Source organism: Amborella trichopoda, chromosome 12 (assembly GCF_054954075.1).
Source record: "Amborella trichopoda isolate Santa Cruz 75 chromosome 12, AtrichopodaSantaCruz75HAP2 v2.0, whole genome shotgun sequence".
NCBI classification, from domain to species: domain Eukaryota; kingdom Viridiplantae; phylum Streptophyta; class Magnoliopsida; order Amborellales; family Amborellaceae; genus Amborella; species Amborella trichopoda.
In genome coordinates this window covers 34,853,719-34,914,666 of record NC_142347.1, presented here as the reverse complement: position 1 = coordinate 34,914,666, position 60,948 = coordinate 34,853,719, and the positions used below count along the sequence as shown (strand labels likewise).

Here is a 60,948-nt window from a genome sequence, read left to right as displayed (position 1 = left end):
TCTAGAGATTCCTAGATGAATACCAAGATTTCATATCAGTAAAATATTAAGACTAGGTCTTTTTCTTTTTTTGAGAATGGCGATATTTATTAAGATAATGAAGATTACAAGGGAAAGAAAAGCAAGAAACAAAAACAAAGAAACGAAGGATGAAAGTCATGAACTTGACAGGCCACAAGCAGCCACTCACAGTAGAATCAAGTGGTAGTAGCATGTTTTGCTAAAAGGTTGGTGTCTAAGTTGGCACTTCGAAAGATATGGACAAAGTGTCGTTCCTGATTACCTAGTGCCAATAGGATTTCATCCATGATCGTGCTCAATCTCCAAGGAGTTCAATAACAATCTTCCTGTGGGATTGGGCAACCCCCATTTTAACTGCACAGAGTTTTGTTTAATTAATCTCACATGAATGGAGACTATCCAAGAAAAACCAGATTAAGGAGCACCATTATAACACGGAGAAGGCCATTGTAGTCAAACCCAATACCTGTAACACTCCCATCAAAGTTCAATTTAAACCAACCTTCCGGAGACTTAGTCCAAACAAGTCAGAGATACAACCAATGACATTTAAAAAAGAGTAGATCTTTGAAGCAAGAGAAGAGAAGGAGATTGAAGAGTGTCGTGAGAGGGAGAGAGGCATAGACCCACATGATAGCAATGCACTCTATCTCAAAGAGTAAAATGATAATATCTCTTGTTCGACCCTCGAAGGTTCTAATGGTTCTTAAAACTAGGACATTTGTGTGGGTAAATATATAGTATACTCTCAAGGGAGCATAATGTACGTAACAATTATCTCATTCCGTTAAAGGGTCACGGCTTAAACAAATTCACGTGAAGCTCGTGTCTTTTATTTAATACAAATCATGAATTAAACTAAAAAATATAAAAAAGAAGAAGTTTCTATAAGACTTATGTTTTATGAAAAACAAAATAAAGCTTCACATCAAAACCTTGTTCCAGAGCACTTATGGTAATAAAAATCTCTATGATGGCTTTAAAACCAATTTCCAATACTGACAATAAAATTTGAAACTTTAAAATGTACGGATCTTGTAGATGGGTGAATATTTACTTTTTAGGATGAAATGGACAGTCTAGATAATTTGTTATGATATGCACTATATTTATGGCTTGAAATGTTAATTTCTTTTTGACAAACATAATGTTCAAGCTGAGATAATCGATTTAAAGGTTTCCAAATGCTTGAATTGCAATTTTGATGAATTATGAAGTGAGGTTTTTACTTATTTTGATAGAGTTGCAACCCTATCAAACATTTTCCATAGAAAAATAATATCATTTAATGGTATGTATTTTGCAATTAAAGAGCAACCACAATTTCCAAGGCTCCTACCACTTTGAGCCTTTCCCAAGATAGTGATTTGGATATTTGTAGTTTTGTGAATAATAAAAGGAAAGAAAAAATGTTTACAATTTCTATGAAAGTAACATTTTTACCATAGGTAGTTTGTCTTTATTGAGCAAATAGTTTGTTCATGCAACCCAACAAAAAAAGAATCATATAAAAGGTTGATACTAGGGCCTTTGTTGATCAAGGTGATAAGAAACATTTTTGAGACGAAACAATAAGGGAGAAACTAAGATTTTCATTTTCGGGTCCTAAAAAACAAGAAATTTGATATTTTATTCTATTATGCTTTTCAATCAAATATTTTATTATGAGGATACTTTTTTTTGACAATTGAGAGAAAATACAAGAAAGGCGAATTAAAGTTTTAGGCTTGGAAATTAAAGAGATTTTGTTCAAGAAATGTTGCCCAAAGTAAAAATAGATTAAAAAACTATATTTGGATATTAAGAGGAGCCAAAAGAGATCAAAATAGATCTGAATTGGATTAAAATAGCTGGCGATTGTTTATTCATATAAAAAGGAAAATTACAAAAAAGAAAAAAAAAAGTTTTAGATTATTAGAAATAAGCCCCAAAATTTTCATAACCGCATCTATACCTCTTTTCTCTATTGTTTGCATCTTTTTGATGAAAATACCTTCACGGTGGTCACAACGAGTTCTAAGCCAATGCATCACAACACTCAAAAGATCATGATGGTCACCTGAAGCATCATAACACTTAACGAACCATGATGCGTTTTTGGACTATGGCATGGTCACTTGAAGCATCAATGTACTTAGAGAACTCTGGTGGTCACTTGAAGCATCACTTCACTTAAAAAACCGTGATGCGAACCTAATAATTTTGTGAAAGGTATTTTAGTTACAAAAATGTGAAAATACTGAAAAGGGGTATGGATGAGGTTTTGAAAAAGTAAATTTTTTTTCAAATAATCTAAATATATATATATATTTGATAATTTCTCAAAAAAATGAATTATTCATTCCTCGTTTCCCACATAAAAATGGAAGTTCCAGGCCAACTCGCAAGAGTCAAAGGAAGAATCCTGTAGATTCATGATACGGAGCATACTCGGACGATTGTGATCTGCCTAAACGATTTTTCAAATATTAGATGATTGTAAGCCACTTGTAATGTAAATAGTCCTATATACAATCCAAAAAGAAAAAATCCGCTTGCTCTCTTGGCAAAAGACACCTACAATCAACTTGTCCACTCTCAAATCATGTTATTTCTAGAAAGGGTGAAGTTTGTATAAGGTGCCAACTTTATACTATTGAAGTAAGGTGTATTTCAAAAGTATGTCGAAAACATAGTTTGGGTGCCGCAAAGCCTTGTAATGACATGAATATCCGTTGTTGCTCCTAATCATGAAATTTGAAGTTCCAAAAATAGTGACAATCAAAGAGATCTATAAACACTACAAAATATTGAAAATGGTTGGTCTAATACTCTATACAATGTGCAAGAAAAACAATTTTTTGGACTATAAATCCATTATTTTTCATGTTTATGAATCTCGTGGTCGAGAAGATGGATTTGAGAGATTTTCAGCTTTGAAAACCACCTTCTCGGGTTTTTTAGGTGCACCTGACTCGTACAATATAAGCATGACACCTTATATCTAGAAAACAACCACTCCTCTCCCCCTTTTTATAAAACAAGGACACTTCCTTCAAATTATAAAAAAACAACCACTCCTCTCTCCCTTTCTATAAAACAAGGACACTTCCTTCAAATTATAAAAAAACATTTTGTTTCATGCTTCTCCATCTCTCCCCACCAAATCTATGCTATTTCCGTTTTGTAGATAACATATGATATCATCACTATCTCCCCAATTCAGGAAAATTAACACTTTCCTCTCTCTCTCTCTCTCTCTCAAAATCTCTCTCTCTCTATAAAAATATGCCCTAGTCCTATGCTATTACACTCGCTATGAGAGAAAAAAACACTAAATAAATAGAAGGAAAAGGATCTGCCCCTCTTCTATTTTTCATAACTCCCAACCAGTTACAAGCTATTTCTCTCTCTATTGTTTAAAAAATGGAGTCCCCCCTCTCTCTCTCTCTCTCTCTCTCTCTCTGAGATTCAGAGCCCTTAATTTAAAAACGTATTAGGAGTTAACCCGAGTATTTATTCATTAAAAACCAAAGCAAGGAAAGAAGGAAAGTAGATTTCAGTTTTGCCATCACCATCCACTTGTGAGATCCTGATCCACTTCTTGCATGCTCGTGCTTCTTTGCAGGCAACAATCCAAAGCAAAAGCCATAAAAATTCCGAAAACCCAGGTGTAAATGCAAGCGACAAGCTTCAAATTACAGGTAAAAATCGCCCACTAAGCTCTGTATTTTATGCCGTTATTGCTCTTTCCTATTTAAAGCAGACATGGGTTTCTATTTTTGAGACTTTCATACCAATCTCCTCACCCCCCATTCTTTTGAAAACCCGGGTTTCTCTCTCTCGTCAATTTGACAAAACCCCGTGTTTCTCTCTGTTGGGAAAACTCTTGTGGGTTTCTCTCTATCTTCTTTTTTTAAGGAAGCCATTGCCCCTTTTTTGGGGTTGGATCACAAGAGATGATAGCACTTGGTGCAGGGTCATTGGGGGGCTCTTGTTGTGAATGTACAATACCCAAGAATTGTTCTGTAAACACTGAAGCTTTTTGGGGTTTTAATGGTGGTGGGCTTCAGAGAGAGAGAAAGGATTTTGGGGTTCCTCCCAATTTGTGTTACAAGAATTCTACTAATTTGAACGGACTGAGAATCAGTACTTATTGTGGGGGAGGAAATCGTAATCCTTTATCGAGTTTGTCAAGAATGACTTATTTGAATGGAGAAGGTCAGAATCCAACTCCTCATGGAACAGAGGATTCGAGCAATTTGAAGGGTAAGGAGTGCAGTTGTTTTCTTTGTCTCTTTTTCTTTTTTCTTTTTGTTAAAAATTTTAAATTTTAATGATTATATGATCACTGGCTTGAATTAGCTTTGCGTTATGGAATCATCGTTATGATGCTGGTTTCACGCATTGAACCGACCATGAGCCAAATCGCTCTTATTTGATAGAATGCATGGAGAATCTTTTAGATGGGGTTTATTGATTCAGCGCATTATCTTCTATTGGAATGTGAAAATGTTGGAAAAGTTATGGTTCCGTCGTTGAATTGAGCCAATCTATTTTAGAATTGCTTTCAGTGATTAACCATGGTTTTCTCTTATAAAAGAGAAGAAAAGATGAGAATATTTGATATTGAATTCTGGTTAAATTTCTCATGTTGTTCTGGTTGAAATTTGAATTGCTGTGACTCCTGTCTGGTCATTAAAGGTTAAAGATGTTGTATCAAAATTTTGCATGTAAAGATAGAAGTTAAAGGAAGTTCTTTTCAATCTTGTTCATTGTGCGGATGGAATCTCCCCCATGCAACTAACCTGTGACTTTTTTATTTTTTGTTTTTTATAACTTGCATTAGGCATGCATCTTTAATCTTAAATCTTAGGCGCCTGACTACCCGACAAAGTAGTTATATATGCATATTGTGACATGCACACATGACTTCTGTATTCTTACATGAAGGGAATATCACATGTACCTTTTATCCCATAAACTATAGGACCCAAAAAGACATGAAGAACCTCAACAAGACACAAAAGAACTCTTATACAAATTGGATTCAATCAGTTTGATTGGCTCATTACGATATGAATTGATCTATTTTATCAATTATCTATGACTTCTACTATTATATATGGACCAGTTTAGGTTGTCCAAATTTGGCCTCAACATTTGATTAATTAGTTTACGCTTTGATGGGCTAGCCCAGTTCTTTTGGAAACTTACTATGGTCCTTTAAAACTGTCTCTCTAAATAGATTTGGAAAGAAACTTCACAGGAAAACCTTCCTTTGAATAGTTCAGTTTCCGATTAACTTAACAATTGGAATAATAGAAAAGGGAGGTCTTTGTCATGTACACAATACCAGATTTAGAAAATGAGAATATATTTATGTTTGATGGAAGATCGGTTCCTATGTTCGTCATGACGTGTTAAAGGACATCACATAATCTTTCATTTGTGAAGTCAATGTCAACTCTGGCATGGTACTAACACCTTTCGCCCATTTTTAACCTGGCATGACGCATCATGCAGTACTAGTGCCAGTCCTTGGTTAATTCAAGCTTTTGTGTGTCCGTATGAACATGATACTTTGAACAAGTTGATGCATTAAATTTGAGAGCAGCTTAATCCATTTGAAAAGAGATCAAAAGAGGAAGATGGAAAGTTTTATGGTAATGAGGACATTTAATACCCCTGTTCTGAAATTAACATAACACATTCTATGTGAATGATTTCTTTATTTGATACAATATTCAAGTTTATATAATTGCATTCTTGATTGGCTTTGATTGAATCATGGTACCAGACTATATGATTCCCATATTGTTCTCATAATGTGTTACACCTGAAGTTCAAACCCTTGCCATAGCCCAATGAACATCTATGCAATGCATGTTAATATGACGAACAAGTCATATTCTCCATTAAAATAATCTCTTCTAGAAATTTAGGTTCTGCAGTTGTGTTCATTATGATTACCCTATCAATGGTGATTGTCCTAATTTTGTGGGTATCAATTTTTTTGTTTTACTTGATTGAGATGGATATTTCTTTCTTTATGCAATTTATTTTAGTATATGTATATGATTTGAGATGGCATAGGTCAGTAGCCAATGACATTTTTTTTTTTTTCATATCTAAAATCATTCGTGATCTCATAATATTATTCCTTTAAGTACTGTTTGGTTATTTCTTAAGTATCTCTCTTTGAACCCTTGACCCATCTATGGATTCTGACTGAAGATTTTGGCATACAAATTTCTGTTATCTTCCAACTTTTGCTGGGGCATTAGTGAAAAATAGATTTTACTTTAAGGGGCCACTTCATAGAAACAAAAAAATTGATGCATTCAAATTTTGTTATAAAAAATATTTCTTGAGCAGAAACTAATGATGATGGATGATTGTTTATAGTTCAATTTAGCGATATCACCCCTTATATTTGCCATATTTGATCAGTGTGGAGGGGTATGATTGTTTGCTCCAGGTTCTTGGACTTCTTAACCACGCAGGAATGCTTTATTTGTTGTGTTCGGTTTACTTTATTTTCTCATATTGTTTCACAGTACCTGAATTTTGAGCCTTCTTTTTTTCAAGAAATGGATGTGAACCACCATTCAATGCGCACTGTGGGGAACTCTACAAACATTGTCTGGCAAGAATGTTCAGTTGGCAAAGCTGAACGGCAAAAGTTGCTTCAACAGAAAGGATGTGTTATTTGGATTACAGGTCTCAGTGGTTCAGGTTTGTTCACTTGGAACTCTCTTGATTCATTATCACTTGTAACTTGGTTTATTGGGTATGTTTCTATAGTACACTTTCTTGTATACTTTTTATTCAATGTGCTATATGTAATTCAGTAATTTTTTTACTTTTTATGTGTGTGCATAGAAACAGACACGCACATACTTAATACATTAACAATAAAGGGCAGAACGAACAACATTTTATTTTAAATGTCCCTCCTTATGATGAATCTGGGCTTTTCGTAGAATTCCCCCTTCAATTTTTTAGGAAAACCTAAAATTTTGAGTAGGATTTCTGTGAAACCTTTCTCTCTCTCACAATATATATATATATATATATATATCTATATATATATATATATATATATATATATATATATATATATATATATATATATATATCCATTGGGGGTATGACGGGTAGAAAGCAGGGAGTGGGCAATAAAGGTAATTTAAACATCTATGTCTGTTATGTTACATATTTGCATTATGATCATGATAGGCTATCATGAATACTGTCTGGATAAAGGTGGTAAAGGTAGCAATGATTATTTATGTAGTTTGGCCTCTCGTCTTTCCTATATTTCTTGCTTAGTCAAATTTGTTATATGTCCCTCTTACAATAGAACAATGTGGATAGCTTCAAGTTTATTTCTAGGGCATGCCACATTCATGAAGACTTGAACCAGATCAATTGCAAATTCAACTTTCACCAATCAAGGAGAGAGTACTTGCATGATGCATTTGTTCATCTCCAATCTCATTTTTTTGTTGCTCTTGATCATCAGCAAAAACGATCTATAATGTTTTTCTGTCTCATTCAGCAATGCTCGTGGATTCTCTAAGTCTAGTGTTGTAATGGCTCTAATTTTTCACCCATAACTGATGCTCATAAGTAGTTGTTGAATGTCTTTAGCAGGAAACATATGATAAATTAGCATTTGCAATCATCTGACTCTTTTAGGAGAATGTCTTTTATTATAAAAAGTTAAAAATGCAATTTAGAGCGTAATTATACTTAAGAGACATATGGTAAATTTTAATCATAATGTATGTCCTCCTATGAAATACACTGGGATGTTTAGTGCTCTAGAACTTCTTCATCTAAACGATCAGTATAATAAAGTTAAAAATGCAATTTAGAGCATAATTATACTTAAGAGACATATGGTAAATTTCAATCATAATGCATGTCTTCCTATGAAATACACTGGGATGTTTAGTGCTCTAGAACTTCTTCATCTAAACGATCAGCTTCCCCATTCATACTATTTCTTAGTTTTTTATATCTAATGAGTAATGACTTGTTCTTGCCATGATTGCAATTATCTATGTTTGCGTCTCTCACACTTGGAATCTTTGTTTTCAAATTGTCCACTTCTTTTCACATGTTATTGTGCTCCCTTGCCTCTTAGGACTCTGTAACATATTAAGGTGAAAAATCTTTGAAAGTACACATTTTCTGAGATGTTTTAGAATGTGCAACCATATGATTTTTAAAGAAGACAAAAGAAATATTTTATTGACTTGCTATGGTCAAAGAATTAGCTTGAGATAAATTCCTCGTTGCCTGACATAAAGAGCAACAATCCCCCAATTTTTGCTTGATATGCGAGTGGGTTATCTCCTTTTCCACTACTATTTTGTAAAAGATTTGGGTTTGGCACTAGAGTCTTTTGACATATCACTTGCTGCTCTTTTTCTTCCATGCCTTTATGTTCTTCCAAGAACGTTGCATACTGTGTTTCCTTCAGATATTGTCTATTGGCAATCTTTTAGGGGATATAGGGGGGAGCGTAACAATCATATTTATAGGAATATGGCAGGGGAGAAGATTCGTAGGGAATTTTGATGAATCTTATCCTATGAGTGCTGATTACAGAGGACTTCAGAGGAGTGACCGTACATGATTTATTGAGGGAGTGGAAACTATTTTGGGTATTGAAGTTGTCAAGTTTTTGGAAATATGGATGTTTTTCCAAAGAATATCTCAAGCATAACTGGACAAAGTTTTTGTTGTTAATCAGCATCTTACCACCACGGGGGAATTAGTAGGGAATCAACTTGGATTTATGCAAAAAATGTTCTTGGTTGAATTGGTGTTATGCAAAGGACTTTCATGGATTCCATGGAGGTGAGAGGTTACAGCCCTCCTCAGTGGCATTAAGTTGTTCAGTGTTTCTTTATTCAACCATTCCTTAGTGGCATTAAGGTCTTCATTGTTTCTTTCTTCAACCATCTAATTGTGGAAGGAGAATGTGAACATGATGGATGTATTTAAGGAGACTATTGAGGTCTCTAATTTGCTGTTGATCTTGTATTCACCATGTTCACTGAGAAGGTGATTCTTTTTCAGATACCATAGCCTGTTTTGGGTCTATAGAGTGGATCTATATCTGAGGGTTCTCTTCCATTTTGTTAACTCTATTCTTATATTATGCTTATGATTTCCTGAGTGAGTAACAAAATTATGAAAATACTTAGAACACAAATTTAGAAATGGGTAATGGAAACAACTTATCAGGGTAAAAAAGCGAAAATAGATACCATAAGGCAATAATTTCCTGATTACGATATATCCTTAATAAACATCTTGCAAGTTGGTTGAAACAAACTATTACAGGGTGATGCTGGAAAAGAAATGCATGCAAGAATGATAAATGTTTCTAATTTTATTAAGAAAAGAGGATTTATGCAGGAATTAAAGAAATCCCAATAACACAGGAATTAAATTTTTCTTCTCCACACACAAAAGAGGGTTGAACTTAAGAGATCAAATATAATTTCTTGAACCATCAGTGTTATATTGTAAATAGATTTAAATATATCTATTCTTGAGTATAAAGCTATAAGCTTAATTGAGACCATTATGTTCTCCAGCTAAGTTTGCCTGAGTTACCAAAATATTTGAAATTGGACGGCTGCAATTTTGTACTAAACCTGACAGAAGTAGAAATTTGTGTAGCCTAATTGCAGCATGATTAGTTTACAAAGAGATTTAAGTTACAGATTATGAGTGTTTCCCAATTTGACGTACCATGACTCTTCTGGGTTGCTGATAGATCTTCTCTCTATTCAAACTTTCTTGCCCTACAAATTTCAAGACTTTGAAGTTGCAAATTATGCAAAAACTGAGCTTTGACAGTGAACAAGAATCATATTATTGCTTGGGTTCCCTAGAAATCTATCTGCAAAAGCTATGTAAGTCTCAATTGATGTTAAATTGTGCAGTCCTTCCAAGTTCCAACTCTTCAATTGATATGCATCTTTATGTAAAGAATGGCTACTGAGCAAAATACTCCTTATGGACTGGTAAATATGACTTCTGACATTTAGACATTACTATTACATAGATGTTGCTAGACTGTTCATGTGGAAGTGATGTTGATCGTTCTCTTATTTTGTTGCGAGGATAACTGCCAATGCACTGTGATCTATGTGAAGGGTTTTGGTTATAGTTAATTATATTTTAGTTTCAGAATTGAATTATATTCTTGTTCTCTGAAATCATATTTTTGTGATTTTGTCTGTTATATAGTTTTGGGACATTGATATGTCACCAGTTCCTAGTATCCACGCATTGTAATTTGGTTTTATTAGTGCAAGGAGCCTAAAATGAAACATGGTAAATTCAGTGGTTTATTTGCTAGAGATTCCACCATCCATTATATCCTGTGTTTTCTTTTGCTATTTACATGACTATTCTGTATCTAATGTATTGATGGACAGTGATGGAGGGTGAGTAGTCTCACCATCACAATCCATGACCAATGGATTACACATTTCGACTAGGGAATACTTTCCCTGATGTTTCTCACTTTTTATTTTCAATTGGTTCCAATAGAACTTTCTTTCTAATTTCAGGTAAGAGCACATTGGCGTGCTCATTAAGTAGACAGCTTCACTGCAGAGGGAAGCTTACTTATATACTTGATGGTGACAATGTTAGACATGGGCTGAACAAAGATCTTAGCTTTAAAGCAGAAGATCGAGCAGAAAATATACGCCGGATTGGTAAGTAATCTTGCCTGAATCTTATGTATGCCTAATTTAAATTTATATGCTCATTTATTGGAAACCCAATTACCAAATAAAGAGAAAAAAGAAATGTAAGTTACAAGCTTCCAATATTGGAAAAAAAAATTAAATTTTAGTACCGATTATCCGGTTTCAGGAGAAGTGGCGAAGCTCTTTGCAGATGCTGGTGTCATATGCATTGCTAGTCTTATCTCTCCTTATAGAAGAGATAGGGATGCATGTCGAGCCATGTTACCTGAAGGAACTTTTATTGAAGTTTGTTCTCTTCCTTTGACAACTGCTATGTTAGTTATTTTCTTCTTTTAACTTTTGAGTTCGTGAGATGGGTGAATGTGGATCTCTCTGTGTTCAGGTTTTCATGAATATGCCCCTGGAAGTATGTGAGGCAAGGGACTCAAAAGGCCTCTACAAGCTTGCACGTGCCGGAAAGATTAAAGGTGTTTCCTCTCTCTTGAGTTTGAATAAGATCACTTACAAAAAGGAAAAAGAGAGTTTGAAGAAATTTGAATAAGCTTTTTTTTCTTATTGGATATACTGAATAAGCTCAGAGTACACATCAAATAGATATTATCTCCTTGATGAATATAATGTCAGACATTGTCAATGGATCAAGTTTATCACCAGAGCTTGTTTGGATATGTTCAAGCTGACACTATGAAATGTAATGCACGATCTTTTTTTTTTCGATTACTTTGGTTCAACTGTTTAAGTGGTGTCTTACCATCCATTAGCAATTTCTACATGAGTATGCATCTTCTAATTTCCACATTCTTCTACAGGTTTTACAGGGATTGATGATCCATATGAACCACCGGTAAATTGTGAGGTAAGCCTTGCATAATTTTTTAAAATTTATGCATGTTCCGGTAAGCCTTGCATAATTTTGTAATTATTTTGCATGTTCCTCAAAGCTTGTGAAATTTCAAACTTGCAAGTAATTTAATAAAATTTTTAGCAAAAAGATTGGTTTTGGCATTTTCGCAGATTGTAGTGGAGCAAAAAGATGGAGTTTGCTCATCTCCAACTGCCATGGCAGAACAAGTCGTAGCGTATTTGGAAGACAATGGCTTTTTGCAAGCATAACTTCACTTAGTCCTGTCCACCAGCCAAATGACTGTCCACCAGCCAAAGGAGTTCTTTCTCCTTTACCAATTGATTTTTATTCCGTCTGTCAACTGCCAAGTCAAAGGAGTTCCATCTCCTTCACCAATTGATTTTTATTCCATCTGTCCACCGCCAAGCCAAAGGAGTTCTTTCTCCTTCACCAATTGATTTTTAGTTTGTCTGTCCACCGCCAAGCAAAAGGAGTTCAGCCAGTGAGTTCTTTCTCCTTACTGTAAATCACAAAATAAGCATGTGAATTCTTCTATATTCTAGTGGTCATGTTAGGCATTTGAATTTGTCTAGATTCTAGTGGCCATGTTGGGTTTATGTCATGAAAACTGCCGTATAATAATTGATGTTTGGGCCTCATTAGCAATAAATTGGGTCTCTATGAAGATTAAGGGAGATAACCTGTGAGTTTGGCTTCGTGTTTTCACATTTTGATTTTTGATTTTGATTTGATATTAATGGGTAAAAAAGAGAGGTTGGCCAGATTTGAAATGTAGGTGCTGAGATTTATGTATGTAGATGCTGAGGCTTATGTTTGGCAAGTGGTCATTTGTTATTGATGGTTGGATGGTGAAGGGATTCTAAGAGGAGTCACTATCCTGGTATCATTATTCCCTTTGTTTAAAATTCATTTGCTTGGAATCACTCATGGTGCTCATGGTGGTAGTTCTGTTATTGATGGTTGAAGTGGGTTTAAATCTTAATCCAAATTAGGGAAGTTTCTGAAATAAATATTTTTATTGATGGTTGGGTGGTTTTTGCTGGGTAAGGAAAGTGGGTTTAAATTTTAATCCAAATTAGGGAAGCTTCTGAAACATTTTTATAAATTTTAACTATGTCTTTCTTAGAAACCAGTAGAGAGCACGTTGTTTGCACCTGTGATCAAAACTATTGAACCTATGAAAATATGATTTAGATACAAAAATATAAAAAAGCTTATGGATAGGACAGCATGATTATCTTAAATAATCATTTTTTTTATAGTATCTCAAATCAATTAATAGTCGTAAATAATTTAAAAGCATAAAATATTGTAATTAAAAATATGAGTTTTTAAAGTTCAAAAAAGATTTATAAATTTTTATGCCACTTGGGTATTACACAATCTTTGACAAACTCATCTAATATGGTAACATATTAAAATAAAGTTGCATAAATAATTGTATTTAATAAATTTTGAACATTTATATACTTTTATTTTGTAAAGATATTTTTTATAATTAGGAGGGGTATTACATCATCTACATTGGGTATTACATCACCCACATAAAGCATATTAGTGGCATTTAATATTTTATGTAGGTAATGTTTTACCCCATATGAATGACATCATACCCTTCTTAATGATAAAAAATATGCATATTACAAAACAAAGTATATAAGTGTCCAAATTTGATGGAGTACAATTATAAAGAAAAGCTTTCTATGTTATCCCTACAACATAGAAGTTCTATTCTCTCCTAACTATCCAACTGTCCATTTTTTATCAAGAGAGTCATTCACGGTTTGATCTTAGATCCGATGTCTCAAAGTATTTTTTTTTTTTAGTTTTTTAATACAATTTTTATGAATACAAAATTTGGTACGTGCCATCTTCTTATTGAGACGTAACTACAAAAAATATTAACAATAATTTTTGATAAAAATAATAACCAAAATACCCCTTAAAACTTTTAGGGGTATTTTGATCATTTTATTTTATCGAAAATATTTTTTTTTTTTATGTTTTTTGTTAGTGCGAGTTTAATAGAGGAATGGACGTACAAAATTTGGTATCAAAATAGTTTATAGAAAAAAATTAAAAATAAAATAATGCTGATCAATTTGAAGATATTTGGGCATCAAAACAACTTTTTCTAGTGAACTTTTTAATGTAGGGTCCAATTTGATTGTTTAAGCCTCAGCTGTATATAAACTTTTTCCTATTCGAATATCAGTTTATTTTCTGCTTATCAGTCTTTCAGCGTGTCAATTGCCAGCAGCTTTTACAGCCATGCATCCTTTCCTAGCGATTGTTACACTGCCCAATTCCAAGTGGCTTCTCCGATTTTTTACGGCAATCATTTTTTCCTAGAGAGAATAAATAAAACGCTGAGGTTGGTATCTCCCAATGAAGTGAGAGGCCAGAGGCAACGATCTCCCAGTGACAGTGAGTGGCCGAAGAAGTTACGCCGCCAGGATCACCAGTTGCAGTCTGACACATCACTGTTGAATTACAAGGAGGGCTCATAAAACTTTTCCTTTGAAATAATCATCGAAGTAAAGGAAAAGATTGCCTATAAGTTGGAGACAGACAGATAGGCCACTAAACCGGGCAAGCAATCCAACTAATAAGAAATTAGTGGGGTTGAATAGTAATAAATTGCTATAACATGGTCATCTTTCTAAATAATTTATTTACACAATAAGCCCTGTGTGGTTACGTGCATCAATATAAGTGTTCGTAAAATCGAATCGGAACGGTTAACCGAATATAAACTTGAAAACGGTTTAATCAGCCTAACCTGTAAACCAACCGATTCAACCATTATAACCAAACAAGTCCCGAGCGATCAAAAAAGTGTTGAAAAAAAAAAAAAAAAAAAAAAAACAAAAAAATCTAATAAAATATAAAAAACATATAAAAAATAATTAAAACAAAACACATTCAAATGAAGTTGAAAATTAATAAAAAAAAAAAAAAATAGATTTTAACTCATTTTATATTTTCCGTTTTAAATTTTCTAAAAAAGATGGGAAAATATAAAAATATTAATGACCAAAACAATTTTTAATCTTTAACATACACATTACAAGTCAAATTCTTTATTTTTGAGAATTTATATACATTTTTTTTTAAAAAAAAAAAAATACCGGTTGATCACCCTTACCGCCCAAAACCGGCCGGTTCCGATCTAACCGGGCGGTTAGCGGTTAGATCGGGCGATTTTACAAACAATGATCAATATGCAATTATTTGAATTAATCAGAAACTATTTAAATTAAACAGAATTTTGGCAAATTCGTGAGAACCCTGTAGGTTTTCTCGATCAAATCAAAAAACCCGTAGATACATAAATTGAAATTGATATACAATGTCCCATACAAAGTTTTTAAGGTTTTGCTTAGAGAGTTAATAATCTAACAACGTATGTTCTAATAAGATAGATTATTTCATATATTTTTGCAGGAACTTGCGGTGGAAATCATTCCTGATGGTGTCATTAATAAAGCGCTTGGGAGTCTTGGTTTCCCCACGGGTCTGATTTTTGAAGACAACATCATCATCCCACCTGAAATATCCATGCACCAATCATGGTTGTCATCAAATTGCAATTTCCTTTTCATCGAAGAAATTAAAGTCGATTATTCAGAATGTGAATGTGTGAATTAATGAATGCGTACCTCCTTTTGACATTGAAGGAAGTCGAATTGAGTAGTGGGTTGCCCCTAATAAGTTCTGCCTCTTTGGCTTTTAGCTCCTCTTCTTGCTTTTGCCGCTCCTGCAACACCAAAAAATCATGCAACTCATTCTCAATTGCAATCCAATGTCACGGCAAAATTTTTATAAGCAGACACCAATTTCAGAATGAAGGAACATTAGTACCAATAAATCTAAATTAACTCAGGAAGGACCAATTACAATTACACGCAGTGAAACAGTAACCGGTCTATCAGGCGGGAAAAAAAAAAAAAAGGCCGCAAAGTAGTTCTATTTACCGTACTCAACATGAACACAATTTATGCAGTAGTTAAACTTAATACACCTCAGTATGAATTCAATTTATATAGCTGCGTCCATTTTAAACTTAATACACCCCGTATGAACTCAATTTATATAGCTGTGTCCATTTACATTTTGATAGTAATGGTTTTCCAATTTTATTCAATTAATACTTCGCTGTTTTATTAAAGATATTATCATGGACCATCGATATTCTTTCAAATGTTCGTTTAAAAAATCAAAGGTACAAGGATGGTTGACAGATTGAGATATTATTGAGAATTGTCTGATGGAAGACTATCCAAGATCAAGCACATTGTGAACAAAAGAATTTAAGTGCTGTAATTGGCAATTTTAGAATAAATTTCAACAAAATTCTACAATTGAATAAGCACCCTTAGAAGCCACAACCCACCATGCTCCTGCTCTAAACCCTTGGTTCCCCAGTTCAAACAAGGGATGTGTTAATTGACCTGTGCATGTTGGTCATTCATGCACACAAACACGTGCAAGCATGCACGTGCACACGCATGCATGCGCATGCACATGCACACGCACACATACATGCACGCTCACATACACAGTTCAGTGATTCTTATTCAGAATATGCACACAAACAAAGCTTGTTTATTCTTATGCAGCGCATGTATACTATTCCCAATAAACAAAAAAGATGAACTGTACACAAATTGACATACAACAAGAGTATACATAAACAATACAAATAAAAGAGAAAACTAAACAAATAAAAGAGAAGGATGCAGTATAGTAAGGTACTAATATATCACATTACATGATAATCCAGAGTATTTCACATTATATCAGTATACCAGGTGGCCAAAAAAATATCAAAAAATAGACGCAGATAATGTTGAAAGCACTAAGATATGACATTCCATGTGCAACGTGCCAACAGGGTCATACACCTAAAGTGAACAACATAGTTCCTAGTATAAGAGCCATAGATACCATTCATACCATTTTGACTGTTTGAAAAGTCGCCGAGTCGAACCGGACTCGCTCGATTTGACACGGGAATCGGCACCTCCATGCCGATTCCATCACAATATGCAAAATCACCCGTGTCTAGAGAGAACCGGGCGGTTCGTAGCGATAACTCGGCGAGTCGCTATAATGACACGGGGGATTTCAATGGTTAGGGGTAAAGTTTGAAATTTTTTTTAAAATTCAAGAGCATATTTGTCACCACACATCAGACGTGCATGGGTCTCAATCTTGCTAAGCAGCCTGCTAAGCACCCAACGTGATTATAAATGGCCCACTAAAAGGATTTATACAATGCAGACTTAGATTAAATCTTCGATGTGGGATAATTCCCACATGCACGCAAAATGATTATAATGTTTATACGGCAATTAAAAGCACACTATTATTAAGTGGTGTAGTTGGTTATGATTCTGAAAATCTTCTTGGACATCTCATCTTCGAGCCCCTTGGGCACCATCCAACTCCTGTTTTGTCCTCTACAAGGAAGAAAATATCTACAAGGAAGAAAATAAAGTAAAAGGAAAAAAATAAAAAATAAAAAGTTTTTCAAAAAAAAAAAAACTCCTTTTTGTCCTCTACAAGGAAGAAAATAAAATAAAAGGAAAAAAACAAAAAATAAAAGGTTTTTCAAAAAAAAAAAAAAGTGTAAAAGGAAGAAAATAAATTAAAAGGTAAAAATAAATAAATAAAAGGTTTTTCAAAAACAAAAAGTAATGCAATATTTTTTTATTTTCTTGTCAAAAAAACAAAAGGTACTACAACAAGTACTAAAAGGTAATATAACAAGTATTTCTTATCAAAAAATAAAATAAAAAGTATAAAAAAATAAAAGGTACCTTGGTAGATCATTTTCTTATTTTTGTTATCAAAAAAAATGGAAAGGTAATACAACAAGAAAAAAAAATGTAGCACATCTTATGTTTTTGGATTTGTTATTATTTGTATAATAAAATAATTATAAAATATAAACCAACAATTTCAATTTCAATATATAATATTATAGTTAATTAGGTTGTAATAATTTCGGATTTTTTTAGCTTATTAGAGTTTTCCACCAATTCGATATTTTAGTAGCCATTTTTTCATCGATTTAATTCACTCTTTATTATAGTCTATGTATGATTATATACTTTATCCATGATAATTCTATGATTTTTCTTTTGTATGATGCAAATTTAATGGTTAACATAAGTTCATATAGGAAAATAACATCTCAATATTCGCAAATTGATGAAAAAAATGAAAGTTAATAATGCAGTACCCCCATTTTTTACTGGATTCCTAAAAAACAACATTTATAATGAAATTTAATAATTTTTTTGGATTTTTTTTAAAGCTTAATCCGACCGATTTGGCCTATTCCCGATCCGGATCGCCGATTCACCGGTCCGGATGGGTTTTTGGAGTGCCCGATCAGGAGCACCGATCCGTTTTTTATACCACTGATTTTGACACAATATGAGTGACACTGAAATCTATGATAATGCACATACTCATGAATATGTACCTAGAAAGCGAGGGGAAGCCATAGGTGTGGTACCACATGCCAGGATTGTATATGTACCACAACACTCCCTGTGTTGCATTGTTAACTATAAACACCGCAGAACTTGCAAATGCGTGCACATCCAGTGTACAGGGAGTGATGTATATGTCTTATCTCTTATGTACGTATAATAAATGTAAATAATGGAATTATGCAAGCTCCATATCAGTAGAAGAAAGCATGCCCAAGGAAGACTTGAACATGGAAACAAGTCAAATGAAGGTAGCCCAACGGCAATCACATATATGACACAATCACACAATGACAAAGGTAGGCAATAGAATCAAGGTTTCAAAAAACGTTAGGCGGCCTGCCTGGCGCCCAGCGCCTAGGCGGGCGCCCTGCGGTGCAAATTCTTAGTTTTTATTTTTTTATATATTTGCTATCCAAATGCACATATATGCATATATTTGTGTCAAAATTTGTAATTTATTCCAAATTTTGAACCATACAAAACATTTAAAAGTCTAAAAGTCTAATAGGCTACTGTAAGGTCTCCAACTCTCGTATTCTTTATATTCCATATCCATAAAGTAAACCATAACAACATCCAAGTCTCTAACTCTCTAAGTCATCAACAAACTGACTTCCAAAACTATAAAAAACCAGTAAACCAAACAATGAAAATAATTTCAATCAGAAATACAATTTTTTCAATCCACAATAAGTACTTTCGATTCTCAGCAGTTGCCTTAGATTCTCATAAATAAGTTTAGGATTGAGGGTTTCTTGTTTTTTCTAAGTTTGGGGTTGAAAAATAAACCCCTAAACTTCTTTTATACAAACTTGCGGGTCAAAATGACCCCCTTTGCCCTTTTGGACGAAGTTAAAAAAAAAAACAAATTCGTAAACTGTGCTGGGCGCCCACTCAGGTACAGCCGCCCGTGTTGGGGCGCCCAGGTCAAGGCATGCAAAAAATGTTTTTTGGGTGCCTAGGCATTGTTGGGTGGTCCGTTTTTTTAAACATTGAATAGAATATGCATAACCTAGAGAGCTAAGAACTTGAATTGTGAATTAAATAATGCAGACTACCTCAATCATCATGATCAAACATCATCAGCAACTGGGTGCAACCAAAAGAATTTAAAAAAGGGGAAATTTTGTAGAATTACCATCACACAGAGAAAATATAAATCTAATTGATCAAAAGATTAGCAAAATATACCTTCCGTAATTTCTCTTCAGCTCTTTCTTTCTTTATTCGTTCAAGTTCTGCCAACAAAGCCTCAGTATCATCCTCATCATCATCCTCATCATCACTAATAGATGTCATAAAATTGAGTAGTTCAGCAAAACAATAAAAACTTGCAAGATAAAATACTAAGTGTGCACACATGCAGGCATATGGCACTAGTGCAAAGTAATGAAAACATGACAAATATTGGAACCTCAAAATAAATAAAGATTTAAATGTTTTCTGCTTTCCCTAATTAAACAGAGTGTTATCTAAAGTAAGACAATAATCCATAAATGTCCCTAGACCAAAAATGTAACAAGAGTTAAATTAGTCCCTAACCCAATCATATTATTCTACAAGACATGCAATGTATATATTATCATCATCATCATCATAGCCTTTTCCCAATTATTTGGGGTCGGCCACATTAATCCGGGTCCGTCAGTCACCTCTATTAAATGTCATGCCCTCAATGAGCCCACAAGTCCACATATCTTTACGGACTACTTCCAACCACGTCCTTTTGGACCTGCCCCTTGCACTTTTCAATCATTCCACTTGAACTAACTTGCACCTCCTAATAGGTGTTATACTAGGTCGGCGCCACACATGGCCAACTCACTGAAGTCTACTCTCTCTCATCTTATCGCCGCTTGGTGCCACACGTAAATTTTTCCAAATGAATTCATTTCGACTTTTATCCCTTCTTGTCTTGCCATTCATTCATCTCAACATCCTCATCCCCACCACACTCACTCTATGGGTATATTGTTTGGTCTGCACAACATTCTGCCCCATAGAACAAAGCTGGTCTCACAACTTTCCTATAGAACTTGCCCGGCGATCACATAAAATTCCAGCTGCACATCTCTAATTTTGTTTGCAACATCTTCCTCAATCTCTCCATTTTCCTACATTATCAACGCAAGATATCGAAAGTGCGGTCTTTTTGGTACCTCTTGACCGTCAATGTGTATATATATAGGGATTGTATAACAACACCATTGATCTCTATTACAAGTTAGGTCACAATTACTCGTAGCCATTAGATGTCAAATTGGCTGGCTTGGGTGTGTCACGAAGTTTGAAAAAATATTTTTGAATTTTAAATGTAGTCAATGACACTCTTACAACCACCAAATTTAAAATCTGACGGACAAGAGTGATTGTGACTTGTACCAGATTGTAAATGGTCTCTTCGTATTTTTCTTTTACATATATATATATATATATATATATATATAAGATTCATAATAGTATCACTTACAACAATGGCTTGTACTTTCAATGCATTATTATCATTATAATTTTCCTAAATATATTATCACATTCAGGAGACAGTAAGAACAACTATGAATATTAATGAAGTGAAACATCAATACTCTTTTGATAGACTAGCAGGTGTTTGTATGGGAACCCCGCCCGCTTATCAATCTCAAAGAGTGTACATTAAGCACTAGACTCCGGTTTATAGTCCAGATGTGAGTGTGAGCACAACAGTCTCGACATGATGGGTTCTCTCTTCTCTTTTTCGACCAGTGTTTCAAAAAGTGCTAGGCAGCACCTAGGCGGTCGGGGGGGTTTATGCCGCCCAGTGCCTAGGCCGCCCAAAACCTGAGCGGTCTAGTAGAAATTTTGTTTTTGGGTTTTCTCTCTCTAAAATAGCCTTGAATGGGTTTTAGATTTCAAGTGAACCTAAAACCCACAATTTTTTCCCTTTAGTATTAAAAAAATGACCCAAAAATACCCTCAAGGACCCGCATTTCCGCCCCTAGGCGGGTTCAAGCAGGCGCCTAGGTGGGTTCCCGGGCGCCCAGGGATATCTGCCTAGTTTGGCCGGCCTGGGCGCCTAGGCGTTGGGCGGTCCGCTTTTTAAAACTATGTTTTCTACATCTCTTTATACTTGTATACTTTGCATTGAGTCCCAAAAAGGCCGGCTGCCTCCTCGATGGTGACCTCAACAGCTATTTCTTCTTCTTTCCCGCCCTCTTAATCTCTCCTCCCTCTTTTTATTTCCTACCTTAAAACCCTCCAAGCTATTATTTTCTCCTCCTCTATTCCCATCTTTCTTACCCTCTTGCCCCCTCCCCCCCTAACCCCCCTCTACTTTTTCTCTCCCCCTCTTTCTTTTCTCTTCTCCTTTTGAGCTTTCTTACTCATACGAAATATAAACTCCATGGTTTATAGTCCAAATGCGAGTGTGAGCACAAGAGCTCCCGACATGATGCCTTCTCTCTTCACTTTGTCAACATCTCTGTCTACATGTATATTTTGTAGAGAGTAACCAAAAAGGGCGGCTGCCTCCTCGATGGTGACCGCAGCCACTCTTTCTTCTTCTTTCCTGCCCTCTTAATCTCTCCTCCCTCGTTTTTTTCCTACCTTAAAACCTTCCGGTCTATTACTTATCTTCTCCTCTTCTATTCCCATCTTTCTTACCCTCTTCCCCCCATCCCCCCTTCTTTTTCTCTTTCCCTCTTTCTTTCCTCCTGTCCTCCTTTTGATCCTTCTTACTCATACAAAATATTATTTGTACAAGAGCACCTGGTTTTGTGGGCTGCCTTTGTGATGCTGGGAGAAAATTAACAAACCAGGAAATAACAATAAAAATAAATAGATGAGAAATTATACCCTCTCAAGGTCTGCAAGGGAGTCCACCCCAAAGATCTCTTCACAAGATCAAAGAGAACTCTTTCTTTACTCAATTCACATCTCTTTTTTTTACAAAGAAGGGACCCCTTCCCTTTAATAATAATAAAAAATCAAATAAAATAGAAAACTAATTCTATCTCTCCTCTACCTTTTTTCCCTCTCCTTCTCTCTCTTTGTTTCAAATCCCATACATATCTTCTTAAGAAAATCTCCAACTAAATACCTTAAAACTAGGATTCCCTTAATCTACAATCTTTAACAAAATATATCCTAACTATAACTCCCATAAAAGAACTTGCTATTTTGCCCCTTAAATCTCTTTAAGGAAACACAAAAGTAACTCTACACATAAAATCTAAAAGTAGCAAAAAAAAAAAAAAAAACATTGCATGCAATGAGACAATTTATCTTTGGTATAAGGTCACAATTACTTATAACCACCTGATGTAAAATCTGATAGCTTGGGTGTATCACAAAGTTTGAGAAAGTTTCTTTTGAAGTTTGAGCTTGGTTAATGGAATAAATGCAGCCACCCAATTTCACATCAAATAGTCAAGATTAATTGTGATCACCTTGTATCAAAGACAAATGGTCTCATAGTTGGTACAAGGTAAATGGTCTCATTGTATCCCTTTCCATAATAATAAAAAAAAAAAACACCACATCACTTTGTCTCACTTCTCATGAGAAACCTTTTTGTACTCCATCCAATTTAGAAATATATTGTCACCATCTTCCAAAAAAGTTCATGATTAAAAATAAAAAGTATATAATTTGAGAACTTAGTTTTTACTTATACATGCAAAGAAAACTTATTTATTTAGAGACCAGGATATGAAAGTAAAATTATTCCACGTCCCTAAAATTAAATTGTTAATTAATTAAATAGTAAAATTCATAAGTCATAAAAATTTAAAAACTATGACATCATATTTCTTTTACTTTTATTTGAAAATCAAAAATAAAAAGTTAAAACATAGATTTTTTTTTTTGTTTTTAATTGTTAACTGAATTAAACATAGAGTTTTTGACTTAATCTAATTCATCAGAATACCATAGATTCCTACTTTGAGGGCTACAGTATATATCTGAAATCTCCATTCCACTCTTGACTAGGATTCTCAAATAACAACTAGTATTTATATCAAGTCTCTCTCTCCTTACTGCATGATTATGAAATTGACACATACATCCTAAGAAATTTAGTATTTGTAGAATTGATCGAGCAAGCCCAAGCTGAGTCCAAGCTGCAGTTGGGTTGTGTAATGACTGAGCTAGTGGGCTCACTTGGCTTGCCTCAGCGAGCAAGACATTTGTTCAAGCGTGATCAGAGCCAAGCCAGCTTGTGAACTAGCTTGCTTGGCTTGTGGAAAGCCCTACTACATAAAAAGGCATCTAAGCATGCTCACCAAATGTGTACATAATCAATATGATGGATATTTCCTTTCTGGCAAATAATTCTACACTAGAATCATTGTAGATCCACATCAAATTAACAGTACTGTAACACAAATATATGCATATAATATTAAGTGGCAAGAAGCGTACTCTTCATCTTCACTTTTAGCATCTACATCAGAATCGTCAGCATCTACATTACGTGGAACAAGCCTATCCTCAGTATCTCTTCTCCCTGTATTTGAAATGGTGATAAACAAATGGTGTAAGATAGCAGTTATCTTGACAATGAACCACCAATAAGTAATTGAGAGTGAGCTCTTAGATATTTATTTAGATTCGATTTGTAGATTGGGTCAGGTTGGAGTTTTTAGGCCAGACTCGTGCATGATATATATCTGGTTTAGAGCAGTGAATTAGGAATGTAGTGTCAGGAGTTCCAATTCCACTGCAAACTACTCGGGTGAAAAAAAAGAACCTCACCTTCCAATAGTAGGTGGCCTCCACTTCCTCCTTTTCTGCGATCTCTATCTTCTGCAATTAAGCCCATATATTTTTAAGCTAAGCTCCAAACAGAACAAAAAAGCACAAAATGGCATAGAAATTTCATATATGAGATCGAGATGCCATAGCTGAATAGGATTTATTTTACACAATAGGATTTTTTAGCAAACAAGACAGAACTACCAAAGCCACTATATATTTCAAACTCAAAAAGAAGAAATGATTAGGCAAAACATTGTGAGGATGCTTAAAAAGTGTCATTACCAGCATAAGCCTTATCTTTAGAAGTAAAATGCCTCCTCTCGCGGTCGTCCAACTCCTCCCTAAGGTTCCTCTTTTGCAGTTCCTCTTGCGTATCCTGTCCATCTTTTCTGTAATCAAAGACCGATTATTAAAAATGACAGAGAATACATCTGAATTTTTAATACATATAAATATAACCTTGTAAATATCCAGAGAAGACACCATTAAGCACAGCAGATAATTCAAATGATAGCTTCAACCTTTTAGGAACTATACAGTAGTCATAATCCTGAACCAAAAGAGTAATCATATAATCTAGTTATCAATATGGTAGTTTTCCATATAATACTTCAGAATATGACACCCCCATTCCACATTTTGTTTAAATGAAGTCTGTATCCTACTCCCCAAAGGCAGGGCAGAAAAAGAGTAGCACTCCCAGCGGGGGTAGCACAGCAGCAAACCACTCATGAGTCAGCCAGTAAATTATTTTGCCATCACAAAGATAGCCTTGGGAAATACTCAGAAACAGAAAGAATGAATGTCTGAGCAGAAAGAATGTCTGAGCTAACGAGCCAAGGAGGTCAAAATTATTACATTTGTCAACAGGAGGTTCTTTTTTTGGTTTTTTTTTCTTTTGTTTTTTTTTTCTCTTTTAGGGCCTGTTTGGGTACCTGGAAATCTATTACGTGACAATAGATTAGAAGGAAATATGGGTACAAAGAAATGGAAATAGATTACGCCAGATTTCTCCAAAATCAGGAAATCCATTATGCGCGGTAATTTTAGGAAATCTTTCACGTTCGTTACCCTATCCCTATCCCTAATTAAAAATTTTCGAAAAACTTTCACGTTCATTTTTGTCTACCCTATCCTTGATTAAAAATTTTCGAAAATCTTTCACGTTCGTTTTTGTCTACCCTATCCTGATTAAAAAAATCATCTCTGGTAAGCCCTCTCTTCATAGTCTACCCTATCCCTGATTAAAAAATCATCTCTTGTAAGCTCTCTCTTGTAATAACTAGCATACGTGATCCCTCCCTTTTTAAGCTCCTCCCCTTATTATCTGAAGGCATTAATTATCATATAAAAACAAAAATAATAAAAATAAAAATCAGTAATCACTAATAAATTACACAACACAATCATAATAAAAAATTTCACACAACATAATTCTCATAAGAGATTACTAAAATCTCAATTGAAATGACATACCTCTTTAGTCTCCTCCAATACCTCAAAATTTTATACTGCAATTACCAAACCTTCTAGTTTACTTATCAAACTTCTTCCCATTTTTTAATACCATAGAGATTTTGATTTTAGTATCATAAATTTATTATTTCTTTGAAATTATATAGAGAAATATTTGAAAGACTTCTATAAATAAATAAATAAAAATAAGGCTCATCATAATAAAATCATGTTATTCCAATCATATTGTTCCAATGACTTATCATGTTGAAACCAATGTCATATTAGAAGACATGTGATTCCATGTGACAAAAAAGAAAGAAATGATAGTTTATAGGCGTAAAATGTTGGTAATGCATTTCCTATATTTCTTCCAAACATACCCAAACAATAACAATGTATTTCCCAAGTTGCATCTAAATACTACCCAAACAGCAACAATCCATTTACAGGTAATGTATTACGCAATAATGTATTACGAGCAATGTATTTCACAAACAATATACTTCCGGGTATCCAAACGGCCTCTTAGAGAACATTTGACTAGATTAAGTAATGTATAAGTAATACATACTATTTGGAACAGCCACCCATAGGTCGGAAGATCCATACAAAAGGAACAAAATGGGCACTAACAGGCCACTATATCTCACATCCAAAAAATTGCGGCCAGAAAATAGGCTTCTGTACAAAAATGAGACATTAGAGCAAGATGGAGGTATGGAGGTGTTGGCAGAGATGGAGGAAAGAAGATGCCAGAAGATGGGAAGATGAACAATGTTTGTCAACTAAGAGTCTGATCTCCATGATTGATACATCGATTCAAAACCACAAGCCCTCACTACTTAGTTGACTTGGGGTCTCATTTCCAGAAAACAAAATAAAATCCATGTTTGTTTCCTCATCTATACCCTTTGAAAACAATTAACTTGTGTGACCATATGCTGAAATAGTTCCCAAGGACCAAATTTGTGGAATTGGTATTTTTGTTTTTTTTTAAAAAAGATTGGTTTGCACATTTATTAGATTATATAGAACATCTTCTCCACATTCAGGTAAATGGCATTCTAGCATTGAAGTCTTGAATACAGACCAATGAAAAATGGCATATGAATAAAAACATAGCCAAAATAAATGCCAAAAGGCAAATAGACAAGCAAAGAAAAAGAACAAGCTACCTACCAATGCAAAACGGCATATGAACAAAATCTAAGTCATATACTGCAAAAGCACAAAAAGGAGAGATGAAAAGCAGAGAAACAAGAAAAGAGGATGCGATCTAGAACCATCATGGTACAACTGATCTATGAAGGGGATGAAAAGAAGGCATAAGGAACATAGGTGGAAAGGACAAAAAGAAATATTATGAGGGATGTAGAGATAGAGGACACCGGATGTTTGTGGGTATGTTACAAAGAGGAGCTCCCCAGCCATCTTAAGGGGCTGGAAGGAAAGACATGATGGGATGCTTAAAGTCAACTATGTCGATTGCCAAAAGCATGGGGATTTCCTGATTAGAAAGGTCAGGAATTAATGTTTTGGCTTCAGAGCTAGCAACTCAGTCCAACAATGAAGGTGACCAACCTAGGAGAAAAATTAAGGGTGGAATAAACCACCAGATGGCTACCTCAAGCACAGCCTTTGTTGAAGCTCTTGAGGGAATTCAAAGATATTTTTTGCTGATGGTTTGATACGAACAACATCATTAGGGCTCTTAAACCTTCACAAAGATGATCAACATCAGAAATCTTCTGAAAGCAGCAACAACAGCTTTGTTAACAATCTTTCAATTTGTCCGAAAACCTCATGATTGGGGAAGGGCAATTCATAAAATGTCACCAAATGGAAGTGCAGAAAGACAAAATACTCTGGAAGATGAGTTAACATAATAAGAGCATCATCTCCTACACCTGCATTCTTCAAGAAGCTAATGGGGATGCGGATTGCCTTGGCTGGAAGGGAGTTGCCTCCCTTAGGGGGGTGTTGTGGTGGGAAGGATAACATTACTAGCGCTTGACATCTTTAGTAGCATACCTATTCTACTCATAGTACTTCTTTCACTGTCTAATTACTCGTCTTTTTTTTAAGATATACCTCCTGGCTGTCCTGGGAAACTTGATTTCATTGGCCCTCTTAGTTTTTACTTGTCAAAGAAACTCTAATGCTCCTTTCAGTAATTTGAAGTTGTTATGTGATATGTAGGAAGTCAAGATGCATAATTGATAACAGATGATAGAACTAGATGTTTATTATAGAAGCAACATTTCTCTAAAGATCGGATTATAACCAAGCCTAAAAGAATCCAAGGTTGAAAAACATCACCAAGGAATTGGTATTACAAACATTAACGAACCAACTTAAAGAAGCATTTCAGATGGTTTTATGCAATTAATGCACTTAAAGGTAATGTATTTCTAGCTCCTCTAGTTTGTAAGAGTTATAACAACTAAAACAATTAGCACATAGCATGAGCAAAATTAATATGGCTCAACCACTGTGACACCCAACCCAAGGCATTATTTGGTGTTTGATAAATTACCAAGAAACTTCAAAAGCTTTCAATCAAATGCGACACAGGTGCAGTACCCCTGAGGCAATACATGTAGATAAACCACAAACATGTGACGAGATCTCAACTTGAAGCATGGGGATAAACACTTTTTTTTATCAATAGAAATATATGAATTTCTAAAATAGAAATTTCAAAACACAAAAAAATCATAAACACATCTTAAACCATGTTAAATATTCATAAATTACTAATAATAGTCATATCTCAAAAGAAAGCATAAAAGAGAAAAGTTATCTGAAATAAAATGTCTACCTGGGCTTCAGGGTTGTGTGCGAAGCAAGGTCCCTAGATGAGTACTTCTGAGAAGGTCCAAAAATGCGAGTACCACCTTGCTCATGGCCACCTTTTGCAGGTGCCCATGTAGGTCGAGCAGCTGTCGTCATGTCTCGTTTGCAAGGACTTCGTACTACAGTTATTAGGAGACAACATATACATTAGCTTATCAGAATACATACAGAAAATTTACAGGCCGGGAAAAAAGATTAAATGATAGCCTTTCTAATTAGTGTGAGGAAGACAGAAGCCAAAGAGGAAGATATATTTTGTAGAAATTAAAGAGGAACTCAAGGATAAGGATATTGAACTAAATATCAATATTGGTGCAAGAATAAAGCAATGGAATAGAGAAAGAGAACAAAAGTACCATCATAAGTATATGATTTGGGTATAGTTTAATTTTGTAAGAAGATGATGGAAAAATGCTGCCAGTGACATAAACTTCATGCATGCTTATAGCTAATTCTGACTAGAGAAGGCCACATATGGAATAGAAGTCCATATATCAAAAACAAGAATAAACTCCAAAGAGAAAAACCATCCATGCACTTTATATATACACTCTTTTCAGCTTATGATACTGAAGCATGAACCAATTCTTTAGAGGAAAGAAAAAGAAAAGAAATCACAAGATGGAAAAAGATCATGAAGTGAAATTGTGACTGTGTCGTCCCAAGTCAAATTGGAACCAGATATACCCAAATTGCTGCAAATAGAAAGAATAGAAGCAGCAGCAGCTGATGAGCTAGGGTTTTCTATTATTTTTGTAATTTTCACATAAAATGCGGCATAGCAGATGAGACTATTACAGTTCCCCCACAATAATTTAACCATTATATGGGAGAAAAACCCTAGCACCATAACTGAGAACCCTGTTGTAGGACACTTAAATCAACACAGACACCAGAAAAAGAAACGAAGCAGCAACGAGAACACTAGGAGGCCCAAAAAATCGACAAAATTTGAAACAAAATAAGAACGCTGCGAGGTAGCTACCAGGTTTTGTTCTCCCCCTCCCTCCTCCACCTTATTACTCTATTTTTCGTCTTTGACTTCAATAAATACGAGAAAATATGTAGAGAAAGGGGCAGCGATTCTGAACATCAGAAGGGAAATTATAGATTATATCCCTGGAATTTTCAAAAAAAATTAAGCGCACATTTTTTCTCCACGATTTTATGAGAAAAATGACTTCGATGGACCTACTCATAGCCTTTACGGACCTATTACATCTGTGTGGCCCGAAAACTTGAGGTGCTTTACAACCATATTAGGTCCATGAGGATTTTATGGACCTATTAGGTCCATTAAAGGCCCCGAGCCTTAGGATGCACTTGCATGGGACCGTTACAGCCTATTAGGTCTGTAAGGACCTTCACATATCGAGTCACATTTCGGATCTTCATAAAATGACTTTGTCACTTCATAACTTGAATATCTGAACTGGTGGCATTTAGAGAATGAAAAAAATGGTAAAAAGGGACATGCACCTAAAATAGAAAAAACGGGAGTTTTCTTTAATAGAACTAATTTTGGATATATTAGACAGTTACTTAGCACAATAAATTAACGTTGCCAAAATAACTAATAGAGTCAAGATAGATTTTAGTAAAGATAATTGTGACTATGGTCATGTACTAACCTTATTTGAATACTGTATATCAAAGCCACTTTGCAAAATTCTCAACTTGCTCCCTCTCAGTAAAATATTATATTTTCTTTGATAAACACTTTCCTCCCTTAAAATCCCCGTTTTCTCCGCTTTATACAAAATCTATTTTTTCTCTTTAGTATAGTCTTCTCTCGAGTAAATACCTCTCTTTCTCACACACATACATTCGGTATATGAGTGCTCCTCTCCTCAAGTATAACCAGAATCTCTCTTTATCTCTAAAAGCTATTTGCACTCTACAGGAATTCTGAACTACAAGTGATTCCAATCGACCATGTTTCTTCTTTAGGAACTAAAAAAGGAAGGTAAATGAAATAAAAATATTCAAAAAAATCAAATTTCATTGCTCATGCAAGTTTTAAGATGCCAGTCGAATACAAATATTAGAGAAATAGTATTATTATTATATAGGGTTACCATAAATTTCCTCTGAACGTTTTTTTAACTCCAAGTATCCATTCCTTTAAAAAACCACCACCTCATACGAGCTTTCTCTTAGAAAGCTCCTATTCCACACCATGAGAAATATACATGAAGAAATACACTCAAGGCCACAATAAATATGTAGCAATGATATTATGCAAGGAGAAATAATTAAATAAAAATAATAATAAAGGTTGAGAGAATATATCCTCTCTCTGGGTCTGCAAGGAGAATTCACTCCAAAAGATCTTTTCACAATATAAACTTTTTACTTAATCACCAATTCTTTGTTGTTTACAATGAAGGAGCATCTCCCCTTTAAATACACTTCGAAGAAAGAAAAAATAAATAAATAGAAAAAACCCAAAAAAATAAACTCTCTAAAACTCACATTCATCTTTACCTCCATATATTCTCTCACGTTAAGCCTCCATATCTCTTCTTTATCTCCCTATTTTCTCTCAAGTGAATCTCTATCCTTCCCAAATCTTTCCTAAAAGATTAGTTCCTAATCTATTCCACAAAAGCCTCCTAAAAAGAACAACTCACACCAAACTTAAGATTTATCTTTTTACCCAATCATCAAAATAACTCACGCACCAAATCCTCCCACTTAACAACTCACGCATTAAAATCCTCCCTCCTCCCACTTAAATACTCACGCACCAAAATCCCCCTCCTCCCACTTAACTTATCCTAGCGCACTTCCTATTCCTAAGAAAAATGAACAGAAATAATAATACTACTAAAATTTTGAATTTTCCTAATTTTTTATCTGCATCATTAAGAAGCTCGAACTTGAGCTTATCGAACTCAAATCTTTTAGAGGCCTTCTCAAAAGTTGGCGATGAAGTCCCACCATTCTCCTTAGTTTTTTTTCTTTTTTAAGGATCCAACTGAGAAGACACTTGGAGTACAATTTGTAGAGGAATTTTGAACTACCGAACTATGTAAAACCAAACTGAATCTTGAACTCTCCTTCGATATCAAAAGGTTGTATTTCACGTATAGCAACTAGTGCACTTTGTTTTTCAAATTTGTCAACATCTTTAGCACTAGGAGTTACCTCTTCATGTTCTTCCTCTTCCTCCGATTGCAAGAACTTGTTCTACTACTTTGCTAATATGCTCTACTAGATCTTCTTTGAGTCTATCAAATATTTGATCTAAGCTCTCCATAACTAGATCAGAAGGAATCTCAAAGCTCTGATACCAGATAAAAAATAAGGAAAATTCACAATTTCAGTGTTATTATTATTTTTGTTTATTTTTCTTAGGAATAGGAAGTGCCCTAGGATAAATTAAGTAGGGGGAGGGAGGATTTTGGTGCGCGAGTTGTTAAGAGGGAGGATTTGGTGCGAGAGTTATTTTGATGAAAGCGTAGCAATTGGGTTGATTAGCTATTTTTTTTTTGTGTTTTTTTTTGGACGTTGTAAGTGGGTTGATTAGTTTTAAAACGATAAATCTTAAATTTAGTACGAGTTGTTCTTTTTAGGAGGCTTTTGTGGAATAGATTAGGAACTAATCTTTTAGGAAGGTTTTGGGAAGGATAGAGATTCACATGAGAGAAAATAGGGAGAAAAGGAAAAGATATGGAGGCTTCACGTGAGAGAAAATAGGGAGGTAGAGATGTGAGTGAGTTTTACAGAATTTTTTTTTGGGTTTTTTTTATTTGTTTATTTTTTTCTTTCTTCCAAGTGTATTTAAAGGGGTAATACCCCTTCATTGGTAAACATCAGAGAATTGATGCTTAAGTAAAAAAAAATTTTTGTTTTTGAGAAATGACATTTGTATTGCTTTGAGAATGATGCTTAAGTAAAAAGTTGATCTTTTCAAAAGATCTTTTGGAGTGGATTCCCTTGTAGAACCAGAGAGAGGGTATACTCTCTCAACCTTTATTATTATTTTCATTTTAATTATTTCTCCATGCATCAGTTGGTATCAGTGCTTTGAGATCCCTACTGATCTAGTTATGGAGAGCTTAGATCAAATATTTGATTGACTCAAACAAGACCCAGTAGTGCGTATTAGCAAATTAGTAGAACAAGGTCTACGGGATCTATTTCATAGATTGCAATAGGAGGAAATGGAAGAACATGAAGAGGTAACTGAGTTACCGTAACTCTTAGTGCTAAAGATGTTGACAATTATGAAAAAGAAAATTCACTAGTTGCAATACATGAAATACAACGCTTTGAGATCGAATGAGAGTTCACGATTCAATTTGGTTTATAGAGTTCGGTAGTTCAAAATTCCTCTACAAATTGTACTCCAAGTGTCTTCTCATTTTTTTTTGAGAAAAAGGTTAACTGCATTTAAAATAAATGTATTACAATTATTCTAATCCAAAAGAAGGCAATCCCACAGATTGGGTGCTCAGACAACAAGAGAGAGAGAGAGAAGATAAAAGAGATGTAAGAGGTAGGGGAAGAAAAGAAGAGAAGAAGAAAAATAAAGGAAAAGAAAAACCCAAAGAAGGAAAAGTGGGCAGAGCCCTACATATGTATAAAAGATGCAATCTTGAAACGCGTAACAGAGTGCCAAAAGGTTAGAGGTGAGGGCCTCCATTAGTGGTAGCATTCCATGATGAATGTGAGACCTCTCTGGGCTAACTATAGTGAGGTTTGGACCTCGGTAGCCGACAAGAAGATATGGTGAGTATAGCAGACCGCTGCAAGATGGTATAGAAGCTATTGACTCTGTTTTGTGGTGACGATGTATGATTTCTGGTGATGAAGAGATCACACTGCAACATGGAGTGTAGTGCCCCCAAGGAGGTTGTATTAGGAGGTGCCTTTGTAGATGATGACGTAATACAAGGGACACCCACTGACCATAGCATAATACTCCCTATATTGACTATACACATTTCTTCGAGTTGAGTGTAGATGGGCGACAGATGCAAATAGAGATGATGAGAAAGGGAGTGTATGACCATCCCTAGATTTTCTATTCCCACTACTTAGAATAGAGAGTGAATAGGTAAAGGATGAAAAGAGAAAGGATGAGACAGAGTACAAGAAGTGAGGCTGTAGTGGGTTAAGTAAAGAGAAAGACTGTAACCAACTTGGAGAATGAAAAGGGGCTACAGTTAATATAGTGGAAAGAAGATTGGAGCTAGAGATAGAGAAAAAGGTAGAAGAGGGGGATGGGTGTGTGGGAACACAACAACTGTGAGAGTTTTGGTAGGACCAAAAATAGGAGTAGAAATGGAAGAAGAGAGTGGGGTTGGGGGGTAAAGGTTATAGAGGTGCGTACCTTAGAACTTCGACCACCGGCGCAGTTGACGGAGAAGTAACAACAGGGTCCCGATGGCTAAGCTAGGCAAGGACCACTGGCTTGAAATGGAGCAAGATGCCGCAACAGTCAGGAGAGAATAAAAACAACCTCAAAGAAGATACCTTTTTTTTTTGGGGGGAAGAAGAAGTTGTCATGGGTTAAGAAGAAAGAGTTGGGGAAGAGGAAAAGAGAGAGAATGTTAAGGAGGTCATGTTTGTTGCTGATTCGATAGACCAAAAGAGGCTCATTCCCAGGCCAAACGATCAGCCACTGAATTGCTTCCCCAAGAATGTGAAAAGGAGACCTTGTAAAGGGTTACCCAACTGAATAGAGTAAGCCAATGTTGAACAGTTGAGAAGGCCAAGACTGTGGGTAGTAGAAGCGAGACTCAGTGCGAAAATTCAACCAAGGTAAGAAGTAACTTTGTTGCGAGAGCACTGCAAAAAATGCGGGGACAGGGAACCAGCAGGAAGAAAAGGCCACAACCTAGTCCACCACGAAAAAACCATCCTGCTATTTTATTTTATTTTCCCTCTTCACCTTTTTTTTTTCTTTTTTTTTTGTCCCGAATTCGACTACAGAGACAAAGCTAGATAAGAGGAAGGAGACAAAAGAAGGAGAGTGAAGAGGTGAGATTGAGAAGAGAGCAGAGAAAAGATATAATATAGTAGAGAGAGGCTTCACATTCTACAGATTTCTGATAAGGCTCAGCAAACTGACTGAGCACCTATCCGAATGATTGCTCACGGGCCACGAATTGCACCTTCCCTAACTAGTCAATCGGCCTACGAATTTGCCCCTCTGTAGATATGGGTGAAGGACACCTGAGGAAGGGAATTACATAAGAAATTGATATGGTCAAAAATAGCTGAGAGCCTCCAGGGAGGCTGCTGCATCTGCGTGGCCCAGCATACTGTATTGAAAGAATTTGATTCTACTATGATGCCTTGTGTTGCTGGTGCAAACTCAGATAACCTTTTTAGGCCAACCAGAAGGACCATTGCCTCTGTGAAACTAGAATCATGGCAACCAATGTAATCTGAGAAGGTCCAGATGGTTGAATTAGGATCAGAGAGAGTTCCTCCTATGCCCCAAGGGCCAGAGTTCCTAAGGAGGAACCATTTACATTAAGCTTCAGGTAACCTATGGGAGGGGGCGACCACAGTGGTGTTGGTCTGTTTGTTTGGGCTGCAAGAAACAAAAGACAATCCCAGTTGTTAAGAAAATGAGATATGGGAAAATTAGAAAAGATGGGTAGGGATTTGGCCCAAAAGGCAATAAGTGCGGTAATAGAGTCGGAAACTACCTCTATAGTTTTCTATACTCCTCTAAAGGTCCTGGAGTTTCTTTCTAGCCAGAGACTCCAAACGAGACTACCCACAGCAAGGTGCCACTGTCTCCTGCCATTTTTGGAGAAGGGAGGTGAGAAGTAGGTTTCGAAGAATTGGGTCAAATTAGCTGGGGTGACCCATTGAAGGCCAAATAGGTTAAGAAGGGAAGGCCAGAGGCATTGAGCCACTTCACAGTGAAGAATAAGGTGAGGAATAGTCTCTTCTTGGAGGCACAGGATGCATCAATTAGGGAATGCAAAGCCCCTCTTTTTGAGTTGATCGAGGGTGTGGGTTTTGCCGTGTAAGAGAACCCAAATAAAGGCCTAAACTTTGTGAGGTATAGGTAATGACCAAGTTAAGTTAATGAGGGTGTTGGGGTGGGGTTGGGTAACAGGGAGGAGTAGCAAGAAGATACTGAAAAAGTACCTGAGGGGGCTGGGGACCAAATCAAAGAATTTGGTCTACACAAAGTACTGAAGCAAGTCTCTAAGGTTTGAAAGAGGGAGATAAGGGTGGAGGATTCTTGCCCACTTAGGTTTCGTCTAAATATTGGTGTCCAGACCAGGGTGGAGCCAGTGAATGATGCAGAGTCCACGATAAGAGCCGTTGGGTCGCGAGCAATAAGGAAAAGAGAGGGGAAGGTTAGGGAAAGTGGAGAAGATCCTATCCAGGTATCAGTCCAAAACTTAATTCTCGGACCCTTGCCAAGCCGGAATCGAGTTCTGGTTATGAGCTCAAATCTAGTGGAGGATATGTTTTTCCAGGCTCCTAAGGATCTGTGTGGAGGGGATCTAGGCAACCAGTCAGTGTCGGTCATCCCATATTTTGCTTGAACAACTTATTTCCAAAGTAAGGGGTGGGGTGAAGAGAATTTCCACCACCACTTGCCTAAAAGGGCTTGATTCATGATTCTAAGATTTTTAATTCCTAAACCACCAAAAAACTTAGGAATACAGACAATATCCCATGCCACTAAATGAATTTTCTTGGTGTCATCAACCCTAGACCAAAGAAAATCTCTCATGAGTTTTTCCAAGTTTTGAATGACCGAGATCGGGATTTGAAACATTGACATGTAAATTGGAATGCTGGCTAAGGTTGCTTGGATAAGAGTAATTCTACACCCAAATGAAAGGTATCTACCTTTCCACGAGGCAAATTTCCATGTGAATCTCTCAGTGAGGCTATCCCACATGTTTTTCTTCGGTTTTCCTATGCAAAGGGAAAGGCCTAGATAAGAAGACAGTAAATTTTCTAAGGCACAACCTAGTCGGGAAACCAAACTGAGAGAGACTGTCCTGTCAACATGAAGACCCATCATTTTGGTCTTGGAAAGATTTACTTTCGCTCCAGTAAGCAGTTAAAAGGTTCTCAAGAATCGCCATATCCACTTGAGTTGGAATGGCATCACAGAAAATGAGTGCATCGTCAGCATAGAGAAGGTAAGATATTGTTGGACCAAAGGATGAAGTTTTGAAGCTCGAGAGAGACCCATTGGTCTTTAGTCTTGAGATAGACTAACTGAAAAGTTCACCTATGAGTGTGAAAAGGAAGGGTGACAAATGGTTACCCTGCTTAAGCCCTCTCTGTGCTTGGAAGAAGCCTTCAGGTGATCCATTAATTAGGATGGAGAAAGAGGGGTTAGATATGCATTCTGGTATCCATTTCCTCCAAATCGAGCCAAAGCCCATCTTAGCTTGGAGGGCATCTAGGATACCCCAATCAACCCTATCATAGGCCTTCTCCCAATCTAACTTAATAACAAGGCCTTGTTGTCGAGAAAGGGATCTCGAATGAATGGCCTCATGAGCTGTAAGAGCACCATCGAGGATTTGTCTGTTACAGACAAAGGCCAACTGAGAAGGGGAAATAATGGAGGAGAGGACCTGTTGAAGCCTTGGAGCTAACACTTTAGCTAAGATTTTATACGAAGAATTCAGGAGGCTAAAGGGCAAAATTCTTTCATCCTATGGGCACCTTCTACTTTGGGGATCAGAGCTAAAAAAGTACACTTATGTGCCGAGTTGATTCTGCCTCTAAGGAAAACTTCATCAAAAAAGGCTAAGAGATCTGGGACAGTACTATCCCAAAGATTTTGAAACAAGGGGAATCCATCTGGTCCCGAGGCTCTGTCTTTTGGAAGATCGAAGGTAGCTTTCCTAATCTCTTCCAAAGAGAAAGGCCTCTCTAGGATGGCGGGGGTGGATGGGCTTAGAGAAGAGATTAGAGAAGAACCCAATAAAAAGGCGGCTAGGGTTAGTGAAAGTTTGGGGACCAACAGAGATTTGTGTGATAGAGTTTCCTCTTCGTCTAGTGCTGGCCTTCTTATGGAAGAAGGTCGTATTCCAGTCTCCCAGTTTGAGCCATTTGATCCTCGATCTCTAATACCAATAGATCTCTTCTTGTTTTTGGGTTTGGGAGAGATCGATTTTTGCTTGAATTCTACTATGACTTTCTAAATAGAAAAGGGGTCTAGATTCTGCCAAGTGGTCCAGGTCAGGGATACACACTGAGATTTCTCTAATCCGAGACCTGATGTTTTATGGGAAGATTCTGACTCCACTGTTTGAGGGCTGCTTTTAAGTTTTGGAGCTTGGGGGTTAGCCTAAAGCCAGCCAAACCAAGGGCATTGTTGGAGGACCATACTGAGGCAAAAAGGGGTGGAAAAGTTGGTTCTTCGAACCAATTCAGTTCAAACCTAAAAGGTTCGTTAATGCAAGGAGAATGGTTGGTGTCTAGGTAAATTGGTTTATGGTCGGAGGTTGCTGTGCATAGAACTCGGGGACTGGTACCAGGGAAATAAGATTCCCATTTCTGGTTAACTACGAACTTGTTTAATTTGGACATGATTGGAAGAGTAGCATGGTTAGACTAGGTGAAGGACGCTCATAACAAAGGGATATCGAGTTAAGGTTATGCTTTCTATAAAATCTGAGAAAGTCCTCATGGAAAGCATCTATATTTCCCCCATTGGATTTCTCATGAGGCCATCTAACAGTATTGAAGTCACCGGCCAGGAGCCATGGGATATTGGGTGGGGGTGCCAAGTTAGAGAGTTCAAGCCAAAGATTAGGTCAAAGGGTTGGACTATTTGGGCCGTAGACGAAAGAAGTAGAGAAATGGAAGTTATCTGCTAAGCGGATGAAGGTAAGGGATACCGAGAATTCCATAATTTGTGCCAAGATACCTTGGAGGATGCCGGGTTTCCAAACCACCAAGATGCCCCCCGAGGCCCCCTATGAATCTTTGGCCTCCCAAGCACAGGGTTTTGGCCCCAAATAGGCCTAATGAAAGACAAATCTGAGGAAGGGAGTTTTGTTTCAAAGAGGGCTAATATGGTGGGATTAGCAGAACGGCCTAAAGAGTGGATACCAGTTCTTTTAGCGAGGCTGCAAAGACCTCTGATGTTCCAACATAGAATCTTCATCGAGGGGAGTTAGGATGGCGGTAGGACTTCCTTGAGGTTAACCTCTTAATGGGGCTAACTGAGAGGACAAAGGCTGAGGAAGATAGTTTGACTGAATTCTTAGGGTTGTCATAGTTAACCCCAGAGTGGAGCTTTCCAAGCTCCAGTAAGCTCCTACTTCTACGGGATGATGAAAGTACATGTGGGTCACCCGCATTAGCCCTTAGTTGGTTGGTTAGATTAGTGATATCTCTTTGGAAAATTAGTCCAGCTTTAGAGATGGTGCCACCCAAGAGAGGTTCACCTCTTTCAATTCTTTCAAGCTCCAACAAATCAGTTGATGTTGGGGACTGGATGTCTGAGCTGAAATCTGACCATTGGTAAGAGATAAGGGTGTCGGGTGGGTTCTAGGAGAAAAAGGAACTTGGGAGGTAGGGGTCATGAATCAAGGAGTGTTCAGGCTGCGGTTGTGACGGGCTAAAGATGGTTCGGGGAAGAAAAAGTTAAGGGGAGGGATGCAGGGCCGTAGTCGACCTCCTGTTTGATGGGCTGCATTTAGAGCAAGCCGCATTTCTAAAGGCAAGGGCACAAGCTCATCTAGATAAGTGTTTTGTAATCCAGTACCAAGTAGGCTAGGTAGGGTAGACGCGAATCTACTAGAAGAACAAGGGAGAAAATAAAATGGGAAGGGGAATATTAGAATCTAAGTGTGAGGGTGGGGAGCCAAAGCTATAAAAATTGGACGAGGGTGTTAAAGGGGTAGGAGGGGGTTGGGAGGAAGCATGTAGAGGTAGTGGTCGAGTGGGGGGGAGCATTGTCCAAAAAGTGGACCGCCCGGTGCATAGGCGGTCCAGAAGGCCTGGGCGCATCGCCCTGACCTAGGAGGCCAAACTGGGCAGTGGTCCCTGGGCGGCCACCTAGGCGGTCCAGAAGGCCTGGGCGCATCGCCCTGACCTAGGAGGCCAAACTGGGCGGTGGTCCTTGGGTGGCCGCCTAAGCGGCTGCCCGGGGCCTGCGCCCCGCCTAAAGGCGGAAAAGTCTTCTTTTTTTTTTTTGTTTTTTTCAAGATATAAAAGTTTAAAAAGATGGGCTTTAGGTTCATTTGAGACCTAAACCCCCAAGAAACCCTTTTAGAGAGAAAGAAACCTTCAAACAACTACATTTCATTGGATCGAATCATCGAAGTGTTTCTCAAAGTTTGGAGTTCGAGCAACCAAAGTGCAACTTTTTGGTTGCTTGTTTTATTTTGAGATGTCTTCTTCAAGAGTTAGTCGGAGTGGAGATCCAGGTCGGAAATATGGATACAACCCGAATCCAAATGACATCCAACGCAATTTTTGTAAAAAAGATACAAAATGAGGCATAAACCGGTTTAAGAAACATCTTGCCGGTATTAAGGGGGATGCTACCCCTTTTAAAAATGTTCTTGAAGCTATCAGAGAGGAGATTAAGCAATTTATAAGTTATGTAAAACAAAAACAAGAACAAAATCCTTGTCATAAATCTATTTTTGCTACTCTTAGAAAAAGTGATACACGTTGGAAGTTGAGTACAACCCAAAACCAAATGAAAAAAATTGTATAAGGTGTAATTTTTGCGAAAAATATACCAATGGGGGTATTAGCCGATTCAAAAAACACCTTGCTGGTGTTAGAGGTAATGTTGCTTCTTGTATAAAGGTTCATGAAGCAATTCGGGATGAGATTAGACATCTTCTGAATTTTGAAGAACCAGAAAAGGATGAAAATAAGCCTTGTTCTATGGAAGTATCTTCTCCAGGTTCTAGACGGAGTGGTGATCCAGGTTGGAAGTACGGTTATAACCCGAATCCCAGTGATAAAAATCGTATTAAATGTAATTATTGTGGAAAGAATACTGATGGGGGCATTTACGGGTTTAAAAAACACCTTGCCGGTATTAAGAGGGATGTTGCCCCTTGTAAAAATGTTTATGAGGCTACCAAGGAGGAAATTATACAATATTTAAGTTCAAAGAAGCACAAAGAAAAGGGTAGAGCAGCCAAGACTCCTAAGGCCTCATCTGCACAGACTAGTAAGAAGTAGAGGAGGAGGAAGAGACAGATTCAGAAGAAACAAAGGAGGACGAGCGTTATATTGAAGAGGGAGATGACTCTGATGATGATGGCCACGACTCTGATGCATATGATGAGGCTTGCCCTATTGATATTCCTTCTGATGATGATGATGATGATGACGACGACGACTGAAGACTCTTGTCTATTGGTGCTGAGTGTTGAGTCATGAGTGTTGACTTTTGTTATACTATATATTTTCTAAATTTCTGTTGTGTTAAGTGTTGACTATTATATCCTACCTACACTTGTATGGTTTTACAGTTTTACAATTTACTGTTTTAACAATATGGATTATCAAAATTCTCTTCTCAACGTCTATCTTTTTGTTTTTAACTTGGAATATGGTATTACATTGGTAATAATTTGGTATGGCTTCTACTTTTTTTCAAATTTTAACCGGCAGCCGCCTAGGTTCTAGGCGTTGGGGAGCCTGGACCCCTCAGGCCGCCTAGGACCCACCTAGCGCTTTTTGATACACTGGGGCGGAGAGATGTTGGGGCTGTGGTGGACTGCAAATGGAGGCAACCTAGATATGTTGGTTTCTACTATTACCTACAAAGCATATTTGAAGGGGAAGTGTAGCAGTGGAGCTCTTTTAAAGGAGGATTGTAAGGGAGGAACAACGGACAAAGGTGGTGGGTTAAATTGTGGAGAGTTGGGGGATTGGGGTAGAGGCGTGCATGAAAAAGGAACCAAAGTAGAGTTGCCTTGGTAAGGTATCAGTGCATTTTGATCTTGTTGTTCATTAGGGATGTAAGGAGAGTGGTTTGGGGCTGGATAAGCGATAGGAGTTGAGAGCGGAAGGGGAGGGAGAAGAAGGTGATTTGGACACGTTGCAGTGGGTATGTTGGGATGAGTGGAGGAGCTGTCCAGATTTTCTGGGGATGGGGGGGGACTAGTGGGGAGATTGGGGGGGATTAGTAGGGAGAGACGTTTGGGGGTAGTTTGAAGGAATGTGATACGGGTGGGGAGGTAAGAGATGAGGCAGTGGGGAAGACACTTGGGGATTATTGGGAATTGGGGTTGGCAAAAGCAGTGGATAGAGAGGGGTGATGATAATGATAGAGGGGGGAGAACAAGGGTCATTAATGAGTGGAGGATGGGAGGCAATCGAGGAAGCAATCTTCGAGGGAGCCTTAAAAGGGTGAGTGACACTAAGCATAGTGGCAAGGCAAGCAAGGCAAAAGGTACAAAGGTACAATGAGTAGAGCCACAGTATCTTGGGTATTTAATGTCGAGGGCGGCGGGGGGTAATAGATGTCAAAGTATTCATGGGGATACTTTTGACGAGGTGGTTGACGAGAGGAAGATGACAGGACGTCAGAGATCTGATAGACTTGGGAATGATCAATGAGAAGTTCCTTTCCTCGGTCAGATTGAGGGCAGGAATCTCGCGGCAAGGGGTCGGTGGAACTAACTCGTTGCATAAACGGTGATTATGGTCCAAGGTGTGAGCAGTTTTGGTAGGCCTAGATCCCGGAGTTTTGTTTCGGTGCAAATTGCTATTGTAGTCCCTAGTGGGCTTGGGAGCAGCAAATGGGGGCCCCGGAGCACGGGAGGCTCCACTAAATTTTCATTGGACCATAGTCGAAGCTTTGTGGTCTGGCTGGGGACGAGTTGGCAATCCAAGCCCTGGACTGATACTGAAATTTTGTAAGAGAGGCCATTAAAGTGCAAGGACAGAGAACTGGGGATTTGGTCTACTGATTCAATAGATATTAAGATGACAATTTGTCCCAAAGGAAGAAATCCCATGGACTTCCAATGGACAGATAGGAATTGCCCACAGCTATTTCCTAGGATTTGAACGACCTTGTTAGACCAAAGATGGAAGGGAATTCGTTCTAATGTAATCCAAAATTTACTAATTTGTTGGGCTCCCATTGAAGGATTCCATTTTAGTAGGGATAGAATCCCACCTTTAAAGCTTAAGGTGGGATTGGGAGGAATAACCGGTTTAAATTTGTTTGTAAAGGAGATGAGATACTTACCATTTGAGAGAAGCCTGCAAACGACATGAGGGTCATTAAAGACAAGCTGTAACCACAAATTAATCCCTTTGATGTCACTGTGATGAGGCAGGAAAGTGCCTATAGGGGAATTTTCTAGACGAGAGTCGCTCAGCACTCTCATAGTTAGAGAAGAGCCAAATGTGGGATTCGAGGTTATGGACCGAGATATGATAATCGGTGGAGTGCTTTGCACTATTTCGTGATTGTCAAGGTTGCTGCAATGTGTTTTCCGGTGTGGAAGCTACTGCCTGGGCAAACATATTAGGATATACAGTAGAAGGGTGCTCATTACCAAGAAGAGGTGCGGTTGGGTATTGAGTAGGGTGAGTTGGTAATATTGAGGGGGAGGCATTAGGGGGGTGGCGTTAGATGATTCAGGATATGGGGGTTGTCCCTCATAAACTTATGCGAGAATGGGGGGATTGGGCTTAAGGTAAGGGGGTGGGAGAGGAGGTGGTCTAACTTGATGAGCAGAGAGGTATTCGGGATGAAAGGTCTACTTGAGGGTAACGTTGGTGCCTATTGGAAGATGGATGTTGTAGATGGTGATGGTGACTTTTGTTGGGGTTTTGAGGATGGTTGTGGTTCATAAATTCTCTGTAGTGGTAGTTAAAGGTAGGATTCTATTCGCGCAGCACATTGAAGGTCTGGCAGATGGGCTTTGAATATCTGGTGTCTCTTGGATAACTAGAGGAGTAAACGCTATAGTCTCGCTGGTGAATACGACGTTTGTGTAGAGAGGGGTTGTGTCTTGAACGAAGGTTCCTGCGAGGGCTGTAACCCCTTCAAGAAACTTCCTACGAGGACTGTATCCTCGTTGAGGAAGAGGAGATCTATAACTACGATGTGGAGGATTGTTTCCTCCCCTCAAGTGTCTTCTCAGTTGGATCATTAAAAAAAAAAAAAAAAAGCACCACGAGGAATGGTGGGAAAGCCTCTAAAAGATTTGAATTTGGTAAGTTGGAGGTCAAGCTTCTCTCAACTTAGGGAGAATGATGCAAATAAAAAATTAGGAAAATAATTTTATTGTTATTTTTGTCTTATCTTAGGAATAGGAAGTGCACTAGGATAACTTAAGCAGGAGGAGGGAGGATTTGGGTGTGTTAATTGTTAAGTGGGAGGAGGGAGGATTTTAGTGGATAAGTTCTTAAGTGGGAGGATTTAGTGTGTGAGTTATTTTGATAATAGAGTAGCAATTGGATTGGTTAGTTTTAAAAAGAAAAATCTGGTATGAGTTGTTTTTTTAGGAGGCTTTTGTGGAATAGATTAAGAACTAATCTTTTAAGAACGATTTAAAAAGGATAGAGATTCATGTGAGAGAAAATAAGGAGATAAGGAAGAGATATGGAGGCTTCAGGTGAGAGAAAATAAGGAAGTAGGGATGTGAGTTTTAGAGAGAGAGAGAGCTTATTTTTTTGGATTTTTTTATTTATTTATTTTTTCTTTCAAGTGTATTTAAAGGCAAGAAGCCCCTTCATTGTAAAGGGCAGAGAATTGGTGATTAAGTAAAAAGTTGATCTTGTGAAAAGATCTTTTGGGGTGGATTCCCTTCAAACCCAGAGAGAAGATATATTCTCTCAACCTTTATTATTATTTTTATTTTAATTATTTCTTCCGGCATCAGATATTCATAACCATCCAATCAACAATTGTTAACTTGGATAGCAATGACTATCATGAGCATCTGGAGAGTACAGTTATGATCCACATGACGCTACTAAAATATGTCAACAAAACCTACCTTGTAAGCATCCAAACCATTAATTGGACAGTAAATGACCGCACTTATTTGATGCAGTTCAAGGTCAGAAGACATTTGATAACCACAATTGCTATATCAGGAAAATAAGGTTTTAACGAAATCATGGAAAAGATGGGGTAAAAACACATGAAAATGGGGAAAGTACTGGAAATGTTGGAGATTACAAAGATGGTCAAAAATATTATTTCACAAAAATACGATTCCACTATTTCTGATATTCAAAAAATAAATTTGATTTCAAAGTGAAACTTGTCCCCCATTCTGCATGTCTAACCTACCAAATCATTCAATAGAATCACAAGATAAGATTTCTAATCTTCTAGAGTCTTGGATCTTTTGTTGACGTGTTCAATGATCACATAGACAGTAACAAGGTACTGAGGAAAATACTCCTTTTTTCTTCAAATAAACAATGGAAATTAAAGCAATTTCCCTAAAACCATTTATAATTACCTTAGTTAAAGAAGCTTTGGTTACTACAACCTAATTAGTTTCACAACACCACCCACAAATAGAAGTTTTGTAGAGAATATGGCCTTGGAAAAAATCCAAGAAAAAGGAAAGTACATAATAGAAACATAGTGTTATGATTATGTGATATATGAATCAAAGTAAATAAAAAAGTGAATTACAGTAAACAGCATTAACGTAAGTTACGAATATAAATTACAGAAAATAACAAAAAGATGAATGACTTCAAAATTTAAAAATAAAAATAACAATGAATGACTTCAAAATTTAAAAATAAAAAGAAAAATAAAAATAAAATAAAATGTGAAACCAAGAGCATTCTTCAAAAATTAGAAATGGAAAACAAAAAAATAAATAGATAATAAACAAAATATACCTCCATTTTGAATTTCTTTATGAAGAGGCGCTTTCACATTGAGAGAATGAATTTCCATCTTAAGGTCGAAAAAAAGTGTAAATCAAAACTAGTAAAACAAAAATCACTACCTAAATCGCTTCCTTAATTCAGTTACACAGTAAACCCTAAAGTAAAACCCTATCTAGATCAATTTACATAGTAATTAAATAAAAAACCTGTGAAATTGAAAACAGTAAAATTCAAAACCCACCTACTTCCATTTTCAGAGAAAATCTGCAAAAGGACTTTAATACAGTATTCATAAGATTTCCAGATAAATAAAATAAAAAACATTAAAACCATTAAATCAAAATCCTACCTAAATCTATTTAAATCTGTGGCTTCGAATATGCGGGAAAAGCAAAAACCAGTGCACATCTATTTACCATTATTCACCTCTTAACCATTAAAAAAAAAAGTAAGGAATAAACTAGTATGCATCTCTTTACTAAGCTGCAGCCTCCACATAACAAAAATCAGCACAATATCACCAAAATTGACTGCAGCCAGTCACTAGAAAACAGTTGCATATGGAAAGTCCCTGAGATAGAAATCAGTTTCATATAACCAAAAGCAAGTTACTAATCAGCACAATATCAGCAAAAATGTCACCTAAAATCCTACAATATCACTGAAAATACCAATTAAACTACAACAATAAGTACAACATCACCGAAAAGTTGCAGCCAGCACAATATCACCAAAAAAACAACAAAAATCAGTACAATATCCCTTCAAATCTCACCACAAAGTATAAAAATCAAAAGTGCACCTGATGCTTGACAATTCGGCGTGATCAAGTACTCTCCGGTTTGATCAAATTGAAATATCTTGAACCTTGTACTATCTGCAAGCTTGGAGATTAAGGCAGACAATGTTTCCTTGAGGGACTATGGTCTAGGGCTTTTGTTTTGATAGATCTGAGTTTTGAGGGTTTCAGGAGAGGAGGTTAGGGCTTTTGAGCCTTTAACGTGACAGACAGATGGAGAGAGAGAGAGACCGCGGGGGTTACAAGAAAAAAGAAGGCTTGTAGAGAAGGGGATATATATAGCCAGTCATGAATCCTTTTGACGGTATAAGTACTTAGGTCGAGCCAACCCCCGGAGCTTTCGGAGAACCACTCATTTCACATGTACTATGGCCGTTAAATTTGGATTAAGTGAGCCATTGACCGTCTGATCAATCTGTTATAGTATTTTATTTTTAATTTGTTTTATAAATTATATACGGGCCCAATGACGTGTACCTAAACAAAATATTAACAATAAATTTTTAATAAAATATAATAACTAAATTACTTTTTAAAATTTTTAGAGGTATTTGAGTCATTTTATTTTATTAATAATATTTATTTATTTATTTTTACTTGTGCAACTTTAATAGAAAAATAGATGCCTAAAATTTGGTGTAAAAACAATTTGTAAAATTAAAAATAAAAATAAAATAGTATAGCGACGTGGTATTGTTATTGGGGGCATCTCAGCGATCAATTCATAATAGATGATGGGATAAGAGGAAGTATATAGCATAAAAAGTTTGTTACTATTTGAACAAAGGCAAGCTTTCTATGATTTCCCTACTCTATAAAATTTACCCCTCTTAAAGTTGTACTGGCAAAAAATATAAAAAATATATTTGCAATAAAACTAAATAACTAAAATACCCTTGAAAAAAATAACCCTCAAAGTTTTAAGAGGTATTTTGGTTATTATGTTTTATCAATAATTTGTTTTTAATATTATTTTTTTTTAGATGCACCCCGTTAGGAAGATGGTACGTACCAAATTTTATGTTCATATAATTTGTAGAAAAAACTAAAAATAAAATACTATGAGGAATCAAATCTAGATCAAATAATCAGTGACTCACTCTCTCTCTCCAACAAACGATCTATATCATCATCTTAAATTTCTCTTTTCTCTCTCTATAAGGTGAATTTATAAAATTGGAACAGATATCTCCGACAAACTCTCTTTATCATCCTCTTTAATTTCCCTCTTCTCTCTCTTTATACAACGAGTTATTAACTTTGGTTTTTTTTTTAATGTCAGTTATAGTATTGATATTTCGTGCATATGACAATGACAATATATTATCTAGATTGTAGTTTCTAAGTTAGAGGTACTGATACATGTATTGATATCTTGAACTGTTTTTGTAGATTGGTTTCATCTACTTGCATTACGCTACAGATTCAAATAACTTATGAGGTTGGTACCCATACAATTGATATTATTAATATGCTTTTTTCAATTCAGTATGTATGAGGTGTGGATCAATTATCTATTATTTCTTATATGTCTTTTATTTGACTTTCATGTTTCCTATTGTCTTTGTTCTGAATTGGTTTTTTGTTAGCTACGTCTTTATTTTTTAAAAGCCTTCAAGAGGAACAAGTAAGTACCTGCATTTCTTGCCTTCTGTGCTGAATATTTTTGTGGGTCAGACACATGATATTTATGATCCATTAATGTACAAGTTAAGGTTTTGATCATGGAAGAATATTTTTCTTCCGTTTTTTTTTTAAGTTTAGATCACATATACATATAGACATTATGAAATTTGAAAAGCGATAAACTATTAATGGGAGTTTTTGGAGAGTAAGCATGTAGGTACTTAAGGGGAAGAATAATATTCACAATGCCATATGTTGTCATACAAAGTATGATTTATGTTATTGCTTAAGAAATTAGAGTTTTGTTGTCTGGTTCGATTCTTTTATATTAATTTTAATAATTTTTATAAATTATTTTAATAGGGATTTTTGAACATCTGATCTAGGAGATTTACTTTGATGTATTATATTGTTGGGCTTGAATAATTTGTAACATTAATATTTTATTTGGAAAAAAAGGGCTCACTATTTTTTTTTCTTTTTTTTTTTGGATGGCATTTGGGTAAATGTGGCAAATAATGGACATAGAAGTCAATGTTTATTTTTTGCATGTAGATTTTTTAGCAATTTTAGATCCCTATATATTAGGGTATTAGTTTAGAATAAATATTTCAGGATTTTCTTTGAATTATTATAGTGAAATAAAGGGTTTTGGTTTGATTTGTTATGATATTTTAATTATTTGCTAATGTGATTTGCAGGGGAAACATCAAGTAATAATTACATAGTATTATCAATTACTAATCAGTATTTCAACTAAATATTACTTATTCTATTTTGATTGCATAGTGATAAATGTATAAATTTAGTGAGAAACAATGAAACTTTTATATTTTATATCAATTAATAGTATTTGTCAAAAAATAGTTAACATAAACATAATTAGTCATTCTTATTTAATTGAAAACAACTTAATAATCAAATGATGCCTTCTTGAAAATGTTATTTTAAATTGAAAATTTATTCAATTATAACTAAATCATATCACGTATAATACACGTGCATAACACTAGTTATACATTAAACAAGAGGGATACCCTCTGTATTTTTATGCCACGTGTCTTATTTTTCCACTTACTTAATAAATCTCTCCCTTTACCTACATGAATTTCTCTTCTCTCTCTTCATCCCCTTTACTTTTGCGTCACATGTCTCATTTTTCTTCTTTCATAATAAATCTCACCCCTCATCCAAATGATTTTCTCTCTTCTCTTTCTCCCTCTTACACCTTTTCCTGATTTTGTGACATGTGTCTCATCTTTCTTCCTTCTTAATAAATTATCTACCCCCCATTTTTTCTTTAGTAATAAATCCCCCACACCAACACTATTTTCTCTCTCACTCACTCTCTTTCCCTCTTATACATTTCCTTAAATATGTTACATGTTTTTTAAATTCTTTCTTATTTTCTCTTATTTATATCATTTATGGTTTCCCTTTGTACCGTTTCTATCTTTGCCTCTCTCTTTTCTAAAATATCTCCCATTTATTTTCTTAAAATATCTCATCTCTCCCTTATTTATATCATTTACAGTTTCCTCTCAACAATTTCTATTTCTCTCTCTCTCCTCCATAAAATCTCTCTCCCATTTATTTTCTTAGAACATCTCCCTCTCAAAGGTCTCTCTCTCAATTGTTTTTTTTCTTTCTCTTTCCCCAAACTGTTTATCTCTCTATTTATTTTATCTATCTTATAGTAACTCCAAAAAGCATATAATAAAGAAACCTACTATTTCTCTCTCCCTACCATGTTATCACCTTTTTTTATATATGCTACTCCTTTTTATTTTTTCTAACTTGCACTATTTGTGATTAATGTCTCTATGTGATAACTCATGTCTTAAATTTCTCCTATAATATTTTCTCTATTTCACTCATTGCTTTCTCCATTAATCTCTCTCTCAATCTTACCCTCCCAAAATTTCTTTTTAAAGAAAACCTCTTCCATCATCTCTTACCATAAACCCTCGCGCCCAGCCCAAAAACCTATCACACCCCACCTTATCCTATGAGAAAATAATGTATTTATATATTTATCTTAAGTCCATTTCTTTACTAATCTGTCATAAGGATTTTTTAGCAAGAAAATTTCTTTCTAAGAGAAAAGTAAATGGTACGATGTATGTCTCTTTATAGTATATATGATTTTTTCATATAGAAAATAAGTGGTTTGATCTCTCTCTCACACGGCGTGAAACTTAATTAGAATGAAAAAACTACGAATTAGATTCTTGAATAGTTCTAATTTTTTTTATTATAAACTTGAACATAGTAACAAAATAGTAGTATATTTTTCAAATTGTAATATGATATTTTTACATATAGAAAATAAATGATTTGATCTCTTTTCTAACAGGTCATGAAACTCAGATTGAAAAACCTAAGGATTTAGATTCTTGAATAGCTCTAATTTTTTATTATAAACTTGAAAATAGTAATAAAATGGTAGTATATTTTTCAAATTTGTAATATGATTTTTTTACGTGTAGAAAATAAGTAGCTTGATATCTCTCTCATAGTTCGTGAAATTCAATTAGATTGAAAAAACTAAGGAATTAGATTCTTAGATAGTTCTATCTATCTAACTATACTACATTATTAAACAAATTTAATTCTACATTTTAAGGTTGCAATATATAAACTTTTTCTTTTTTTTTATCCAACACTTTCCTAAATTTTATGCGTGAAGACTAGAGAGAAGAGGATCTCCACCCTTTCCTACTATTTTATGCGTGAAGAGTATATATTTTAGGAAAAGAGAGAAAAAGTAGAGATTTTAAGAACAATGTCTATCTCTCAAAGCTTATGAAATTCAATTAGATTAAAAAAAAACTAAAGATTTAGATTCTTGAATAGTTTTATCTATTTATACTACACTATTAAGCAAGAGTTAAGCGGGGAACAAATATCGCGAAAATAAGAAAGGACCATAATGTTATAGATGTTGTAGGACATATTCTTCATGTTTGAGGGAAGAGAAAGACTAAAATTTTGTGCTTGTAGAGTAGAGAAGAGAGAGAGAAAATAGAGATTTTAAGAAGAGAGAGATATTGTTTCCATAACTTATTGAGAAATAAGAGAATTTTTTTAGGGTGTAGTTTCTATAAGGTTGTAACCTTAAACAATCCAATTAAGGCGCACCTCCAAATTTTATCATAACGTATAATTTTGGTGTAAACAATTCTTAAGATTATCTAAAAATCTATTTTCATGTCTAATTATGAAAGTTTAAACTCTCAAAATGGTTAAAATCAAGTAGATTTATAAACATATAAAATTCTTGAAAATGCACGGTCTACATAATTTGTTGCAAGCTGCACTATTTCTGGGACTCATAAATTTATTTATTTTTCATATTAATACATATCAATGTTGAGATGATCAATCAGAGGGTTTTTCGACATTAAAACAACCATTTTTGATGTGCATCTTTAATTCTACATTTTAAGGTTGCAACTTTATATAAACTTTTCCTTTTTTTAATCCAATCATTTCCTAAAATCTGTGCGTAAATAGTAGAGAAAAGAGGAGAATAGTAGAGAAAAGAGGATCTCCATTATTTCCTAATATTATATATATGAACAACCCGCCCCGATCTCCTCACCCGCTTTGGGTCTCTTGAGACCCGGACTCACTACAGGTGGTCTTAGCGCCACCAATGCATTGCATGCTAATCCTGCAGCTCGAGGCAGCCCAAAGGCTGTAACCAAACAGGCACACAACTTTCGAGACAATCGAATGTCATATGAACACAAATGCACATGCAGGCTGGGGGTCTTAAGGCCTCTTCAACTAAAAAAGCGAGTATTGCAAATAATCGGCCTCTCACTTCACAAGGGGTTGGGCCTAGAACAGCTAAACACTGATATCGACCACGCACACACATGCAGGTCCGATGATGTTATCGACGGAAAAGGAAAAGCAGTATTGAGTAAGCCCCTCGCCGCCTCGGAGCCACTCACTACGTGGTACTCAAAGAAGTTCCCCTCGATCAGCATCCTATCCACTCCTCCTTCCTTGTACACACGAGCTAGCCCTGGGGGCAAGGCTCAGGGTAGGAGGACACCCTCAGCGACGACCAGTCAGCACCCCCCTTTCCCCAGCAAGCTTAAGCTGCAAAAGTCAAATCCAAGCTCCCTCCTCTTAGGGTACCACACGTTCCCCGAATTGATTAATTTTGCCCACATCTCTATGAGGCGAGCTAGTCAAGAAGGGCATCGAAAGTGGTTCCTGTTTTGGGAAAACGTTTACTGGAACTTGCGATTTAAATAGACGAAGGGGATGGAAATGCCGCTTCGAAAACAAAAAGTAGAGTCTTCTATCTCAGAAGACCTGCTAAAACAAAACAAGTCGACCCACTGCAAGGCGCAGAAGAGCCTAAGGTGAGCAACACTGTTCATTGCTACGTCGTCAAGGAGCAAAAAGATGGGCCCCCCATCCAACCCGCGACCCTAAGCCTGTCATGAGCAAGTAATGAGAATATAGCCCCAAGGCCGTCTCGAGCCGAACCGACCTGAACGATGGTCCTAAGGCCTTCAAGCGCCAAGCCTGGTAGTGACAAAACCCCAACGGTCTTTTAAACCTGACTTGAGAGATAGGGAATTCAAACAGAGATAGCCCTTCGAATTATGAAGTGTGCCATGTGCTACTATTCCACCAAGGATGCATAGTAGCCCTGGTTGACCGAATGAGATTTCGGTCGGGAGGAAGGCTAAAACCAGGCAAGAGGCCCACCTCATCCAAAACCCTGAAATATCCTGGGCCACCACCAATCCCCTATTCAAAGGAGGCCACTTCCCTCCATAAAGCACCCTCTCTCCTGAAACACCCTGTACTCACACCAATCCCTCATACAAACACCTTGCCTGCCCATGCCAAAATTTTTGCATCGGCACAACCCTCACTCCGCCCTACTTCCCCTGCACCCTTTCCAGTTGTGCAGTCTAGCCAACCTTCTCCTTCTAAACCCGTGACTACGGCTGACACTTCCTTGATGGCTGTGGCAAACCCCTCTTCTCCAAAAATCATCCCATCACCGCCTGCCCCTTCAAAATTGGTGGAAAGCCGGGGAACCACCCTTCCTAAGGCCAATAAAGTCAAATGCGATGTGATAGGGCACCTGAGGAAACTTCCAGCTCTTTTGAGTATCTACGCTGCTCCTCACGTTGTCCAATGAGCTCCAAGCCTTGGTACAAGCACTCTCCAGTCTAGAAGTGTATGAAACAGAAGTCAAGGTAGACCCTGTAATACTCAATAGTTGCATGGCTATCACATTCTCGGACGATGACCTACAACTGGGGAAGAAACCTCACAATCGACCCCTCTTCGTGACAGGTGAGCCGCATGCCTGTCAGGTTAACCAAATCATATTAGATGGAGGATCAGCAATGAACCTATTCCCTCGAAGGATTTTTACCTGGATTAGGTTAAGTGTGGACCAGCTTGAGCCTACAAGCCTAACGGTTCAAGGATTTAATCAGTCTGGAGAAAAGCTGGCTAGTACGATCTGACTCAAGCTCAAAATCAAGGATTTGAACACTTCCACATTATTCCATGTCATTCATACAGATACCTCTTATAACATCCGTCATCCCTGGCTGCATGTACATGATGTGGTTCCATCCACACTTCATCAATGTTTCAAATATAGCCGGGATGGGAGGCAACACGCGATCTATGCTGACAAAAGGCCATTCCCCATCGCAAAGTCGCATTATGCCGATGCAAAATATTATTTTGTAAACCCAATACGCTCTCAGAAGTTGGCATTGCATGAGAAAGCCCAGCCATACCCGAAATTGACAGAAACTACTCCAATCTCTCATAAGGATATAGAAGACATGACAAGTTCTCTTAATCATCTATTTCAAGAGGAAAAGAGATGTGGGAAAATAATCCCCTTGACACATGTTGATGGAAATCTCCCCACACCCTCGAAAGACATGCTAAGTCGAAAAAAAACAATGGGGAAACCTCACCCCCATTTCCCTCGGCACAAGAATCTCTGCCGATGGAAACCCAGAGTGAGTATAGCGGGGAGGCAGCTACAAGTTTGAGTCTGCTGACATCTACAGTCACTTATGCTTATGATGGCATGAAGGTGCTACATATCCCCATCCCCCTTCTCGAAGCTGAGATGGCACGTGCAACTGAGGTAGAACAAAAAACTGACCAGAAGGTCTTACGAATCCTTGTCTCTTTAAAAAGGGAGGAGGATGCTTCCACTCCTCAGGCTGGTTATCACACAAATTGGCTCAAGGTATTGCAAATACCAAAAGTCCTGTGCGTTGAAAGGTACAAAGATGATTTGCCTCAATCCTCCCCAATACATCAGCAGAGCTCCCCCAAAACCCTACTGTTTGCAATACAAATTGGAGAGATCTTAAGAGGAAGATCCCTCGGATCCGAACACCACAAACTGATTTTAAAAAGAAGTTATAGAGAGTAGGAACAATCATATTCTAATATGAGGCTAGATCTACTCAGAAATGAGTAGATCCGCTCTCAGATCAGTGGCAGAGCCAGCATAGATTTAAAAATATGAAATATTGGATGAAATACCAAATAAAGACTAGATCTAACAAAATAACTAAAAAATAAAGGGAGAAAGAATGAGAAACATACCTGGTCAGGCCATTTGGCCCAACAAACCCGAGGCTTCGAGGCCTCACCCGTATCAGGACCGGCTGAGTTTATGTCATGCATCCTCTTTTGTCTCTCTTCAGATTTTGACCAAGCCTTGGCTTGGTTGAATGGTTATCTTAGACCAAGTCTAAGCTTAGGGTTATAGGTTTAATGGCTAGGGCTTCTCTAGATTTAAGATCTCTCATGGTTTTCTCTCTAGGCTCTTTTTATCTCTCAAATTTCCTAACCTATGGGTTCACCAAGTTTCCCTCCAAATGGGTCACAAAATGTGATTATATAAATCATCAAATCATGCCATAATGGATATAAGCCAATTTCAAGCAGATTTGCTAGCCAATTTTCCAGTTTTGTGTGTGTGTGTGTGTGGGGGGGGTTTATTAGGATAATATAGTCCTAAGGCTATCTAGGGATAGGAAAATCATGAAATTTGCTAGATTTTTTAAAAATGTGGTGTCTATAGTTGCCCCTCTTTGGCAATCCCTGTCCTTCAAGGGACAGGTGAGTGGCAAAGAAATAAACACTATTTGGTGCTCGATGTCCTTCAAGGGGTAGGTGAGTGGCAAAGATAATGCAGACATTTCAACTTTCATCTTGACGTTTCATGGTCAGAGGACACCCCAACGATCCCTCCAAGACATTGCACTCTTTGCTCACCCACCTAGGGCATTTTTATCCCAAGGGTTTCGGCGTGAGATGTTGGTGAGTTACACAAGCTTGAAACTCGAGTTGGATTTTCTGGTCATGACACTTAACTTCAAGGGTTTTCACAATTTCAAATTCTCAAACCTGACATTTTCTTTGATTTCCTTAGGGTTTTCTAAGGTGTTCTATAGGCATTACTTGTTTTAGGAAAATGTTACCCTGGGCAATTCTAAAGAGAGAGATGAGGCGGCAACACAATAATCACCATATACCGGTGTCCAAGCTCTTTCGTTTTTAAAATTTTTTTTAGAAATTTTGCACACAAGGGGGGAATTTTGAAATAGAACACGGAGCTTTGGACAATTCACGATTTTAACAAGGAAATTAAAGTTTTTTTAAAACACAAGACATATAATGAAAATTTTGGAATGAGAAAGATATTTTGAAAAATAAATTTGTAGTTAGCAATTTTAGCTTCTACAGTTGTAGAACCCTCTAAGCAGTTTAATGTCATGAAGCGATGGACAAGGCAGTTGGTAATTATACTCATACAACCATAGAATGTTTTTTAAAAGAAAAGTTTTGAAATGAAATTTTTAAGATTTTGTTTTTCTTTTAAATGTGGGTCTTACAGGTTAACCACTTGTGACCCCTTTGGTGGGCCCTATATGAGCGTGTCGGGTCCTTGCTTGAATATTCAAGACATGGAATCATCAAGTATTTCTTTATCTTCCAACACAGCTTTTGTATTTCAATTCAAATGAGAGTTCTCTAGAGTTTTCGAGCAAAACGTAGTCTTAAAAATACAGGATACTGGCCCTGGGTGTTCAAAATCTCTTTGGATTTCCGATTTTGTTCCTCCATCATTCACCTTTCGAACTCCAGATTATCGAAGTCCTTAACAATGTTCCATCAGGCTAATGCTCATTGACTTTTCTTTTGACACCATTCTGACACAAGAAGAAGGAAGAGAATATCTTTAGAGAGAAAAGACTTCGGAGAATAAAAGGAAATGAGAGAACTTCTTCTTTTTCATCGCTCTCGGGGTCCCTTTCGGGTGTTCAGCCCAGTAGCCTTTTTTCTAACGCTTGGGGTTCCTTTCGTAATTTAAGCCCAGCGATTTTTTTTTTTTTTTTCATCCCCCCCGGGTCCCTTTCAGTTATTCAGCCCGGTTGCCTTTTTTCCAACGCATGGGGTTCCTTTCATATTTTCAGCCCAGCAGAATTTCTTTTTTTTTGAAGAAGAAGAACATGATGACAAAGGAAGAGGAGGAGGAAGAAGAAGAGTCAATGGTGTTTTTCCTTTTCTTTTTTTTGGCATTTCGCTTTAAGACTATGTAAGAATTTGATCGTCTTCCCCTTTATCCAGGTGACAGGGAGGTTCTAGTATAAGTCATCCTCTAATTTCCCTTGCCCCAGGGTGGCATCCAATATTTCTTTGACAACGGTCATCGAGTTCCCCTTGGATTTATCATTTGAATTGCTTCACTTAAACGTTGATTTTGGGACTAAGAATCACTCTTAGTTTCCTAATCCCTCAATCTTTTGCGTGGACGGACAAGCTCATTACTTCCTCCCTGTTAATGGGATAATTTGTGTTACTCATTAGGCGCTAATGTTTTTTGAAGTTTGAGGCGTGAATGCCCCATTTGGTTTTTTGCAAGGGATGAGTGATCACCCAACTCCTTTTCAATTGTCTCTTTCATTCCAAATTTTATGTTTCTTTTCAAAAATTAATTCTGTAGTAGGTTCCTTCTCAGTGCTTAAGCTCGGGTGAGACTCTCGCACAAGAAGAGTGACTAAGTTACATTGGATGACCTTATGGCAAGTTAGGAGTCTTCAAACAAGGGCTCAATCTCATTAACAGCCCATGTTATGCCCTCTTCATGAGAGGATATTGCCTCTATTTAGTAGTTTGATGGGGTTGCCCCTGCAGGGCTTTCTGTTTCGTTAGGAACTCGTTCTTTATGAGATGAACTTTCTTGATATGGGGGTGCCCCGGTTATCGGAATTGTGCTCCCGCCCATAGTTAGCAAGTCGGGGAATAATAAAAGGTCGGCAAGCCAAAACATCGGTAATGAATCTATTTTGTTTCAAAAAATTGGTGGAAAAAATCGAGTAAAAAATACGGATCGCTAAAAAATGAGGTAACTTATAAAGTCATGAATAATTCAGCTTTGTCTCAAAAAAACGGAGTGAAAAAATCGGATATATAAAGATGATATAATATAGGATTATGATCTGCAGTTATTGTATAGATACATTAAAGCCATTGAACAATAGTTTTATGACCTTACCTAGTGTCGTTAGAGTGATACTTGACAATTTATTGTTTAAACTTTCAATAAATCCAACAACAATGCTTACTCTATTGTCACAACACCAAACATATCACAGATTTATTTGGAGAATAAAATGAAATATGAATAAAACTTAACACAAGAACTATAGTTGTAGATAATAATAATTATAAACTAAGATATATGATTATTGTTTGAAGAAGAAAAAAACATAAAAAGGACCCTCAATATAGGATTGCAATTAACTACAACAAAATACATATCCAAATACGTAAAATAATAGTCCATCCAAAATGCTATGTTATATACACCAATGAAATAAAATAAAATAAAAAACAATTAATCAAACTTCTATATATATGAAGAAAGCAACAAAATGTTTAAGCAAATTCGAATCTCATGACGAATTCTTATCTACTTAAATCTTTAGTATACAAAATCTTCAAGAAAATTCTAATCTCACACAAAATGCTCTTTATAAGGATGCACTGAGTTTAAAGGAAAAAAAAAACATTTTTCATTGTGTTAGTCTTCTAACTCTGTCTATTATTTTAAGATATAAGATTGTTCTGATAACTTGTTTTTTGGGGAATATATTGTATGTAATTTTTTGTAAACTTATTTTAAGGGAAATTATTGGTGAAACGTTCCATGGAATTTTACTTTAAATCAACATTCTTAATTTACTCATACTATTAACTTGATTTTCTTTAAACAAAAATTTAATAATATTAAGTTAATAAAGAAATAAAGTTATAGGGAAGAAAGTTTTTAAAAAAGTTTTTTTGAAATTTTTTTTTGAAATAAGATAAAATATGGATTTACAACGGTTCCATGAAAAAAACATGATTTTTTGAAGATCTTTTGAAAAAGTCGGAGTTCTAAACGGATTTAAAAACTCAGTGATTTTTTGAAAAAATTGTGTTTTAAATGGAGACTTGCTAACTATGCTCATGCCCCAGTTAAGCTTTGGAAATCTCTCCTCTAAAAATCGTGTTTTAAACGGAGTCTTGTGAAGACGGCCCAAGTGGGCCTCTTAGAATTTCCTGAAGGTCAACGTCTTTTGATATTTGAGGCAATAGGTCTCCTTGAAGAACTTGCTCATCTGCCTCCTCTTAAGTTATTGTTCATGAATTAAGGTTCTTCTTGTCACCATGAGTTTGGGAATCCATAGCTTCATATTCTTGGTTGAGCTTATGCGCGAGTTCATCTTGCTCTTGCGAGTTTGATTCATTGTCACACATGTATGAATCATTTATTATGTTAATTTGGAAATTCGGATTGAAGGGATCATCTACCCCAGTTTGATTCTTGATGATGGGGGACCTCTTGCTCCACTTTTGAGACTGTATCTTAGAGTAGAATTTCGCATGTGATGACCATTTCTTTTGCCTTTTCTTGGGTTATGGGTTTGGAGCTAAGGTTATCCTCATTACTTAGATCTTGAGGATCCTTAATTGTTAACTCCTGAGTGAGCTTATGCTTAATTTGTTCTTCATCTACTAGACTTTTCAGTTGATTTCTTCTTATGCTCCAAGGCCATTGTGGATGCTCTTCTGTCTTGGACGCCGTTTGTGATGCTTCTGAGTTAATCAGGTTGGCATTATAATTGTTTGTCGAGACGTCTAGAGTTTCTTGTTCTTCTTTGCCATCAACCTCTTTCTTTCTGACACTTATCTTGTCGTTATCAATGAGGTTCTGATCTTTATGCCTGAAAGCTTGGCATTCTTCAGTGTTATGGGCATAATTTTGATGTCAATCACACCATCGAGATGCATCGTCTCCATGGAAGGGAGGAGTCATAGCTTCTGCAGGTAATTTCATGAGCCTTGCCTTAAGAAACTTCTTAATGACATTAGTCATAGGCTCATTAATGGGAGTGTATTCCCTTGGTGCGGAAGTCTGCATCCTCCATGTGGTAGAGTAATTTTTATTCCTTTCTTGTGAATGGTTTGAGAAGAGTTGCTTTTTCTTGATCATATTCACTTCTCCTTCTTGAGAGAGCTCTTCACCAATCAAGTTATCAAAGACTATGACCTCATTCTCCTTGGCCCATTCATAATGCGCAACTCTTTCGAGCATAACGTCAAATGAGTAAGGGACCGCCCCATTGCTAAAGAAGGTGACATATTCTAAAGTCATGTTTGTCTACCTTCGCAGATTCAGGGAGTGTGGTTTCGATAACTCGCATAGCGGCCTCTCTGAATCTTGTTAGATGGATGTTAGCTCACCAAGGGTAGTGGGTCTTGGCCCGACCCCGTAATAGCGGGAACAAAATTGTATGAACATTTCGTCAATAATTGCTTGAGGGTTATCCTTCATGAATCTCTAATGCCACATCAGAGGCTCTTCTGATAAGCCATGCGAGAACATGACCTCAAGTTGGTTGGGTAAGTCTCTCAACGTATGGACCATTAATAAGTATGCGTTGATGTGTGCCTCAGTATCCTCTTTCCCAGAAAATTTGTTTATGGCATCACAAACCCTGCTGGTAGATCTTCTATGTGTCCTAGAGTTTCTTGTACATAAGCTTTAGGAGCTGAGAAATCCTATAGTTTCATTTTCTCTAAAGAGTCTTGGAGGCGTTTCATGTGGATGAATTGAGTCGTTATTATAACAGTGATCTGCCTCAGCTGCACGGTCTGTTGAACTTGAATTTGTGGTATGTAGCTTATATGGACTGGTTGTTGGGCCCATGTAGCGAGTTGCCCCAAAGATTGAGCTTAGGGAATGTATTGAACTTAGTGTGCAGATTGTCGGATCTCCCAAGAAGGTTATGATCCCAAATTACCTTGAAATGGGAAGGGGGTACACTATTGCGATGCAGCCTCACCAAACCAGTCCCCAATCATGGAAGCTGCAATTTCACATCTTGAGATGAACTTCAGGGACCCACAGATCGTTCGTCTGAAATAGAAAAAAGCTCAAATTCTGACACACACACAGGGTCTCGATGACCCAGTCGTTTTGACATCTGGCACGCACCATGGCCTGACCCAGAGTCAAACCTTTTCCAAAAAACAGAAGATCTCGAAAAAACTATGAAAATCAGGGTTTGAAATAAAGTTTGATAGACCTAAGAAAGACTCTTATGAAGCTTGAAAAATATTTAGGTGATCTTGAATTAAGAAGATTTAATAGGCCTAAAAAGACTCTTATGAAGCTTAACGACATGTCTTGTCATATGCTTGCCTAACAAAAGTGGGAGAGCCAGTTTCTTTTCGTGAGGCATGTGAGGTCGATGAAGCCAGTCAATGGAGAGCATCTATGGAAGAAGAAATGGAGGTCCTGCGAAAAAATAAAACATGAGACCTTGTCGAACTACCACAAAAGCGAAAAACAATTGGTTGCATATGGGTATTCAACAAGAAGAAAGGTACTGATGATATTGTTGAAAGGGACAAAGCTCGATTGGTTGTGAAAGGTTAGGTTCAGAAATCAGGTATTAATTTTGAGGAGATTTTTTCTCATGTTGTGCACATGTCCACGATTAGAGTTGATTTGGCTATGACTGTTGTTCTTGATTTAGAGTTAGAACAATTAGTTGTGAAAATTACATTTTTGCATAGTAACTTAAAAGAAGAAATTTATATGACCCAACCTGAAGGTTTTATTGAAGAAGGTAAAGAGAATTTGGTTTGTAGGCTCAAGACCCTGTTTTAGGGCTTGAGAAAGAGAGAGAGCTTGTAATATCTTGTATTCTATTTGCTTGCATGATTTTTTTTTTATTAGTGAAAAAGAACTTTGTTGCCCCGTGGACGTAGGCAACTTGCTGAACCATGTAAATCTTTGTGTCTCTATTTTTTTATTTTTCTGCACTATTTTTCTTTCCCTTATTTTTGTCAAACCTTGGTTTTTTTTATCCTCTAGAAACAAATGGTACTAACATGGTTTTTGAAGGTTGTTGTATTATATTACTATACGACCGTTGCATGAAATCACTACATACACACACTCAC

The 60,948-nt window shown here is 36.5% G+C and overlaps 2 protein-coding genes across 11 annotated transcripts; one reads left to right on the top strand and one right to left on the bottom strand.

The window, feature by feature from the left end:
* Positions 1–2,985: 2,985 nt before the first annotated feature.
* LOC18430884 (adenylyl-sulfate kinase 3) lies at positions 2,986–14,299 on the top strand. Of its 9 annotated transcripts, none has more exons than XR_016045261.1 (9): positions 2,987–3,704; positions 3,979–4,269; positions 6,592–6,738; positions 10,605–10,754; positions 10,915–11,033; positions 11,131–11,215; positions 11,373–11,439; positions 11,558–11,604; positions 11,763–12,289. XR_016045261.1 is itself a non-coding variant. In XM_006841026.4 (8 exons), exons 2-8 carry the CDS (start codon positions 4,200–4,202, stop codon positions 11,859–11,861), a joined length of 717 nt encoding a protein of 238 aa, XP_006841089.1. In that variant the 5' UTR covers positions 2,986–3,704; positions 3,979–4,199; the 3' UTR covers positions 11,862–12,289. The 9 variants fall into 9 exon arrangements, 4 of the variants coding, with proteins under 4 accessions (XP_006841089.1, XP_020520939.1, XP_020520938.1 ...); XR_016045259.1 differs by having other exon boundaries at positions 3,193–3,704; positions 4,074–4,269; XR_016045258.1 differs by having other exon boundaries at positions 3,310–3,704; positions 3,922–4,269.
* Positions 14,300–14,911: 612 nt separating this feature from the next.
* Positions 14,912–46,022, bottom strand: LOC18430885 (uncharacterized). Of its 2 annotated transcripts, none has more exons than XM_006841027.4 (8): positions 45,781–46,022; positions 28,138–28,291; positions 24,141–24,247; positions 23,856–23,906; positions 23,523–23,607; positions 19,314–19,407; positions 15,276–15,373; positions 14,912–15,163 (listed from the first exon to the last, which is right to left on the bottom strand). In XM_006841027.4, exons 2-8 carry the CDS (start codon positions 28,266–28,268, stop codon positions 15,040–15,042), a joined length of 690 nt encoding a protein of 229 aa, XP_006841090.1. In that variant the 5' UTR covers positions 28,269–28,291; positions 45,781–46,022; the 3' UTR covers positions 14,912–15,039. The 2 variants fall into 2 exon arrangements, with proteins under 2 accessions (XP_006841090.1, XP_020520918.1); XM_020665259.2 differs by having other exon boundaries at positions 19,314–19,397; positions 23,525–23,607.
* Between the last annotated feature and the right edge of the window lie 14,926 nt (positions 46,023–60,948).

Coding starts and splice junctions, on each gene's coding strand:
- LOC18430884 (XM_020665279.2), top strand. CDS start 3,960: ATGATAGCACTTGGTGCAGGGTCATTGGGGGGCTCTTGTTGTGAATGT. Junction 10,755..10,914: donor AGAAAATATACGCCGGATTG/GTAAGTAATCTT, acceptor ATCCGGTTTCAG/GAGAAGTGGCGAAGCTCTTT. Junction 11,034..11,130: donor CTGAAGGAACTTTTATTGAA/GTTTGTTCTCTT, acceptor CTCTGTGTTCAG/GTTTTCATGAATATGCCCCT.
- LOC18430885 (XM_006841027.4), bottom strand. CDS start 28,268: ATGACGACAGCTGCTCGACCTACATGGGCACCTGCAAAAGGTGGCCAT. Junction 23,907..24,140: donor TAAAGATAAGGCTTATGCTG/GTAATGACACTT, acceptor GCTTAATTGCAG/AAGATAGAGATCGCAGAAAA. Junction 23,608..23,855: donor AGGCCACCTACTATTGGAAG/GTGAGGTTCTTT, acceptor TTTCAAATACAG/GGAGAAGAGATACTGAGGAT.